Here is a 71,884-nt window from a genome sequence, read left to right as displayed (position 1 = left end):
CTTCTACCTTCACACCTTCTAACTTCACACCCTCTGCCTTCACACCTTCTACCTTCACACCCTCTGCCTTCACACTCTCCGCCTTCACACCCTCTACCTTCACACCTTCTACCTTCACACCTTCTACCTTCACACCTTCTACCTTCACACCTTCTACCTTCACACCCTCTACCTTCACACCTTCTACCTTTACACCCTCCACCTTCACACCCTCCGCCTTCACACCCTCCAACTTCACACCTTCTACCTTCACACCCTCTACCTTCACACCTTCTACTTTTACACCTTCTACCTTCACACCCTCTACCTTCACACCTTCTACCTTCACACCTTCTACCTTCACACCTTCTACCTTCACACCTTCTACCTTCACACCTTCTACCTTCACACCTTCTACCTTCACACCTTCTATCTTTACACCCTCTGCCTTCACACCCTCCACCTTCACACCTTCTACCTTCACACCTTCTACCTTCACACCCTCTGCCTTCACACCTTCTACCTTCACACCCTCTGCCTTCACACCTTCTACCTTCACACCCTCTGCCTTCACACCTTCTACCTTCACACCTTCTACCTTCACACCTTCTGCCTTCACACCCTCCGCCTTCACACCTTCTACCTTCACACCCTCTACCTTCACACCTTCTACCTTCACACCCTCTGCCTTCACACCTTCTACCTTCACACCTTCTACCTTCACACCTTCTACCTTCACACCTTCTGCCTTCACACCCTCTACCTTCACACCTTCTACCTTCACACCTTCTACCTTCACACCTTCTACCTTCACACCTTCTGCCTTCACACCTTCTACCTTCACACCTTCTGCCTTCACACCTTCTACCTTCACACCTTCTGCCTTCACACCCTCTGCCTTCACACCTTCTACCTTCACACCTTCTACCTTCACACCTTCTACCTTCACACCTTCTACCTTCACACCTTCTACCTTCACACCTTCTACCTTCACACCTTCTGCCTTCACACCCTCTGCCTTCACACCTTCTACCTTCACACCTTCTACCTTCACACCTTCTACCTTCACACCTTCTACCTTCACACCCTCTACCTTCACACCTTCTATCTTTACACCCTCCACCTTCACACCCTCCGCCTTCACACCCTCTGCCTTCACACCTTCTACCTTCACACCTTCTACCTTAACACCTTCTACCTTCACACCTTCTACCTTCACACCCTCTACCTTCACACCCTCCACCTTCAGACCTTCTACTTTTACACCTTCTACCTTCACACCCTTTACCTTCACACTCTCCGCCTTCACACCCTCTGCCTTCACACCCTCCACCTTCACACTCTCCGCCTTCACACCTCCTCTCCCTCACACCCTCCACTCTCACACCTTCCACCTTCATACCCTGCACCTTCCCACCCTCTGCCTTCATACCTTCCACCTTTACACTCTCTTCCATATCTTCCTGTGGACTACTCATTCAATTCTTTTTTTGTAAATATTGTTTTTAAATTTTTTTCTTTATTGATTTTAGAGAGGGAGGAAGGAAGAGGGTAGAAGGAAGAGGGAGAAAGCTAGAAACATCGATGAGAGAGAACATCGACTGGCCACCTCCTGCAGACCCCCCACTGGGCATCGGGCCCACAACCTAGGCATGTGCCCTGCCTGGGAGTCGAAAGAGGGTAGAAGGAAGAGGGAGAAAGCTAGAAACATCGATGAGAGAGAACATCGACTGGCCACCTCCTGCAGGCCCCCCACTGGGCATCGGGCCCACAACCTAGGCATGTGCCCTGCCTGGGAGTCGAACAGTGACCTCTTGGTTCCTGGGTCAATGCTCAACCACTGAGCCCACTGTCGGGGCCAGGTGTGCAATTCTAAACAGCGTGGTCTGTGAATAGATACACATGCATATATGTAACTTTTGCCACTGTTTTGCAAAAACTGTAATAATGCTACTACACACACTTGTTCTACTTCCTTCTTTTCAGATCAATAATACCTTGTGGAAATTTCTTCCAAGTCAATTTGTTTAGCTCTAAATCAATCCTTTGAATGACTGAATAATGTTCTAAGGTGTCAGTGTACCAAACCCCATCCAGCCATTCTCTGCTGATGGGCATCTTTGCGGTATCTCGCCTGACTTACAAAGTCCATGCCGATGGATGAGAAGCCAGAGGGGCTGCCATAGCCAATGTTCACATTTTCTCATCACACAAATGAGTACTTTTTAAAATCCTCATCTGAGTACATTTTGTTTCATTGATTTTTTAGATAGTGAGGTAGAGAAAGAGAAACACTGATATGAGAGACACATCAACTGGTTGCCTCCCACACAACCCCGACCAGAGCTGGGATGGAACCTGCAACCCAGGAATGTGCCTTTGACCCAGAGTCAAACCCAAGATGCTTTGGTTCACGGGCCGATGCTCTGTGTGCTGAGCCAAACTGGCCCAGGCCAAATGAGCACTTTGAACTCTCTGCTTCATTTAATGTGGACTCATCCCCTTTCTACTTCATACACTTGAGACTTGCTTTGTTCTTTGTTCTTGGATGGAGCCCTTGGATGGATTAGATGCAGTAAGAATCCAGAACCAAGTTAAATGAACAGTATCCAAAAGATCTCAGCAGTTAGTTGGTCTGGTTGCCTCAATTCCTAGGTAGCAAACCAGGACCTGTAAGTAAGCAAGATCTCCCCAGGGTTACACAGGCCGTTTGGAACAAAACCTAAAGAATATACTCGAGTCTCTTAATCCCCATCCAGCTCTCTGTCCCTTACCACTCACAGTGTGGTCCACAGGCATCAACTAGGAGAGTTTAGAAACTTACTTACCACTCACAGTGTGGTCCACAGACTATCCACACCAGCATCAACTAGGAGAGTTTAGAAACTTAGAATCTCACCCTTTGCCCCAGACTTATTGATCAGAATCTGCATTTTGACAATATCCGCAGGTAATACACACACACACACACACACACACACACACACACACACAATAGTACACAGGATGCCCAGGTGATTTTCATAGATTCTGCAGCATGAGAACTATTCCCAGAGGAAGGAGGGAAGTAGGGGCATAGACTTACCTGGGGGACGGATCAGGAATGTGTGGGCGCACATTTCACAGGTGTGGGATGCAGGGGGGGAAGTCCAGTCTGGTATTTCCTGGGAACATGGAGAGATGCAGTAGCAATAACTAGCTTTGCGTATACCCATTTCTTTCCAGCAAAATCTTTAAATAGTACAGGCAGAGCGGGAGGCGGGGCTCTGTGTTTCGGAATAAGTACAGGCAGAGCGGGAGGCGGGGCTCTGTGTTTCAGAATAAATGTCGCACATTTCCTCAGGGACACAAGTTCTTGGTTTTCCCAGAAAGGAGACACTCCACTGTTGAGAAGCAAAAGCGAACACATTTTTCTCTTCTCCCAAATGGCCTGTCACTTGCCATTTATCATTAAACATTTCCAAGGAGATGTTTCACCCCAGATATAAAAACTTACGTTCTGTCTACATGAAAAAACTCACTTTTTTTTTTTCCATAGCAAATTATTAGTGCTAATAACATCTCCATGAACCTTTACCTCTGCGTAAAGGTTAATATAACGGAAGGTATCTGGTCAAACCTAGTCTTAGGAACGTGCTTTTGACCGAGTTTGTGCTAAATTACAAGTCGCTTATTTTCTAAGCATTTCTTTTTGGGTTTCCATGTCAATAGTAGGCTGAAAACTTTGAGTAGGGAGAAATGAAAACCAAAACTAAACAAAAGCAGAAAAGCAATAACACAAGAGCTATTTCGTAAAGAGGATCTACCCTGCCGTGTGGCTCAGTGGGCTGAGCATCGTCCCATGGACTGAGAGGTCCCGGTTCGATAACTGGTCAGGGCTCATGCCTGGGATGCGCTCGTTCCCCAGTAGGGGGCTTGCAGGAGCAGCTGCTGGATGTTTCTCTCTCACATCTATGTTTCTCTCTCTCTCCCCCTTCCTCTCTCTCTAAAAAATCAATACAAACATAATTAATACAAACATATCAAAGAGGATCTTAGTCTGGTTTTGGAGATGAAGAATGGGTGCTCAGTTAACTTGTCAGCCTGCGATATACTGTCTGTTTCAAGGCCTGGGATCTCCCTGCTCCACTCTGCTGGTGAATCTGGAAAAAGTCCATTTTCATGCTGTGTCCTGAGCACCTGACGTCCAGCAGTGACTGTGGAAAACAATCAAGGAAATGGAATCCCCTTGGGAGGGGCGGGTGATAGGGTGAGGGAACATGGGCGTTTTTCCGGATGGCCCCCTGAGGGTTCTGGGAAACCAGGACCGCAGATCTCAGGCCCTGCCCGACATTGTGTGACCTCAGTGCAGAAAAAGAAGGCTCCCTGCTCCCCAGCATGGGCTCCGGGGCCTCTAGCGACAAACCACGCCTCCGGGCCTCCTCTCCTGCGCTCAGGTTGCATGGAAGGAATGAACAGGGAGATTCTGGCCGGCCAGAGGGGAGGGTGGCCAGCAAACTCTGCACAGAGCAATCCCACTTCCGCTCTTTGGCGTCAGCTGGAGCTAGACAAATCGATCATTTTGCCAGGAATGACTCCCGGTCCAAGCTGCTTGGAAAGCCCTCGAGTCGACAGCTCGGCATCACGAGGCAGCACAGACCCTGGCAGCCAAGGTGCGGCGAGCGATTTAGCAGGCAGCTTCCCGCACAGCTTCCTCCGTGGAGTCAGGCCGAGAGGCCCAGCGGCTGCAAGAGCTGAGCCAGGATCCCCCGAGAGGAGGAAGCGGAGACACTTCTTTGAGGAGGGGGGTCTAGCCAGCAGCTGGAATATCTGGGGGAGCAGAGCGGGCTGTGGCAAGCCCGTGGGGTTCCTGTGTACAGAGGGGAATCACAGGGGGTCCAATCAGGAGAGGAGCATGCTCCCCGCCCCCTCCCTGACCGCCCCTGCCCCACACGCTTCCTGAGACAGGAAACGTTAAATTGCTGGGATGGGCCACCCTAATTGCTACTCCTCTAATAACTCGGTTTACTCCTGGAGGGCCCGGCAAACATCTTGGAAGTAGTGGAGTGTGGCAGGGAGAGGAACACACTCAGACTGGCTCTCCGACCTGGGTGAGGAATCAGAGGGCTACGCAGCCCCCTCCCCGCCCTCCTCTCTGCGGTCCGGTAGCTGTGCCCACAGGGGTCCACGCAGTCCCCACTCCCGCCACCCAGCAGACCACGTGCCACCTCCTCTGTGCCCCCGATGCCCCCGCGTCTGCTGCAGTGAGCTAGCATGGCAGCCAACTTTCAACGGACCTTCACTTCGCAATTCTTTTTTTTTTATTTTTTTTTATCCTCACCCGAGGATATATTTCCATTTTTTGTACAGCTAGAGTGGGAGGGAGAGAGAGGAAGGGAGAGAGAGAGAAACATCGACGTGAAGGGACACATCGAGTGGCTGCCACCCGCACAACCAACCAGGGCCGGGGACAAACTGCAACCGAAGTACGTGCCCTTAGCGGGAACCGAACCCGGGTCTCTCCGGACCGCAGGCCGATGCTTTAACCGCTGAGCCCAACTGGCCAGGGCCACGTCGCAATTCTTGAAGGACCTCTGGAAGTTCTTCTACTTTGTGAAGAAGGAGGCTGAGAGGACCCAGAAAGGTGGAAAGTTTTACCCAGGACAACTCAGCGCGGGGGTGTGGGAGCCAGGAGCCCCGGCGGCAGCCAGGACTGTCCCTGCTACGGGGCCGCCGTCCCAGCGAGCCTGGCGTTGGGTTCGGGCCTGAGACTAGGACAGCAGACCTTCCCCACAGCCACCCGGGGGTCTTCCATCTCCCTTCCAATCCCCACAGGGAGCAAGCACGAGGAAGCATGATGTGAAAACCAATAAAAAGGCAGTGGACTGAGAAATGCACATAACCTCATCCGGACCCATCTATTTCTTTAAACATCTGTCCTTTTCGTACAACTGCTTTCTCTTTTACGGTGGCTTGGGGGTTCGACCTGGGAGTGGGTGGGGGGGTCTATGAGGTGTTCACTGGTTGTTGGCAGAGAAGAGAAAGATTTTAATTCTCCTGTCATCAAAAAACGAACTGTCAAAATCCCCCTCTCCAGGAGGGGCTGGGCTGGGACAAGGCAGGGTGTCAGCAGCTAACGGGGCAGTTTCGGGGTGCAGTTATTTATCGGTACAGTGAAGCAGGGAGCAAGAGGGGAAACATGTGGCCAGTTCTAAGAGGACCAAGCACAGGACCGAGTGTAAAGGGTACAAAGCATCTCGGGGCGTCAGCTACCACGGGGCTCTGAGGACGGAATGGAGGGTCAGAGAGCCTGTGTGGAGCAGGCTGGGGGTGAGGAAGCCAAGGTGAGCACAAGGTCAGCCACTGGGACAGTGGGGAAGTCCAGTCCCAGCCAGGCGAGGACGTGGATTAGACAGATGTCAGCGTGAGGTGGGCAGAGAGCGAGGTGGCGAGGGGCCGCCAATCTGGAAGGCAGAACCCGGCGAGGGGCCGCTGGGGCTGGAGGGTAACATCAGTGTCGTGTTTGGTGGTGACGGGATCTTGACACTTTGCCCCTGGAGGCCTGGAATCGAGTTCTGGGCTTATCCTTAACCAGGCTGGTGATCGTGGGCCACTTAACTCTCTGATCACAATTTTTTTCATCTAGAAAATAAAGACGATCATGTCTGTCCCGTAGGGTTGGTGTAAAGGTTGGCCGCGGTGATGTTGGGGTGAAGAGAGTAGGAACAAAGGGACAGAGGGAAGAGTCACGGCAGAGGTACTGAGTGTCTCTAAAGCTACACGACTACATGGCACCAACCTGAGTGTGGCCAAAGCACAGAGTCCGGGTCCCACTTCAGCAGGTCCTACCCTCCCGTTCCGCCCTCCGGTCAGACCTCTGACACACCTTCCACTGCATCTTACAACTGGCTCAGGAGGCCTGTGGCCAAGGAGGAGTCCCCCTGGGAAAACCTGGGGCAAGGTAGGGGCTGACGATGTCTATGAGCTGGACATTTTGCTGATAACGTAAACCGCAGTAAGGTATGATCAGCCATCACTTACCATTCAGGACATCCACGCATGGACATAACACTGTCACACGGACAGACGCACGCCTTCCTGCTAGTGCGGAACCCCGGCTGTCTTTAGGGAGGAAGCAGACACTGTTTGTTATTTAGAGTGCATCTTTTTTATTTTTTTCTTTATTGATTTTAGAGAGAGAAGAAGAGAGAGGGGGAGAAAGATAGAAACATCGATGAGAGAGAACATCGATTGGCCACCTCCTGAGTGCCCCCCACTGGGGATCAGGCCCACAACCTGGGCATGTGCCCTGACCGGGAATCGAACGGGTGACCACTTGGTGCATGGGTCGTCGCTCAACCACTGAGCCACACCGGCCGGGCTAGACAGCATCTTTAAAGCATTGTAAGCCTTGGGGAGAGTTGCCACGGGGGTGATGACAGAATAAAGAATGCATAGTATTTGGAAGGGAGACCGGGACTTTGAACACAGGCGTTTTAATTCCCTGATAGGAAAGCTGGCATGTAGATGAATCGCACGGGGATGTAAAACGCACCCTCTCTTGGATGCCTCGCGGTCTGATGAAGGGCACGGAGGGAAGGGTCAGGCCACGGCAGTGAAATGAGACGCACTTTCCTCTGCTCTGGGCAGCTCCGGGCACAGAGTGGAAGGGGCGAAGGCCTGACAGACCAGGGGACCAGTGTGACCTTCCAACCCCCTCACTCCATCAGCTTGAGCCGGTTTATGAACTTCCCTGAACTTGATTTTCATAGTCGACATAAGGCAATAACACTCCATAAAAATCCGTGAGCTGTGAGTCAGTTTCCTTCAAATGCCTACCCTGTGTCTGGCAAATAATAAATACCCAGCAAGTGATGAATCACGCCGTGTGAATGTGTCTGAGTGAAGGAGGTGTATTTTCTAGATAATTAATGCCAATCCTTTAAGCTCCCAAAGAAGTTTTTGGGAGAAGGTGTGAAGGTGCTATCACATCTCTTTCTGTCTTTTAAAAGAATAGCATGTTTTTGATGGTCCAAGGCCATCTTAGAAAACAATACTTCTTGAGGGTTATGTACAGATAGAAACGTTCTCAGGGTGGCATATGTTTGCGTGTTGTGACCCCGTGATCCTTCCGTGGCCACGGTCCATTTGTACAGCCACAGCCAGAATGCCTCGTTGCACAGGAAGGGGACGTTCATTCCGTTGTCAGGGGCTCATTCTTCTCTCTTTCAACAGCATTTTACGGGCCACTCTGAGACTTGAGAGCCGGGATTTCACAGGAGAGTGAGGGCCTTCCTGGGGACCAGCTGGGATGAGGGCGGCGGGGGTGGGACATGGGTGTCTGTGGAGAAGACAGGCACAGCGGTGTGGTTACCATGACGCTCTACCAGCTTGTCGCGTATGAAATCGTGGAGTGCTTCCCGGTGTCTGTGTGTTTTCAAACAATTTGTTGTTGTTGTTGTTTTCTTTACTGATCTCAGAGAGAGAGGAAGGGAGAGGGAGAGAGAGAAACAGGGATGAGAGAGAACATCAATTGGGGATTTGACCCACAACCTGGACATGTGCCCTGACGGAGAATTGAACCAGTGACCTCTTGGTGCCTGGTCTATGCTCAGCCACGGAGCCACACCGGCCGGGCAAGAGTGCTTCCCGTTTATCTTCAGTCTACAGGATGCCTCCCTGCAAAACCACCACACAGACTTTCTACCAGCTTCTTTGTTTATGGGAAATGAATGGAGACAAGTCCTCAAACACAGAGTCGGTGCGAAGATTTGAAAGAAAAGCAAGGAGGTAGGTTAAAGTAAGAGTAAACCCAAAGAAAGATAAGAGGGACCCAACAATCCAGAGGAAAGGACCAAATGGCAGAAAGACAGAAAGAGACAGAGCCAACAAAAGAACAAGAAAGAGAGACTGAGGGAGAGGGAGGGGGAGGGAGGGGGAGGGAGGGGAGGGAGGGAGAGGGAGGGGAGGGAGGGGGAGAGGGAGAGGGAGAGAGAGGGAGGGAGGGAGAGGGAGAGGGAGGGAGAGGGAGGGAGAGGAGGGAGATCTGAGCACACCCTAGCAGAGACCTAGATGTTCTCACACCGGGCAGCCTCTCTTCTTATAATCCGTTACTGCATGTCCTCCCTGGCTGGCCCGCTGCTCCTGGGAAGATGAGCCCAGCTTGGCACGCTCCCCGATGGAGCCGAGGCAGGATCCCCAGTCCACCTGGCCTTACACAACCGTGCGTCCAGCCAGTAACTGCCGATGTGACATGCTCGCCTTCCGCGTTCAGGAGCTTGTTCCAGAACAGCCAGAAGATGAGACTGGGGTGCATCCTCAGCTGGCCGCACCCCTCTCAGCCGGTGTGCCTCCTCCGTGGGCTGGACCGGGGACCGGGAGCCTTCTGTGGCCGAGGCACCCCGCAGCTCAGTGCCCGGAGCAGCAAGTTCTACCCCGGAACCCCAGCCCCTGTTCCCGAAACACGTTGCTGATGGACTCCATGACCACGAAGCACCCAAGGGCGACAAGAGAAATCAGGTAACAGAGCACTTCCAGCCTAAGAGTACGCGGACACTGTCACGAAATACAAAGAACTAGTGGGGCTTTGGGAAAACAGGGATCAGCCCCGTGTCTGCCACCGACCAGCTCTGTGATTAGAAGTGTTTCCCCACTTCTCTGACCCTGGTCTTCTCCTGGGTAAACCAGGGGCAGTAAGAGTGACCCATCGGGTTGGTGTAACGATTGAATGAGCTCCTGGGTACAAAACTCAGGGACGGTGTCTGCCTGTCAGTAACGCTAGTGTGTGGCACCTCTGTGAAGCGTTGCCTCGGGGGTGCGTTGTCACACCCGTGTCCCCAGGACACCTGCAGGAGCACTCCCCTCGTGGACTGTAGCTGTGTGGAACCTGTGCGCTCCACCAAGTCACCAAGGCATTGCTTTCCTCATCCTGGAGCCTAGCCCAGGGCTTGGTGCCCGGCACCCAGTGCATTTGCACTGAGTGTTCAAGGAAAGAAAGAAACAAAGTGAGGGAGAATGAAACCAAGTGAGAGGTGGGAGGGAGGGAGGGAGGGAGGGAGGGAAAGTCGAGGGAGGGAGGGAGAGAGGGAGGAGGAAGAGAAGGAGGGAGGGAGAGAGGGAGGGAGAGAGGGAGGGAGGGAGGGAGAGAGGGAGGGAGGGAGGGAGGGAGGGAAAGTCGAGGGAGGGAGGGAGAGAGGGAGGGAGGGAGGGAGGGAAAGTCGAGGGAGGGAGGGAGAGAGGGAGGGAGGGAGGGAGGAGGAAGGGAAGGAGGGAGGGAGGGAGAGAGGGAGGGAGGGAGGGAGAGAGGGAGGGAGAGAGGGAGGGAGAGAGGGAGGGAGGGAAAGAGGGAGGGAGGGAGGGAAAGTCGAGGGAGGGAGGGAGGGAGGGAGGGAAAGTCGAGGGAGGGAGGGAGGGAGGAGGAAGGGAGGGAGGGAGGAGGAAGGGAAGGAGGGAGGGAGAGAGGGAGGGAGGGACGGAGGGAGAGAGGGAGGGAGGGAGGGAGAGAGGGAGGGAGGGAGAGAGGGAGGGAGGGAGGAAGGGAGGAGGAAGGGAGGAGGGAGGGAGGGAGGGAGAGAGGGAGGGAGGGAGAGAGGGAGGGAGGGAGGAAGGGAGGAGGAAGGGAAGGAGGGAGGGAGAGAGGGAGGGAGAGAGGGAGGGAGGGAGGGAGGGAAAGTCGAGGGAGGGAGGGAGGGAGGGAGGGAGGGAGGAGGAAGGGAAGGAGGGAGGGAGAGAGGAGGGAGGGAGGGAGGGAGGGAGGGAGGGAGGGAGGGAGGGAGGGAAAGACGAGGGAGGGAGGGTGGGAAGGAGGGAGGGAGGGAGGAAGGGACAGAGGGAGGGAGGGAGCCAAGCTAGGGGTAGAGCACATTTCTTATTCCCCAGGGCTCAACCTTTCTCTGGCTCCCTAGCCTCCAACTCTCTGGCCAGCTGTCTCCTTGCTGAGCTACCCCTCCTTCTGCTCTGCTCCGTGCTTCATCATTATGTGCCCTCCATCCTCACCACTAGCCTCCAAATCTCTGTCTCTCAGTATTTAGCACTGTTGCTTCTTTTGGGGAGCCCGCCTTGACTGTTCTAGGCCACACAGCAACTAATGTCACCAATCCTACTTCGCCGATGTCATGGCCAATCACCCCTGCTCTGGACGTTGTCTTTGAGTCCCACAGCACGTCTAGGGAAATGCCCTGGTGTGACCTGCACTCTTCAGTCCTGTGAACAAGAGTCCTCGTGTACAGTTCACAGTACCTGAGCTTCTGGTACCTGTCAAGAGCTCCCGACGTTTGCCCGTGTCAGACGGAGTGTCTGTCAGTACCGTCAGTATTCCGCCCGGGCCCCAAGAAGCAGATTGCGGGGTGAGCCTTGACAAAGGGGAAATGGTAATGCTACCTGACCTGGAGGCCTGGTGGCCAGTATTGTCACTGCCGCAGCCCTGGCCTTAGGAGACAGCATTTCTGCCCCAGCCCTGTGTGCTGTACGCCAGGGATACCCTAGGGAAGTACCACGGAGCAGCGGCTTAAAATGACATCACTTGTCTTCCTCCAGTTCTGGAGGCGAGGAGCTGGAATCGTCCTGTTGCTGGGGCCGGGCTCGCTCTGAAGACTCAGGGAGTGTCTTCCTCGCCTCTTCCTAGGCCCCTCCCGCTTCCTGCCAACCTGCTGCACTCCTGGTCTTACAGATCATCGCTCCGGTCTTCCTCTTCACAAGGCCTTCCTCCCGCGAGTGTCTGTGTCCTCACGGGACTGTTTTCCTATAAGGATGCCAGTTGCGTGAGGATAACATCCTGCTCCAAGGTGACTTCGTGTTAATTCCCTACATCTGCAACCACCTGATTCCCGAATAAGGGCGCAGCCTGAGACTTTGGGGGTAGGACTTCAACATATGGATTTGGGGTGCACACAGTTCAACTCATAGCACGTGGCGTGTACGGCTGAGGGAGCCAGGAGACAAGGGAATAAACGTCAGCGCAAGGTGAACGGATCTGGGGCGAGTGTGGTGAGACCAAGAAATTACTGTGAGGTTTCAGGACTTCGTTTTTTTTGTTTTTTATTTGGCTTCCGGATGAGTGGTGAGGCCTGATTCAAAGGCACAGAGTGAGGGTACCTGTGAAGTGTCTTATGACAAGCGAGTGTGTGTTACTAGCCCTGAGAGCCCCCAGAACAGGGTGAGGGACGAGGGTGGAAGGGGAGGTGACCATGGACTCTCTTGAGCCTTGGGAGTGGAAGACATCTAACAAGTTGTCTCGTATGTATAATAAATTTGGAAAATTGAATAGACTCAACCACTCTTCAAAAAATAATTTATTAATTACCCTGCCTGGGGACTCTCACCTTACTGAGTCCTGCAATTTGCAAATTAACTATTGGCCCAACTCAGTCTATTAAAGGGATAATGAGTATTAACGAGAACCAGAGCTCTGAAGTTGGCTCATGAATCACGACGATTATAAATGACTCACCCCCTCTGAGTCTTCAAAGGGCTCTCCCTTGACATGTCAGCCGAGGACTCAGTCCCCAGCTCCTCCGGGAGCCGAGCAGGGAGGGTGAGCGCCGGGGCTCCGGTGGGACCCCCAGGGCGGAGCTTGCCGCACCTGACCTTGACCAAGGACCCTTGCCGTGTCTCCCCGCACCAAGAAGACACACCGCTGGAGGTCTTTCGAGTGTGAGCCTCTCCTGCCTTGCCCGAGGCTGGCCCAGGGCAGACCACACTTCTGGGTCACAGCACTCGGGACAGCGAGGACGGACGAGGCCGCTGACAATGAGCTGTGGCGACTTTCGGAGCAGCAGCGAGCGGAAGGAAACGTTGAACAGACGCCTTTTTCCTTCCTCTAACCACGGAGTGGGCCCAAAGGGGAGACAGCCCTGGAACAATGGCAACCCCACTTCCCATCCACGGACAGCCCCGGTGTCGTGGGCACAGTGGGTGGAGGAAATACCCTGAGAGCACCCAGGACGCATCCGCTTCCTACCCGATGCTTCATAGACACGGTTCTTAAAGGCTGACACCATTGCCTTCGTGTCTCACAGGGTTTAAACCAGAGGGTCCTGGGGACATTACTTTTCCAAAGGGACACTCGGGACTTTTGCCAGAATTGGGGTTCGCACCCGCCTCTGCACCACCCCAGGCCTGTGGCACCCCGAAGAAGTGGGAGGTTGGACGTTAAATCTGCGGGACGGAGTGGAGTAGGGCTTCCGCGCAGCTCGTCTCAGCCTGGGTTCGCAGGAGAGTGAGTGATCCAAGCTGCAGACAGGCCACTGCGGGTCTGGACCATCCCCGGCAGGGTGACAGCGGAGGGCCCGGCCCGCCTGCTGCCTGGGGCTCTTCACGCACAGGACGCTGTCACCTCGCACAGGGCTCTCCTGGCCGGACCCTGCCCGTCCCCTTCCAACGACGATGGCTGACGCTGGAGCTCGCCTTCATGTAATCATCATCGTTAATACACGAGGTTTGCGCTCCCGCAGCTTTTGCAGGCTTCAAAGTGCTTTGTGAACATCAATTAATTAATCTGGGCTACAAATTGTGCCAAGGCCCAGAGGGCTCCAACCGCTCAGATCTGGAGCGGTCTCTGTGGATGGTGGTGATCACAGCAGGCTCAGAGCTCCCTTCTGCCCCGTGCCCAACAGTGGGGCACGTCCCCACAGCGACACAGTCTCCACAGCCCCACGGCCTCCACAGCACCCACGGCCTCCACAGCGCCACGGTCACCACAGCCCCACGGTCACCACAGCGCCACGGCCTCCACAGCGCCACGGTCTCCACAGCGCCACGGTCTCCACAGCCCCACGGTCTCCACAGCACCACGGCCACCACAGCGCCACGGTCTCCACAGTGCCACGGTCTCCACAGCACCACGGCCTCCACAGCGCCACGGCCTCCACAGCACCACGGCCACCACAGCACCACGGTCACCACAGCGCCACAGCCTCCACAGCGCCACGGTCTCCACAGCGCCACGGCCTCCACAGCGCCACGGTCTCCACAGCGCCACGGTCTCCACAGCCCCATGCCCTCCACAGCACCACGGTCTCCACAGCGCCACGGTCTCCACAGCGCCACGGTCTCCACAGACCCACGGTCACCACAGCGCCACGGCCTCCACAGCGCCACGGTCTCCACAGCCCCACGGTCTCCACAGCGCCACGGTCTCCACAGCGCCACGGTCTCCACAGCCCCACGGCCACCACAGCACCACGGCCTCCACAGCGCCACGGCCTCCACAGCGCCACGGCCTCCACAGCCCCACGGTCTCCACAGCGCCACGGCCTCCACAGCGCCACGGCCTCCACAGCCCCACGGTCTCCACAGCGCCACGGTCTCCACAGCCCCACAGTCTCCACAGCCCCACGGCCACCACAGCACCACGGCCTCCACAGCCCCACGGCCTCCACAGCACTACGGCCTCCACAGCCCCACGGTCTCCACAGCGCCACGGTCTCCACAGCCCCACGGCCTCCACAGCGCCACGGCCTCCACAGCCCCATGCCCTCCACAGCCCCACGGTCTCCACAGCCCCACGGTCTCCACAGCGCCACGGTCACCACACGTTCTCCATGGCACCACAGCCCCATGGTCTCCACAGCCCCACGGTCTCCACAGCACCACGGTCTCCACAGCGCCACGGTCACCACACGTTCTCCATGGCACCACAGCCCCACGGTCTCCACAGCACCACGGCCTCCACAGCGCCACGGTCTCCACACGTTCTCCATGGCACCGTGGTCCCCAATGCAGCACCGAGGGGTCCTGGGTCCCACTCCTCCAGGCCAAGCCAGCACTTGGGCTGCACAGAAGAGGAAGCCAAAGGCCTTATGAAAGCAAGTGACACACGGGTCACCAGGGAACACACAGCGCTGTGCAATAATAGCACAGCCCTACAGCTGTATCTGTTGGAATGGCTCCCATTCCACCTCCCGGGGCCCAAAGGAGAAGGGTGCAGAGGAGTCAGGGCCCCGTTCAAGAGCCTGAGGGTACAGGGCAGAGCCTGGCTTCCGAATCCCCAAGCAAGACTCCGGCCAAGCAGAATGGCGAGTTAGGTAGTGACCGCAACGTGACGTGCAGGGGAGGGAGGAGAGGCGGAAACCGCAGGCGGAGAGGAGAACAGGGACAAGAGGCACAGTGGCCTCTCTGTGGCCGAAGAAGGCTGGCTTGGCGATCACAGTCGAGTCCGTCCTTTTGACTCGTTTCCATGTTACTGAGGCATGTGCCAGGGGCACCGTGACAGTGAATACGGTACCATCGCTTCTGAAGGTTTCCTGTGTCCCTTTGGAAAACCTCCCTGCTGCTCCTCCCCCACACCCGTTGCCAGGCAGCTCCGGATTCGATGCGTGCGCGATAGATTAGCTTGCATTTTCTAGAACAGAGCACATTTGGACCCATGGAGCATGTCTGTCTGACTTGTTTCACTCTCGTAATTATTTTGCAATTCATCCACATTGTTGTGGGTTGCTACAGCTCATTTCCTGTCATTGCTGAAAAGTATGATTTTGTAAGAATAGAGCATAAATCGTTTATCCACTGGGTGGACATTGAGTTGGTCTTATACACTGAGACATTCATGTATAAGTTATCAGGTAGACATATGCAATACCATAAGAGTGAAATGGCAGGGTCCGATGGTAAATCAATGTTTAACTATTTTAGAGACAGTCAAAAGGATGTCCCAAGTGGCTGTACCATTTTACATCCTCACCACAGTCTATGCAAGTTCTAGTTATCCCACATCTCGCCAGCAGTTGGTGTAGTCAGTCATTTTCATTCTGACATTTTGATAAGTGTACAGCAGTATCTCACTGTGATTTTTATTGTGTTTTCCTAAATAACTAAAGGTTTGAGCATTGTTGAGGTGCATATTTGTCATCCCTATGTTTTAACCGTCTATCTATGGCCAAACTGTTTGACCATGTTTAAAAATGGAATGTTTTTGCCTGGCTGGTGTGGCTCAGTGGTTGAGCATTGACCCATGCACCAAGACGTCACCAGTTTGATTCCTGGTCAGGGCACATGCCCAGGTTGTGGGCCAAATTCCCAGTGGGGGACATGCAAGAGGCGGCCAATCGATGTTCTCTCTCATCGATGTTTCTATCTCTCTCTTCCTCTCCCTTCCTCTTTCTCTAAAATCAATAAAGAGAAAAAAAAAGGGGGGGATGTTTTTATTGAGTTTTGATGTACATGTGATATGCAATTATTTTCTTACAGCCTAGAGTTTATCATTTTGACAGTGTCTTTCAAAGAATACAAGCTCTTCATTTTGATGAAACCAGGTTAGCAAGTGTTTTGTTGTCTTATGCATCATGCCCAAGATGTGTATCTAAGAAATCTTTGCCAAATCTAAGATTGTAAAGGTTTTATTCTATGTCTACTTCTAAAAGAGTTCTAGTTTTAGATTTCACATTTGTGTCTATGATCCATTTTGAGTTGTTTTTGTATATGGGGTAAGGCATGGATCCAAAGTTCATTTTCCTACCTATGAATGCACAATTATTCCAGCACCATTGGTTAAAAAGACTCTCTTTTCTCCACTGACTTGCCTTTGTACCCTTGTCAAAAATTTATTAATTCTATACCCGTGGCTCTATTTCTGAACTCTATTATGTTAATTGGATCTCTATATCTATCGACATCAATATCAGCCTATCTTGATAACTATAGCTTGTAATAATTCTTTACATTAGTTGTAAATCTTCCAGCTTGTTTGGCTAGTCTAGGTACTTTGCATTTCCAGATGAATTTTTGAATCTTCTTGTCAATTTCTGTAAAAGAAGCACGCTGGAATTTTTATTGGAATGTCACTGAATTGAAGGCCAATCTGGGGAAAATTTGCATCTCAGTAATATCAAGTGATGTGTTCCAGGAAAGTAGGATATGTCTTCATTTATCAAAGTCTCCTTCAATTTCTTCCTGTAATGTTTTGTTTTCAAATACAGTTTCTGCACATCTTTGGACAGATTTCCCCTATGTATTTTATATTATTTGATGGTATGATAAATGGAGTTGATTTTTCTCATTTCAATCTTCTGGTTATTTATAGCTAATCTACACAAACACAATATGTTATGTATATTTATTTTTTGTCCTTTAACTTTTTAAAACTCACTTACTAGTTCTCATAATTTTTTTTTTTTAAATGTAGAAGTCATTGGATTTTCTTCCTAGATCATATCAATACTGAAAAACAATTTTACTTCCTTCTTTCCAATTTGGATGTGGTGTTTTGTTTCTTCTTCTTCTTCTTCTTCTTCCTCCTCCTCCTCCTCCTCCTCCTCCTCCTCCTCCTTCTTCTTCTTCTTCTTCTTCTCTTATTCCTCCAGTACAATGCAAAATACAACGGGTGAGATCAAACATCTCCCCTTGTCCCCAGGCTTAGGGAGAAAGCAGTCAGTTTTCCACCAGTTACTAAAACACTAACTATAGTTTTTGATGTTGCCCTTTATCAGGTTGAAAAAGTTCTCTTCTATTCTTAGTTTGCAGAAAGTTTTTCTCAGGAATGGATGTTGAATTTTGTCAAATGCTTCTTCTACATCTATTGAAATAGAGATTTTTTTTTCTTTTAGTCCAATAATAAGGTGAGTGCTATGAACTGAATATTTGTACCTCCCTCAAAAAAAAAAAAAAAAGCATGTGTTGACTCCTAATGTTGTGTAGCAGCATCGGGAAACGAGGTGTGCGGGGGTGGCGTCCCCTCTTGCCAGAGCCCTCTGTCAAATGTTCAGGAATTTTGCAAGCCGATTGTTAAACATGACTATTATCAAACATTAAATTATATAAACTTACCATTAAATTCTATTAAAAACAAAGGTAATCAATACTCAAATCTCATCACTTCCTAATGATTTTACTACATGTTGTCATGATCTGTGCTCTTGAAGGCATTCCGATCTGCTGTAACCGTTCATTGGAAATACTCTATAATGGGGTGCTGATGACAATCTCTCCCCAACCAGTGTTCAGTGATGTGGCATCTGTAGATTAAAGTCAGCCATGGAGTGTATATTTATATCAATTTGGCAAATATTCCGGTATAGGTTTTGCTTTGTTGTTGATTATGGAGAAAAATCTTCATGCAGATGTAACATAAATGCATATCATGCCGATAGCTGAAACACAGTGAATAAACATGCATTATGAGTAAATATTCTTGCAGCATTTGAAAACAATTATCCAATTTAGCAGAGTTGCTCCATCATTGACAAATGAGTGAAGTTCAGACATACTTCTTTGTTGTTTCACTTTGATCCTACTTGTTAAGATAAATTAAAATATCAGCTAACATTCATGTTGGAACTATACATGTCTGTCAATTGAGACCATATTTTCTCTCTGGATAGAAGAGTTTGGTAAAAATCAGCAAAAGCAACGGCCTCTGTGGACTGTGTAGTAAAAGTATTGAATATTTCATTACTTGTAACTTATATACTACATCTACTTTATATCAGAAAAATTCGGCATAGATTTAGAGAGCCAGGTGTTAAACATACCAGTGTCCAACACTCCCATTTGTAAGGGCCGGCCTGTGCACACAGACCTTGTCTTTTCTGTATTCTAAGTGCTCTGAAAACCTGTACATTTCAGAGAACAGAAGGTTGTAGGACAAAATACGTCGAAGTCACTGTGCTTTTCTGGCTAATATTTTGTGAACTAACACAGTTACACTGAATTATTGCGAGAATTAGTGAGACTAGCCAGACGGAAGCAAGGACCCCTGAATTGTGGGGGTCCTTCTTCCACAAAGTGCTTATTGACCATTAATTATCGCCACGCCCTGAGCACACCTAGAGCGAGGAAACCGTAGATTCTGCCTTCTGTTCGTGTGCAGAGATTTATTGTTGCTTCAAAGAATGATGACCAACAGGCATAACACCCTGGAGCCTGGGCAAGTCTTGTGATCCCAGCATCACAGGGATCCCTGATTTATACTCACGTCAGAGCACTTGATTCACAGCTGAAACGGCAAAGTCATTTCTTTTTAACTTCCACATGGGAAGATGTCTATTGCCCTGGGTTCCAGCTGTCATTTAAGAATGTAAAGCCCGTGCCCCTACACGCAGAACTCGGGGAGCGCGCCGGGGACCGCAGGCTGCGCCCTCCTGCAGGCAGGGAGCCCCGAGGACATCCCAGCCAGAGGGACCCGGCGCTTGGGGAAGGGCTAGCATCGGTCTTACCTGGGCTCCTCTGCTGCCCACCGTCACCTGGGCTCACCAGCTCTGTAAATGACCTCGGATCAAATCTCACCAAAGCCTGTCCCAGAGGTAAAATGCACAGGCTGAAATCAACGGCGTGGCCTTCAGCCGCACAGCGTTTGGTTGTCTCTTGGACTGGTTGACGGTTGGGGTTTTTTGTTTTGTTTTGTTTTTTTAATAGTTTTTTTCTCATACTTTTCGGAACTCTGGGAAATATTTTAACATCTTCCAATGGTTAAACTACCTCTTCCTACATATCATATGATGTGGGGAGTTATTTATCTTATCTGAGTCATAGTCTTCTCAGCGTTAAGACAGAAATAAAACAATATCCCTCAGGGGTTTGTGCAAGTGTCTGGCTCAGGGCTCATCCCAAGTAGATTCTTTTTTTAAATTTTTTATTTTTATTTTTATTGTTGAGAGCATTACAGCTGTCCCCCATTTTTGCCCCCTCCACCTGGCTCCCCCTCCCCAGGCCTCCCGGCGCTGTTGTCTGGGGCCAGGCTGTGCGTTTATGCCGATAAATTCTTTGCTTAATCTCTTCCCGCCCCCTTAAAATAATCTCCTGTCTTACTTTCTTCCTTCCTCTTGGCCTCCTGCTCACCCTCCTTCCTTAACTTCTTCCTTCCTTCCCAAGGTCTCTAATATATAAATTATTATGACTCTAGTCATCATTACAAGCTTTTTCAGGTCAAGTTTCATTGTGTTCCCATAAGCAAGACAAGTCTGAATTGAGCGCTGACCGCTGCCAAGTAGACCACAGCGGCCCGTGGCCAGCAGGGAGGCTGCAGGGAGAGGCGGGGGGCTGCGGCCTGGGCTCCACCCTGCCCTGGGTGAGCTGCAGCCGGAGGGGGACAGGAAAGCCGAACCCAGTTCCAAAGCCATGGAGAAAGTGACAGCAGCCAGGACAGACACGGTGTCCCCGAGAATTCAGCAAACAGAACCGAGAACGTCCAGAGCGGCTCACCTGCCTTTAGGCTGGAGAACCAGACCGGAGTCGGACCTGCTTCCTGTCCTGGAGGAGCTCCCTGGGGCACACAGACATGGTCCGACTCCGGCACGCCAGGGAAGTGTCACCCAGGGCTGGGCACTGGGGCTGGGCCCCGACCAAGGCACCGCCAGGCCCGTGGCAGGTAAAACAGACATCTAAGACAACGAACTAGCGCCAGGTGTGGGGACTGGGAGGTTAGGGGCAAACGATACTCAGCACTCCAGGTGTGAGAGAGGAAAATGCATCTTGTGGCCCCAGGTATGGCACATGTGAACGCGTATTGAGCCTGGTGAGAGAAATCCCAGTGGTAGAAACGACAGTGATAATGTTCACAGACGGGCTTCGACAGTGCCCACCTCGGGGCTGCTCCAGGTCAGCGAGTTCGCCGTCCCCGGCCCTCCCGGCGAGCGGGTGACTTACCCATCGCTCCTGCTCTGCGCAGACGAGGAACAGAGCGAGGAGTGAGGCAGACAGGCTGACACAGGGCACCGGCGGTCACACTGGAAGCCGTGCTTGCCGGCTCCTGAGCTGATCTGTCTCCTAGACACACCTGTCCCTAAACCTAGAGTCGCCGGGAGGCTGTGGAGAGCAGCTTCACAGGGGACAGAGGGAAAGACTGGGGAACAGAAATGAAGTCCCTGTTGGAACGTGCTTGGTTTTCCAGGTTTCGTGTGGAAACCCGACCTTTCAAACCCGAGCTGGCCTTAGAGAAGACCCCACCCCGGGTCCCTCTGAGCCAGCTGTGCAGGCAAGTCGGGTTCATGAAGTCCTGCCCATGTTATCCTCACCCCACCCTCCAGGGTGAGTGTCGCCCAAGGGCTTCTGCCTCGCTGGAAACAGATGTGGGCCCTGAGGAATGCGGACCTTCCATGAGAGCCCACCTCCCTCCCTCAGAAATTCCCCAAAGGCCACTGTGCCCACCAGGCCACTGTTCACATCCAGAGGACTTCTCAAAGACAAACAGGCTTGACTCGAGCAGCTGAGACACACCGCGTCCTTATTTTTAACATCCTGTAATGTCTTCAGACGAGAACAGCTCTTAAATAGAAAGGGTGACCCACTTCGGCGACATTTTCCCAAGGAGAACACAGCATCGCCTGGTCGTCCCTCCAGCCCAGCCAGAGTCCCGTGTCCTGAATTAAAGACAACATCCCTTTGGGGAGGGGGAGGGGAGGACAGTGTCAGGACCTGGTTTGGTCATACATCAGCTATACGGTTGTGCTTCCCACTGGAAGAGCCCCCTGACCTTTAGAGTGTCAGACCCACTGGAAACGTGAGTCTGTGTGCTGTGGCTCCCCCAGGGCGCACGTTCCCCCAGGACAGACACAGTGCAGCACTGCCGAGAAGCACAGAGGCCGGGGCACGCTGACTACAGGATTCCTTAGGGGTCATCTGTATTTTATGTTTGATAGAAGAGGAAGCGCACTCGGAGGTGCGCAGGGATTGCCCCACGTCCCCAGAGCAGACAGGAGGCGGAGGCATGACCTCTCCGTGGCTGTGGAGTGCAAAGGCATCGGGTCAGATCTAACAGCCAGACTCTCTTAATATACGGGTGGACAAAAGTAGTTTTATAGTCATGCGTACTCGAAACACAGAGTTTATTCTTTTTTTTTTTTTCTTTATTGATTTTAGAGAGAGAGGAAGGGAGAGGGAGACAGAGATAAAAACACTGATGAGAGAGAACATTGATTGGACGCCTCCTGCGTGCCCCCCACTGGGGATCGGGCCCACAACCTGGGCATGTGCCCTGACCAGGAATCAAACCGGCGACCTCTTGTTGCAGGGTCGACGCTCAACCACTGAGCCACACCGGCCGGACACAGGGTTTATTCTTGTATTGTTTTTTGTTAATTAATGTACTCTTCCATAGAAACAACAGTAAACCTACCTTTGCTCACCCCTGTACAGACTACACCATTAAATTTGACTTACCCTCTGTTGTTGTTTTTGTTTCTTTTTTCCTGAAACAGAAAAATAGAGTGTACGTAGGTATTTCCCTGTATCTGCAGGGGAGTTTGAAGTGTAAGACTTATCTGCCCCAAAGAGTAACGACTACAGCAAAAGAACCGGTCTTGAGTTTCCTAAGGGCACCATGCCCCTGGCAGACAGCCAGGTGGACGCATTGATGGGTTTCTTTTTTTTTATCCTCACCAGAGGACACTTTTGCATTTATCTTCAGATAGAGTGGGAAGGAGAGAGGGAGAAAGAGAGAGACAGAGAAACATCGACGTGACAGAGACACATCGACTGGCTGCCACCCACACAACCCCAACCAGGGCCGGGGACAAACTGCAACCGAGGTACGTGCCCTTAGCGGGAACTGAACCCGGGACTTTGCGGTCCAGAGCCGACGCTGTAGCCGCTGAGCCAAGCCGGCCCGGGCGTGATGGATCTCTCCACTCTGCCTGTGCTCCCTGGACCAGGACCTTGCCCGGCCTCTCCGTGTGCGGGGCCATGCGACAGGGACAAGGGCTGCTGCTCCTGACGTCGTCACCGGCACTTCCAGGGAGGTCGGTCTGCCCTGCTGGACACGCCACACGATGCCCTCTGCCCTGCCAGGCCTAAGCTGAGAAGAAGCCCTGCTTTGCCTCCAGCTCCCAGGAACTTTGTCTTCGTGCCACTGAGTCTTACGTCCTCTCGGGAACCCTCCACACTCAGAAGTGGCAGTAACCCAGCCCTGCACGGCCTGGACCAGAAGGGTTATTTTCTTCTACAGGACCACCCGAGAGCAGAGTAAGAAATCCCCCCTGGTTTGTTATTCCTTTTGACTTCTTCAACTCAATAGCTTTGTCACGTTTTGAAACTCATCGGAGAGACACTGGCTATGAAGTGCTTGTGCAGACAGTCCCGAGTCCTGACTCCCGTGTGCGGTGGCCGTGGTCTGTTCGCGCTGCTGTGCTGGGGGCATGGATTGCCGTCGCTGGAACAATGCCGAGTGAGTGCTCACCTCCCCGTGCCGAGCCGAAGACGCTGTCTTCCAGGTGAAGTCATTCCCCAGCGTGGCTTCACCCTGTAGGGGCGGAGCTGAGACTGTGGAGTGGGCTTCGCCTTGACTTTCCCAGTACCTCCCAACATTGTCACTGCCCAGGAACACGGCTCGTCCCTGCTCTGCGGACTGACTTCATTCCTGGGGTGCAGTGGATGGGGCAGAGTGAGCCAACTGGAAACAGCAGCTTGGAACCAGGGCGAACGCACAATAGATGCAGACGTGGCGAGTGTTCAGCGGAGTCATTCTCTGGCTCAAAAAATTAGAATAGAATAGAATAGAATGCAATAGAATAGAATAGAATAGAATAGAATAGAATAGAATAGAATAGAATAGAATAGAATGCAATAGAATAGAATAGAATAGAATAGAATAGAATAGAATAGAATAGAATAGAATAGAATAGAATAGAATAGAATAGAATAGAATAGAATAGAATAGAATAGAATAGAATGCAATAGAATAGAATAGAAAAGAATACAATAGAAAAATAGAATAGAATACAATACATTAAATGGAGCTGTTACAAGCATGCCATAGGGGTTCATTTACTCATTGAACATGGATTTGCTCACTGTGTTTCACAGCGTACTGGCAGTCACTGTCGTATTGTTATAGCAGATACTGGATCTAAAAAAATAAATAAATCACATGGGTCAGTGTGAGAATCAGAAAGATCTGTGAACATTAGATTTTCTCTATCAATGACTCGGGAGAAATAGCAAACCCTCCGAATGCAGAAGATGCCGACCACAGTCTTTAGGGATCTGCTGATCAGAAAGCTCTTGGGCTTGGGGCAGGTCAGCCTCGCTCTACCCTGGCGGAGATCGTGAGGACATGCATGCCCCTTGCTGTCCAGAGTTCTCTGAAAGAAGGTCAGTATCCAGGTGACGCTGCACATCCGGTCACGTCTGCAGGCGGTTTCCAGCCAGCTGTGTGTGCTTGGGTGAGCCGGTCCACCTCTCTGAGCCTCGGCTCCCTGGATCAAAGCCTTCAGCAGCTACGCTGGGCTCTGGGGGTCGTCTGGTCCAAGTGTGTCACTTCAGATGTGAGGAAGCTGCACTGGACCAGGACTAGAGCTTCCGGAAGACGCCGCAGCTTCCCGGGTAGCCTGAGTGCTGTGCTGGGGCCAGGTCCCCGCAATTACACCTCCTACTTCGTGGCCCCACTACGCCGCCAGTCACAGCCGCGGCACGTCTCCTTTCTTTCCGGGGTAAACGGAACACAATTTATCCGGCCCTTTATGATGGCAACCAGAACCATAACGACTGGAAATGTATTTCTCATGATTTCTTGAAGTAAAAGAAGGCCCGGGCCTGCCTCCTATTTATTTATTTTTGTACACAAGGTTAAGCCATTATATAAGGGAAGGTTCTTTGGTTACAAGCACCAGAAAATGATCTAGAGATACTAAGAAACATAAAGGGAATTATAGGACTATTATGGAGACCCATAGAATTTTTTTTTTTTAAAAAAAGGTTTTTAAAAATCTTATCTCGGAAAGGAAGGCCTGAACCAGTTTGGTTTCAGGGAACTCAGAGACAGTGCACCGTGAATCTCACCCCCAGTCAATGTCCCCAAGAGAGAGGATATGAGAGGTGACCTGGCTCAGCCTCCGCCAGGCCCCCACGAGGCTCCGGGGGGCTTGGAGGTGAGCGTCAGTGAGATGCTTGGCTGCTCAGGTCCCAGAAGTTGGGAGAAGCTGCAGAATGAGAAGTATCCTTCTGTGCATCCCAAAGTAACCCTCCAGGGAGCATCTGGGAGGACCTGGGAACCTTCACTTGTCTGCTACCCTGGGAATGCAGCAGAAACAGGAGAAGAATGAACCCGAGAAGGCAGACATCAAATTAAGCTTCCTCTTGTACATCTGCAGTGATGGGAAGATCACTACCTTAAAAATGTCCCATGACATTGTGCTCAGCTATCAGTGATTTAAAAAATGGCCCTTTTAATTTAAAGTAAACTTGTCTTCAGTTAATAAGCATTCGGTGATCCCAATCCTATCTCAGTTTTGTCCAGAGGACTCTCTTTGGAGGCACTACGTGTGAAGGGACGGATCTCTGTGGCTAGAGTCTGCATCGAGTGCCTTTAGCTCTGGTTTTTCATCACTGAAAAGGGTCAATGTTCATAAATAAAACGGTTCCATGCCATTCAACTACTCAGAAGCAGAATCTCACTTCTTATTCCATTCTGTCAATTCTGAAGTTATCAAAATACTGCAAATGAAACAATTCCAAGGAGATTTGCAAAGTGATATGTGAGCTAGAACGAGAGGATCCGAGCCCTACACGGTTACGAGCAAGATTCGGACCACAGGCTGTGTTCCTCCCCAGCCCCGTCTGAACGAGAGCTCCGGCCGAACACAGCGGTGAAACGTCTGCTCAAATCAGTGTTTTTCTAGTCTTCAGATAAACATCTAGAAGTGTAAACCTGAATGCTAAGTCCAAGTCAGATGGGAAAGGACAAAAATTGTATGATTTCACTTCTATGTGATATAAAGCGAACAAACAAAACAACAAATTTGTAGACACGGACAACAGATTGGTGGTTACGTGGGGAAGGGGGGTGAGAAGGGGCAAAACAGGTAACGGGGGTCAAATATGGTAACTAGACCTTCGGTGGGGAGCAGGTTGTAGTGTATACAGATGTCGAATTGTCATGTTGTACACCCGAAATGTATATAATGTAGTAAACCAATGTTGTCTCAATTTTTTTAAAAAGAAGAGAGTTTGGGATATTGGCACCCTAATAAAGATGTCTTGGAATGGACATCAAAAGCAACTTCTCCTTCTGTAGAGGAGTCTGCAACGTTTAGGCACAACTTTTAGATGTAGCTTAATGAAGACGAGGATGAAGAATTTCCTCCTGAGGCCAACTTGGATCTAACAACACCCGATTCACTTTCTCCCCCCACACCCCCAAAAGATTTCTTAAACCTAGAAAAAAATATTACATAAAAAGAAGCAGGTTTTTTAAAAGTCTACAGTTTCTATTTTACACAGAAACCATGATTTGCCCCCCAATTTTAAATGATTATAATAGTGCATAATAGGCTATAAATTATTCAAATTTGGTGCTATTAAAAATCTTAATAATACAAAATGTGCCTGAATAAAATTATCTTAAATTGAAAGGTTGCTATCTTATTAAAGAAAAACAACCTTTTATCTTATTGGTTGTTCTATTTTTATTGCCCATTTAATTTCTGATGAGCATTACTGAATAAACCGACCATTCAGAAAGAATGTTCCCGGAACACTGACAAGCGTATTCTTTTTCTATGTAAGCCCAAACTCTACAATGTGAGTTTCAATGTGAATTCGATGCAGGCCTCTTGCACAAATTGTTTTTCCAAACATTGAATATATCTTGAAATTTCTGAATTTTAAAAATCCCTTTTACAACAAAGCAAGAAGGATGAGCTTGCTCTCCGCTGATAGACTCTTCGGACTCTGATGAGCTGTGCTAGTTCAGGCTGGGGCCCTCCCTGAATGATTCCTTGTTTGTAAATGCATACCCGTCACCGGAGGGAGGCGTGGCCGGCAGAGTTACACCTGGGGGGAGTGGTCAATTCCCCCAAGAGGGCAGAACAAGAGGTCTTCTGATCTGTGGGTAATAGATTTCTAAAATAATACCACAAAGAATACATCACGATGAAGTAACGCACCATGCCCATGAGCCAAAACAGGTGTCAGAACAGTTTTTCAAACGCACGTGCAGAAAGTACTGCACTCCGCGCGGGCACAAAAGGGTTAATGCCGATGGCAGGAGGCTGCTTACTTCTGTTGACCACACACAGGTGACAGAGAGCCTGTGTTTTTCTTGCGTTGACGCTCTTGTTCCTCAGGCCGCGGTCCCTACCCCAGCTTGTCGTTCAGGCTGTGACTGCTCAGATTCGGTCCCGAACAGGTTACGGGCAAAGGAAATCACAGCATCCAGCCCCAGCAACAACCACGACCTGAAACACTGGTCTCCGGACGACGCGGAAAGGGATCCACGGAACGTGGTGAGAAGCGCAGCTTCAACATCTGCTCAGCACGTCGTGTGGTTCCTAAATCGTGAGATGTTCTAGGGCCTTCAAACCCCCATCTTCAAATGCCATTTTCCGGGGGCAGGATATCGGCTTGCATGGCCACTGCGTTCTGTTCCTTGGGGAAGGAGGGTATGAAAACCATCAGGAGGGGAGGCAGCCGCGGGGGCCCGGCTGGCATCAATCGATGGTGGACCCGGGGCAGCAAGCAGCAGGGAGCAGCTCAGAGCAATCTCTTAGAGGGGACACGCCCTTGCACCTCAAAGCCCAGGGCTACCTTGAAAGTGAGGACATTCCAAAGGGACACTCATGTTGTATCAAAGTCCATCCTCAGTGTCCTCTCCTGCCCTCCGCCTCTTGTCCCATCATCTGAACTCTGGCCCCTTGTGCGTCCCTCTGTGCTGGGACTGCTCCTCCCGCCCCTCGCCCCTCGGCTGATTCCCACTGCCCTTCAGGGCTCCTTCAGGCGTTACTGCTCCCAGACACGGCTCCCTGGCCCTTAAACAGGGACAGGCCTCTTCCGTGGCAAGAATTGGAGTCCCCAGGGCAGAAAAGACACCATGGGATTTCCTAGGTGCCATTTTTATTGGCCACCAACCTCTTAGCACAGTGCAAGGACTAGTCTGTTGGTTCAAATGCACAGGGCTGGCCCAGCCGATGTGGCTCAGTGGGTCTCCACCCACTGGACTGAGAGGTCCCGGTTGTTCCCATCAGGGCACATGCCTGGGTTTCGGGCTCGAACCCAGGTAGGGGGCGTGCAGGAGGCAGCCGATCCATGTTTCTCTCTCACATGGATGTTTCTCTCTCTGTCCCTTCCTCTCTAAATAAGTAAATAAATAAAAACATATTTTTAAAAATGTACAAGGCAGGAATGGAATGCATTCCTGTCCTACTACCAGAAAGCACTTTTTCTGAAAGACCCTCAGTTATACCAAGTGGGTAATAAAACTGAAGCCATGGCCAGGCAGGAGGCGACAGTGAGCCTGCCGAGCTGCTCGCGGGATCACTAGACACGCAGGCCCGACCTGAGACCGCGCCTTCCACCGCAGCGGCCACTGCTGGAGGGATTGGCTGGTGGCACTGGGCTGATGTATCGGTTCAGCTTGTTTCCCACCTGCTCTCCAAGCTGTTTCCACAGTAGCACCTACTTGCCTGCAGGGACAGATCTCCAAGGACAAAGGACACAAGGCAGTTAAGCTCAACACACGTGCCCTGAGTGTAACTGGCTGATACAGCGGTGGGCCAGACTCTGTGGCACCTGGCCTTTCAAAGCATGGGCCCTGGACCAGCACCACGGACATCACTCCTAGAAATGCAGAGTCTCGGGCCTCACCCCAGACCCCGGGGTCAGAATCTGCGCTCTGATTCGGAATGTGGGGGTCATGGCGTCTATGACACCACTCTCCAGGGGGCAGAGCAGTCCGTGGTGGACCAGGAGAGTTCTGTTTGAACTCTGCTTGAACCCGAGTCTTGCTTTGCCAGTGGTCACAAATGCTTGCCCTGCTTTCCCTGTTTCTAATGCACTGTTTATTCTGACTACCGAGTCGAAATGTTTCCATGGCTCCCTTGGCCTCGCCGTGGACACCTGACTGCTCAGTAGCAGGTAGACGGGTGAGCACCCTCGTGTGCACTGGCCCCGGGAAAGGCAATGAGGTGAGCACAAGCGCGGCGACCTCGTCTCCAACACTCCAGCCCAGTCAGTTTGTTGAACAGATAAATAGATGTTGTTGTAACATAAACTGAGCCCTTCTGAGTTACTCTGGAAAGTTCTGCCGTCCTCTCGCCGCAACTTCTGCCTGCCCCTTCGTGTCATCTGATCATTACTTCAATATGCGTGACACCTGGGTCCGCCTGCCCCTGGGACATTTGCCTCACTACCTGGCCCGAATGCCCTTGCTGGGTGGCCTGGCCAATCTACCCTTCTGCAAGCAAATCCTGCCATTTCTCGAGCATTGCATGACTCCAATCTCAGTGTCTACAATGTAGCGTGTTTCCCGAGGAAAAGAATCTGTTTCCTCCAAAGCGCTTTCCAGTTTGGTGAGAACCCATGAGGCTCAGTGTGACTATTCGTCTTCGGAAGGTGGCGGGCCCGTCGACTTGGTCTCAGTGAATGCTGGCTGCTGGGATGAGTGGGAATCAGTAATCTGTTTCCTGTGGTCAGCGCCGGGGTGTGGGATCAAATAAAAGATTGCAAACAGCGCAAAGACCAGACACGCTCACCAGGCGGTGGGGACCAGCCCTCCGACGTAGCACCAACAGACATGCAAGGAAAGTCCAGATGGCACCCAGTACGCCACTGTTCTTGTGCGCTGGTGGTCAGAGAAGGTGTCCTACAGGAGGGGATCAAAAATAACAAGACTTTGATGACTGAGTGTGAGTTTATGTCTGAAACTGGCTGCACTGTGGCAGAAAGAGCAGTCAGATAAATCTGTTTTTATGGGAAATGTAACTCCAGATGATTCCTTTCCTGGAGATCGAATTCCTTCTGAATTAATGAGTAAAGCAAAATGCGATGAGCAGGAAGGGACGCACTCCTGGGAAAATCACTGGATGTAAACATAATGGACATAACCTACGAGTTCCAGTCCGGAGTTTCCTCCCACAATTCCCACCGGGGGTCCTAAGCGGCCCGCCCTGCAGGTCGGTGGCATCCTCGAGGGCTTTCCAGAGCGGAAGGCCTCCCTCAGCCTCGCTCTGTCTCGGGAGCAATTTCCGCCTCCAGGGAAGCCATGCCGACGGCCCAGCCGTCACTGTCTCCGTGACATTGCTTCTTCGTGTTCTAGGGTAGCTTTTCATTTTACCCCGGGGACTGCAACGCCCAATTCCTGAACTGTTTTGTGTTTTTCAGTGTGGGCCTTGGCACGTGCTCTTTTAGAAGTTAAAGCTTTCTCTGCAGGTCAACAGACTAACCTGAGCTGACTCATAAGCCCTCAGGAACACCAGCTGCATTTTACTTGGGATCTGAGCGGGCACAGGGATACTGGGTCTTGCCCATTGGTAAAAGACAAATGCCTTTAGGCAGAAATAGAGGAAATGTGACTTAATGGTTCAGGACACAGACTTTGATTTTGAAAAGATCCTCGTTCAAATCCTGGACCCATCTATTTCTATCTATAGAAATAAAGTAAATGACTAAATATCTTTTAAGTATCAGGACCATCATCTGAATATGAAAATAAGAACAGAACCCTCCTAAAGGGCTGCATCGAAGATTAAATGAGATCATTGCTTTAGAACATGATTAGCATTGATGGGAACTTAGAAAACATTACATAAATTGGAGAGGTTAACATCAGAGGAGAATTGCTAGATGATAGATAAGAGATGACATATAGTAAAATCCTATGCTCCAGTGTTTAAATCAAATAGATTTAAATCTCAGCTTTGTGGCCTTTGGTAAGTAGCTCCGAACCTAAGTCTAACTTATAAGAAAGATATAATAAGAACTATATAATTTTTTTTTTAAGTTTGAAGGAAGCACCTGTAGGTTTGACCACATATCAAGTATTTAAATTATCATCTCATTACATTTTGTGATGTGTACGCATGAACCATCCAGGAGAGGACACATGATCTCGAAAACACACCCAAAATAGAAGATGAAGTTAATGATTGTGGGTCATGGACTACAGTCGAGTTTGGAGGAGGAAACAGCAAAGCTTGTAGAAATACTCCATATAGAAATGCACACTGTCGCTCCTGGTACCACGACTCGGTGAGGACCAACATGTGACATGAGACTTCCTAATGGCCAAAGACAAGAGAAGTACGATCAGCTATAGAATCTGAAGTCTCTAGAAGGCAAAAAATAAAAAAATAAAAAAATGGAGCAAAGTTACAAAAGAAAAAGTTGTTAGTTTTGTGTGTGTTTGTTTTTTCCTAATAGGAGAGGTGAGCGACATTTTTTCTTGGTGGATTTGACTTACTTCGCTCTCCTTCTGCGTCTCCTTGCTGGGTCAGCACAATGTTACAAGATACTGCTGGAATTCCACTGGTCCCTTAAGGTGCAGGGTGTTGCAGTCTCCCCGGCAGAAGTAAATTATCCTCAGAACGGAGAGGAGCTTCATCTTCCAGCTGGCGGGCAGCTGGTGTGCATGCTCCACTTTTTGATGAATGGAGTCATTACATTATCTGTCTCCTGTATTCTAGACCACCCAGCACCTCCTTGGCGTTGTCTGTGGATGAGAATAATGGCCCCTTTGTTGAGCTCGCCAAAGCGGTGCTGCTGCAATGTGACCCACTGAAGAACTGTTTCTGGGCTGAGCAATTTCCTCTCGGAGACAGTGGCCTTGTTTGATCAGCGGAGTGCTGTCTGGAGACTCTAAGACATCTATACCATTTACTGAGAATTCTCTAGGTCTGATACATTGCATATATTATCTCAGCTGATTTGATCGACAAGTCTGCAAGCTCTAATTCTTTTTTTTAATGTTTTTCTTGATTTTAGAGAGAGAGGAAGGGAGAGGGAGAGAGACAGAAACATTGATGTGAGAGAGAAACATTGATCTGCTACGTCTTGCACGCCCCCTACTGGGGATCAAGCCCAAAACTTGGGCATGTGCCCTGACTGGGAATTGAACCGGCAACCTTTTGGTGCATGGGATGGTGCCCAACCAACTAAGCCACACTAGCCAAGGCTCTAATTCTTATTTTCTCTATGAGAAAGCTGAGAACCATAGATGAAATAATCTAACCAAGATCACACAGCAGAAAAGTTGAATAGTAGGAGTTGCTATTCCAAAGTCTCTGTTCTTTCTTATCTACAATGGAAATTCCATAGAATAATATTGCTAAAGGGCCTCATAAACCAGATCTCTCAAGCTCTTTACTAATTTATTCAACAAGTATTTATTGTGTTCCTACAATCGACTGAATACTAATCCGCTCTTTACTAATTTATTCAACAAGTATTTATTGTGTTCCTACAATCGACTGAATACAAATCCGGGCAACAGAGGGAACAAACACAAAGTCCTGTCTTTTGGAACTCATATTCTAGGAGTGGCGACCACTAAGAAATTCATCTGGTTTTAGGTCAGTTAAAAAATTACCTTTTAAATTTTGTCTCATAGGTTAGGGCTTTCTGCAGCAAAGTCAGTAACAGACCACAGTTTCTTCAAGCTATAGTAATAGATATACAGGGAAATTTATTCCATGCTAATACTACATTGTAAAGAGTATTGGTGAAGTTGCTCAATATAAATGATTCTTCTAAGAATATATGTATGTCTTGCCCGACCAGTGCGGCTCAGTGGTTGAGCACCAAGAGGTTGCCGGATCGATTTCCGGTCAGGGCACGTGCCCAAGTTGTGGACCAAACCCCCACACTGAACATTCTAGAACCACAGACATTGGTTTAAAAAAAAAAAAAAGCCTTTACATCTTCTGTTTTAGGTTCAATACAATCAAGATAGGAAGTGGTTCAGGTAAGCTTAATTTATAATCAGTGGGGAAGAAATCAAAGCTTTCCTTCAGTAATTTGGACTCCCTCTTGTTGGTTTCTGTGAGCATCAGTAACCTGGTAATGATCAATGATTTGTGTGTGTGTTTTTAAGTGATAGGATTCTTTGACTTGCTAAAAACAACAACAAAAAGGCACTTTGTGCCCTGGCCGGTTTGGCTCAGCGGTTAGAGCCTCGGCCTGCGGTCCTGAGAGACCCGGGTTCGGTTCCCGCTAAGGGCACGTACTTAGGTTGCAGTTTGTCCCCGGCCCTGGTTGGTCGTGCGGGTGGCAGCCACTCAATGTGTTCCTTTCACATCGATGTTTCTCTCTCTCTCTCTCTCTTTCTCTCTCTCTCTCTCTCTCTCTGTTCCTCTCTCTCCCTCCCACTCTACCTGAACAAAAAATGGAAAAATGTCCTCAGGTGAGGATAAAAAAAAAAAAAAAAGGCACTTTGTGTATTCCAGTTTCACTGTTGAAGGGAATGTGATCTGTTTCTTAGGAATTTTGGTTTCGTGCTGTTTTCTGTCCTACTTTGTGTACCATTGTTTTTGTGGATGATGATTTGTCATTTAGATCTGCTTCATCTAGTTGTAAAGCATTGCCCCAGTCAAGATTTCTCTGCGGAGAAATGACTCTGATTTTTTACAAATGGTTGAATAGGTTAAATGCACCAAGATATTGTTCCTAGTATGAAATATACGGACACTATGAAGTTTTTCCCTATATTTAAGACTTTCTTCATACATTTGCTATTAAATTTTTCCTGAGCCAGTCTTTAAATGTAGCTCAAAGACCTTCAAAAATTTTTTTCCCAATTATTAGTTGGCAATCCTGATTTTCCTTTTTGCCAAAATGTTAATCTTGATTCCTTCTCTATCATTCTCAAATTCAACTTCTCTACAGAGTACAGGACCCTCGAAGCACCTGTGAACCAATCTCTCTGCAGACTCCTTCCGTGCTCATGTTGCTGCTGTTTCATTCCGGGATAAACATTTAGAGTTGTCTTTTTTAAGCATAATTCACATTTTTTCATTCATTCACATTATCAGAGACTACATAGCGTTCAACCTCACAGCAACGAAGTCTCTATTTCACATTCACTAGTTTAAAAGAAACTGAATTAAATGAAATAATTGACATTACAAATAAACTGGCATAAACAGGTCTGGTCCAAACACCGCTAACTGGATGAGCAGTATCTCAACTGGTGAAGAGAAGAGTGCCCTCCTGGTGGAGTGGGCAAGGGCAAGCAATAGTTAATCCAGCGAGTCAGTTAAGTGGAGATTCAAAGAGTTTCTATTGTATTATGAAAGATTGAAGTATTGGTCAATGATATATATACTTTAAAACTATAATTTGATTGATTTTCTAAAATATTACTGACATAATTTCATTTTATTACTACTGATTTTATTATTATTAATTGAATTTATATAAAATATACATTATCTATTTTATTATTTATTATAAGTTTTATTATAACTATAATAAAATATTGAGATTGTATGTCTTCATTAATATATTTAGTGGCTATTTGTAATGTCTTCTTTTATAAATTTTCTGTTCAAATCCTTTATCCACTTTAATTTTCTTCTTTCTTTTCACTTTATAAAAACCTTTGTACATGATGTCTTATACATTTGCAACAACTTTTTCAAACTGTTTTTACTTTAAAAACCTCAATTATAGTGTTTTTATAATTCAGAGCTTGGACATTTTAATATACTCAAATCTATCAACCTTGCTTTTATACTTTCAGGGTTTGAAGTGCAATATATAAATGTCTTCCAAACTGGGGTTATAAATATTCACCAGTATTTTCTTCTAGTGTGTTTATAGTATAATTTTTAAACATAGACATGAAAGGTACACATCGAGTGGCTGCCACCCGCACAACCAACCAGGGCCGGGGACAAACCACAACCGAGGTACATGCCCTTAGTGGGAACCTAACCCAGGTCTCTCTAACCGCTGAGCCAAACCCGCCAGGGCTGTTGAGCATTTTAATAAGATTATTCTTCCAAGGAATTGAAAAACAAATCTCATTTTATTAAAGTTTTTATTTCTATTAAGTGGAATATATATATTAGTTTAGCAATAACTAGCATCTTCACAATGTTGAGATTTTCTATTCAAGGACAATATATTCAAATCTTGTTTGCATCAGTCTAAAGAGTTTTACAATGTTAAAAGTATTTGTATTTAAGCTAATAACTACTTGTCATATTTTTAATGTTGTTGTGACTGTGGTAATGTTTTCATTATATTTACTATGTAATTATGATTGCTCTACATTAAAGTTATTAATTTGTAAACATTTTATAACCAGCAAACTTACAATTGCCAAAGGTCCCTAAAACAATTTCAGCTGATCTTCTTGAATTTCTAAACGGACAGCCTATCTAAAAATAATGATAAATTTGCCTTCTACTTGTCAGTATTCACAAGTCTTCATTTTATTTATTATTTATTTGGTACTAGATTCAGTCTTAAAAATGGCAGAGGAAACAGATGGAAAGTTAAATAAATAAAAATGATGAAGTGGAAAAGACAGATATAAAGAATAGTCCCTGGAAATCCAACATCTTGGTAGCTGGGATCTGAAAGAGATTACAGATTAAATGTTTAAAATAGTCTAGAGATATAAAAATATGTATTTTGAAGTAAAGGAAGGCCTGACTCCCACCCCCTCCAGACCCACCCCTGTGGGCTGAGAATCTTTCTCCACCCCATTGACTTGGAGGTTGACCGTAGGACTTGCTTTGGCCAATGCAATGTGAACACTTTCCCAAGTCGTCACGGTCTGGAGAGGCATCACATGGTTTTAATGATTCCTGGAGCTTCTGAATTATTTTGTTAAAAAATGCATTTCCGGGTGCCAGGGCTTCCTTAGCCTGGGCTCCAGGGTGAAGACATTGGAACACGTGTCCCAGCCCAGGACAAGGACGGGAGCCTGAGCCAGGAGAATTCAGCAGATCCATAGAGAAGCCATAAACTATGAGCTAATCAGAGAGTTGGAAATAAATTTATATTTTTTATTTTTGTAAGATATTGAATTTTACTATGTCATCACAGTAAAGACAAATATGCATGTGATTGCGGGGGGGGTGGGAATCAAAGAGAACAGATCAATGCATATTTTGATAAAGATAGTAAACTTTGAGGAGAAACATCTGTAACAAAAATGAATTAACTAAAAAAATTTTTTTTAAAAAGCAATAAAAAAAAAAAGGCAGACCACAAATCACTTTCTAGGTTGAGACTACTAAAACAAGAAAACCAAATTTCTTCCATTCAGACACTGCTTCGATAATATTAGGAAAGGGCATCTTTTCTTTCTTGAAATTCTACAGAAATGCAAAAGTAAAGTTATATGACCCAAATTTCTCTGTCACCAGAAAAGTCACTGGGTGTAAAGACAATGAAATGATTCTCATGATAAACGCTCTTCAGAACTAGAACATCTGTGATCTTGAAAATATGCTTCAGATAAGAATCAAGATGCCGTAAGTGAGGAATTTATGGCTTATGAGGAGAGGTTGTGAATATGGGATGCATTTAAATATGGTATCACGTCAGAATAAATATTTTCAAAAGAAAAAAATAGTTCATATAAAATAGTAGTTATTGAACTACTATTATTGGAGGTCACATTCATTCCCTCGTTTCAGTTTAACGTAGACAGTTTTCTTCTTTCTTTCTTTCCTTTTATTTTAAGATCAGCAATAAAAGTAGTTAAGAAACATTTACTTCTTTAAATAAACTGAGTAATTTAACAGTATTTTTGTAGATTGTGTGTGAACGCTATTCACCATTGCCCTTTACATATAAAAAGTATTTTTAACTTTGAGTGGTTTATTTCTAATTTAATAACTTGAAAGCATTATCTAATCTCTGAGTTCCCATATGTCATCTAAATGTATAGATAGTCTTTAAAAGACAGGGCATTCCAGTGGGGATTAAGTGAGACGGTGTGTGTGAAGGTACCGATGATGGAGAAGGAACTCAACAATTAATATTTTGATGACTCACCAGACCAACATTTCCCAAAGAACGGAAGTACTACCTTTTTCATCTGTGCCATTCTGAGTCTAGCACAGTGACTAGCCCATAACCGCCACCCAGGAGCTCTGTGTTGAATGCAGGTAGAAAGGGATTTAAAGGATCCGTCTACTCTCCCTCAAGAAGAGCATTTGCTTAGAAAATATATTTCCAGCCTCCACTTGTTTCGAATTAGTGGCTCACCAAGGCCGTTCAACTCTATGATCAGTGGGGACACCGAAGGTCAAATCTGTCCTGCTGTTCAGGAACCAGCCTGTCCAAAGGTTCCCAGCATGATGATCTTCCTGGAAAATATTTAGGAAGACTGGGGCTTTTCTGAGTCATCTCTGTAAACACATTCGGAATATTGAATACGTGGCTGACATCATGCGAGACGTTTTCACGACGATTATCTCATTTAGTTCTTGTTACACTTTTTAAGTTGGATATCCTTAACCATCCTTTGCAGATGAGGAGGGAAGCCTTGACCATACTCCGTGGTTTTCCCCACAGCTAATAAATGTCAGCACAGACTCTGCATCCCGGGCTCTCTGACTCTGAGTCTCGTTCTGGTCCCATCGAGTTCCAGCCGCCTGGCTGCCCTTGAGCCCGCTCTCTGCTTTTATCTCCTCTGTCCCTGCTCCAAACATCGCTCCACAATGGAATGGAATTCTAAGGAGATAGACGTAAATTCTTTTCTTTTGGAATTCCTTTTCCTTTGGAGTTGTTCCCAGTTCTTGTGTGAATCGTGGTTCAACTTCTACATCCTCTCTCTGACCCTAACATCCCCTCAGATCCCTTTTCCAAGAATCCTCTCCCACCCGTGTGATGGATCACCTGGTTTGCCTCAAGACCGAAAACAACAGACGCCGAGCACTCCGTCGTTGTCTGCACTCACATTCTCCAGCTCCCCATGTATTTAGCTTCGCCTATCTTGGCGGAAGAAGTGTATCTAGGAAAGGAATGGATTCCCAGCGTGTTTCTTTAGTACATGGAACAGCCACAGAAGGTCAAGTGAAGTGGTCAGGCTTACATTTTATTCATTCAATTAGTCCTTAATTTATTGTTGTTCCAGGCCCTGCTCAAGAGGGTTTGCCTCGCCTCGCTTCTGCATTGTACACCCCTGAACAACAGACATCAGTTTTCATGACCATCTCATGCAAGTCACTTTGCATTTTCCAAAATGTGCACGCGATCTCACTTGAACCTTTAAGCAGTCTCTGTGGGCAAGTGGAGCAGCTCCATGATCTTCATCGTACATCCGAGGAAAAGCCAGGCGGCTGTCTAAAGGAAGGAACAAGGAAGGGACCATGCGGGAACAGGTCCCCTTTCTCCTGCCCCTGGCGGCGGATCTGCCTCCCTCCCATGGCGCAGACTTTGGCAATGGCAGCAGGTGAGTGAATGTCTGTGGCTGATCCCGCTAAGACTTCCCTTCCTCACGAGCTTCATGAACTTCGGCTGAACAGATCACTCTCTTCTGCGGGGTTGTTCAGGAAATCACTGAGCTCAGAGAACAATCTGCAAAAACCATCGTGCTTCGCAGCTCCTTGATCATCGTCCGTGCACTTGTATTTCTCAAGCATTGCCAGACTGCGCCTGGGTGTCCAGCTAGCACTGCCAAAAACAAAAGGCAAAGCCTGTAATCACTAACAAAGAATCTGGAGCCGTTTCAGAAAACATCCTGAAGTCAAGGAGGAAGAAACAGAATCCAAGAGAAGGAAGCGAGCACAGCCAAGGAGAAGGAAGGCTTAGGTCTCCAGGGTTCCATTAAAATTTCAGGGTTCTTTGTTCCAGCAATTAGCATTACCTTCACAAATGCAGTTTATTTTATTTATTTTTTAAATTAATTTATGTTTTCCTCATTGACACCCTCCTCCCGTTCCCGCCCCCCTCCCCCAGCATTGTTGTCTATGTCCACTGGTTATGCTTGTATGCATAAGTTTTATGGTTTATCTCTTCCTTCCCTCTGCCCCGCTCCTCTGAGGTTTGTCTGTCTGAACCCTACTTCTCTGTCTCCGGGTCTATTTTGTTCATCAGTTTATTTTGTTCATTGCATTCTACAAATAAGTGAGATCATGTGCTACTTGTCTTTCTCTGACTGGCTTATTTCACTTAGCATAATACTCTCCAGGTCCCTCCACGTCATCTCAAAGGATAAGAGATCTTTCTTTCTGACAGCTGCATAGTACTCCATTGTGCATATGTACCACAGCTTTTTATCCATTCGTCTACCGATGGACACTTGGGCTGTTTCCAGATCTTAGTGATTGTCAATAGTGCTACTATGAACATGGGGGTACATATATTCTTTCTGATTGGTGTTTTGGGCTTCTTAGGGTATATTCCTAGAAGTGGGATCACTGGGTCAAATGGCAGTTCAATTTTTAATTTTTTGAGGTAACACCACATTGTTTTCCATAGTGGCTGCACCAGTCTGCATTCCCACCAGCAGTGTATTAGAGTCCCCTTTTCTCCACACCCTCGCCAACACTTGTTGTTTGATGATTTGTTGATGGCGGCCATTCTGACAGGTGTGAGGTGATACCTGATAGTCATTTTAATTTGCATCTCCCTGATGATTAATGACACTAAGCATTTTTTCATATGCTCTTGGCCATCTGTATGTCCTGTTTGAAGAGGTGTCTATAAATGCAGTTTATTTTAAAAGATATAATACAGGAGTATTTGTGAGTGGGTACTAAACGCAAAGTACTTTGCCAGAAACTCTTGGAAAAGAAAATTATCAAACACAGTCTTGACATGTGTCTATATATCTGCATATGTAGAAAACATTTATGCTTCCTTAATCATTTGAATAATCAGAGCTAGCTACATCACATAGATACATGCTCACAAACAACTACATATGTAAGTATACATTTATGCATAAGATACATAAAAATATACACGTATATGAATGAGCTTTGCTATACCTCTATATAGAAAGCCATAAAAGCTGCATGCTTTGTGATAATATGTATGTAACCTATGTCAAATATTTACAGAGGTATACATTTATGTACATGTTCAGATGCATGTGTCTATACAGAGATGTGCATATAGGCCCACATATACCAAGCTGAGAGATAAGTGCATACATTTATGTGAAACACAAAATGTGTACATATACTATACTTAGACAATAACACGTGTGCATAAATCCACATATAAATCTACATGAATTAGTTTAAATATTTTTTTCTTTATTGATTTTTAGAGAGAGAGGAAGGGAGAGGGAGAGAGAGATAGAAACATCGATGAGAGAGAACATCGATTGGCTGCCTCCTGCATGCCCCTCACTGGGGATTTTTCTCACAACCTGGGAACATGCCCTGACCAGAAATCAAACCAGCGACCTCTTGGTGCCTGGGTCGATGCTCAACCACTGAGCCACAATGGCCAGGCTACATGAATTAGTTTAAGATTCAGGACTTGTTCATTTTTCTTCCCCTCCTTGTCTCCGTGACCCTTCACTCCACCCTACTTCATCAGTAACGCCTCCAGATAGGACTGTTTGTGGAAACACCTGCACACACCCTCGTGCTTTAAACTGCACGCCCGCTTGGGTGCTGGCCATGTTCCGGAAGGAAAGGCCAACAGCCCGTGCACGCAGACAGAAGCAGGAGCCGGGGCACAGCATGAGGGCTGGAAGGAGCTCCAGGGACAGCTCATCGGGTTCTCCCATTGGCTTCCGCTGAGCCCGAGGCCCGGGGCTGTGTGACAGGGCTGGAAGTGGTTTCCCTCAGGGGCGCTGCTTCTGGTCACCTGCACGGCTCTCCGGCCGCTCCGACGGGTGCAACAGCTGCAAACGCAGAGGACCCTGACCCGTGATGTGCAGGAGTAAGTAAAGGAAGCATCATTTCAATTGCAAAAATGGCATGAGACCCAATGAGATGTAACACTATTTATGAAAGTCATTCCTGCCCTGGCCGGTTTGGTTCAGCGGTTAGAGCGTCGGCCTACGGTCCAGAGAGACCCGGTTCGGTTCCCGCTAAGGGCACGTACCTCGGTTGCAGTTTGTCCCCGGCCCTGGTCAGTCGTGCGGGTGGCAGCCACTCGATGTGTCTCTTTCACGTCGATGTTTCTCTCTCTCTCTGTTCCTCTCTCTCCCTCCCACTCTACCTGAACAAAAAATGGAAAAATGTCCTTGGGTGAGGATAAAAAAAATTTAAAAAGAAAGTCATTCCTCCAAAGGATGCAAGGGACATTCAAAGCGGGTGGGTGGTTTATTTATGTGTCCACTTACTTGAAAAGTAGCCACTTGGCACTTCCTTTGACTGTCCTGGGCACTGGGAATAGAGGAAAGCTGTCCCAGGGGGCTCAGTGGGGGAGGGTTCGGCAAGGAAAACCAGCCCAGTGCAGGGTGCTGACAAGGTGTGCGGGCTCAGGAAGGGCCCCGGAGGGCACGCCGAGCAGGGGTTCGCCGAGAGAAGACAGGAAGGACACCCCAGACAGCAGGAGCAGCGCGCTGACAGCGGGAGCGAGGCGATATGGGGGGAAGCAAATCGCTTATGACTGAGGGAGGAAGCCGGGGAGGAGAGTGGCCTTATTAGGAGATGAGGTTGACGAGAGGACTCGGCCAGATGGGCAGCATTCTCGCGTATCAGACAGAAGCTTCGCGTGCATCTCCAAGTCGGTTAGGCAGTGTCTCTCTGAGCTGAAACCCTCCTTCTCTGACCCCAGAGCACAGTGGCTGCAAGGCCCTGTACGCCTCATTGCTGCCATTTCTCACTAGGTGTTAATTATAGCAAGAATGCATTTGATGTTAATTTATGGAGCATCTTTCAACTTAGCATATGTGCCACTTAGACCGAGAGAAAGGCAATAGTACAGTTGTACCTTCCTTACCAAATATCAATGTACAACACTCTGCCAGTATTCTACACAGAGGCACACTGGTGAAGCGGACAGGCGACAGCTTTCTGGTTAGACTTTAGCTTTAAGACTTGCCTCAGCCCGGTCGGTGTGGCTCAGTGGATTGAGCGTCGTCCCATGTACTGAGAGGTCCCGGTTCGGTTCCTGATCAGGGCACATGCCCAGGTTTCGGGCTCAATTCCCTGTAGGGGGTGTGCAGGAGGCAGCTGATCAATGTCACTCTCTCACTTCGATGTTTCTATCTCTCTCTCTCCCTGCCTCTCTCTCTAAAAAAAATCAATAAAAACTTAAAAAAAAAAAAAAAAAGGCTTGCCTCTGTTAATGGCCTCTCTGTATCCAAACCACATCTGTGCAAGTGTGACTTTGCAGCCCTCCCCCCACAGATGGCATCTACTTCTCCATGCTCGAATATCCTACCAAACAGATTCAACACAGAAACAACACAGGATTCGACCTTGTGTTGGCCAATAGGGTGAGGTGGATAGGACAGGGTGACAGTGAGGCACACAGACCTGTGCACTGTGCTCTTGCCCATGGACCCAGAGAACAAGCCAGGCTGGCAGGCTGGAGCCTCACGGTGCAGGGACCAGTGTGCCCAACTGAAACCATCCAAAGTCGGCCGGCCCCAGCCAACCAGCAGCTGACCAAAGGCCCAGGCATGAGCTCGGCCCCAACCGGCAGAGCCTGGTTCAAATGAGCAGAACTTCACACCTGACCTGCAGAGTAATGAGCAAAAATAAATACTGATGGCTGTCACTGAGGGCTTGTGGCTGGTTGTCATACATGGTTGTCACGGTACCGGATAATTACTGTGGGTTTGGAATTCAAATCACTGATCTCAGCCCTGGTGCCTCCACTTCTGAGTGATGCGTTCTGGTGAGAGTCCTTTGGTCTTTCCGAGCCTCAGTGTTCTTTTCCATGAAATGGGGGTAATCATGCCCGCCAGCAAGATGCGTGTGGATCTGAGCGACGTGGAGATCACTCAGTAACACCTTTCTCTCCGCATCGCTGGGAGTCGGTATTCAACGGTGAAAACAGCGCAGACCTTCAAAAGACACGTTCTCCGTGAAGGCCAGCAAACCAGCGCTGGGAAGGGAAAATCGTTTGGGAGCTCTGGGCCTCTCGTCTTGAAGCCCTCGGTGTGGAACCACCAGCTCTTTTCAAACAGGCTCCCGAGGACAACAGAAGCCCCCACAGCCATGACGACCCCAGGCCCGGGAGGCCCATCTGAGTGGTGGGAGCTCTGTCCCTGGCTGGGCCTCACCACCACTCTGCACGCTGGCACCTCCCATCAGAGCTCGGCCATGGTTAGCGACTGCGGAGTCGCACTCACACCGCCCAGAAGCCTTTGCTGCTGCACTTGGCCGCCGAATTAGAAGGCGCACGGACGGGAGCGCGCTGTCCCGGCAGCCGGCTTGCTGCTGCCCCGACTCCGCCTCTCGGGTCACTCTGCGGGGGAGGCGACGCCTTTGATCTACAAAGCCCGCATCCACTTTGATCCTGGTCACCTTTGGGGTCACTCTTTCAGCAGCTGGCCCTTCCTGCCGTGTCAGTCACCTGGGCCCTGAGACAGACTTAATACTTCCAGATGGAGAGAAACCGGGAGAGAGGCTGTTTCTGTGATAAAGCCAACAACGTGGCTTGAGAGAGATCTGAGACGCTCCGTGCATTTTGCCTCATTCTTTAGAATCCTGTCAGCCGTGGGAAAGGGAGAATTTAAATTCACTGAGATCCCACCAGGCCCTGGAAAGTGTTACATCCGTTTCCACAAACCTGAAATCAAAACTGAACTCCAACACTTGCTATCCAAGCAACTGGGGGAAACTCACTCCAGCTTCGGTTTTCTTACCCAGGGAAGAACAACAGTTTTGTTTTCTACAACATTTGTGACGTGCCTGGCATTTACATATAATTATCACACCAAGTGCAGAATTCAGATATCCCTGCCATTTTAGAGGGGAAGAGACATACGCAGGGACCCCATCTGAGTAAGGCTTGCTGGTGAGATTTGAACTCAGGTCTTCCAGCCTCCAAAATCCTATGGTTTCCATGCCGTCGCACCGTCTGCTAAACACGCTTATTCATGGGTTGTTTCATGCTCCGGGACTTGTCTGTTTGACTCAGTCGGTGAGGTCGGTTGGTGAGAACAGCAAAATGAGCTGTGTGTCTACTGTACAGCGGTGGCGAAAGGCGGGTCACGGGGGTAAGTGCGCAACACAGACTTTACTCGTGTGCTGTGTTGTTATTTATTAGTCAACTAGCGCCATATTCATTTGTATTATTTGTCTTCTTCTTATTATTGTTGTTATTTCCTTACTTAGGATGTATCTTTCAGGTGATGATGGCTGGAAGTTGAGCCTTCTCTTGTATATGGATGAACCACGTCAGTATATCAATGATTTCCTACAAAGTTCACCCATACTTCTTTTTGTATGTGTCGGTGTTCCAAATAATTCATGTCTTTGTTCTTCGGCTTTGAAAAATGTTCAACTTTTCCACTTTGGGTGAAGATCTTCCTAAAATGGTTTACACACTATGATTCCTCCTTAGGAGAGGTCACCGGCTATCACGTTTCCTTGATGACGCATTGTCGTGATTATGACCCTCACTGTCCTGACTATCAGTTAGGGCGCTGGCTCGAGGCTGAAATGGTTCTGAGCGCCCGCTCCCTCGCTCATCCCTCTGTCTCTCAAAACCTGCCTGTGTGTCTCCAGCAGCCTCCCGGCTTCTAGCTGCTGGAGCAGCGGTTCTTAACATCAGGGTGACCACAGTCACCTGGGGTGTTGGTTAGCCGTGCAGAGGTCTAGGACCCACCCAAGAGATGCTGCGAGTCTGGAATGAGGCTCCCCAAGCCCATGCTGATGCCGGTGGTCCGAGGAACACACTGTGAGAGACAGTATGCTTGGGCAGAAAACCAAGTGATCCAATCCTCTATCTATGTAACACATTTTCCAGGCTAGGTACTAGGGTCAAGACACGGGGAGCCGACTCACTGACCCCGCTCAAAGGTCCAGAGTCCAGCGAGTCACCGCCCTCAAACAACCGTCAGTGTGGGGCCAGGGCAGTAAGACGTTGGCACTTGGAAGGGCTGTTCACTCCTCCAGGTGGCTTCTCTAGGGCACAAACCACAGAGCCCAATTTTCGAGGGTAAATGTCTGTTCCCGGAGCAGGGAACAATGCAATCAGAGAACAGCATGTGCAAGGTCAGGGTAGAAAGGGGAACTGGAGACTCAGGAAATGCAAATTCACAGGCTATGGAGGGTACGTGGGATGTCACTAGGCTAGAAGGGAACAGAAGCAGTCTGACTACCGCTGTGGGCTCTGGGATTTCATTCTGAAGGGGGATGGGAGCAGGAGAAAGTTCCTCACCCGGATTCAAGCTCGGTTTCAGAGAAACGGAGTATCTCAGGCTCCTCAAGCTCCCTCACGGGGCTCTGGGTCCTTGAACCCTGAATTCCTCACAGTACATTTACTCAGAGCATCAGTCCAGGGAGAAGTACAGTCAAGGCCATGAGCTTACGGATCGACACTACTCCACCACATAAGCTTAAGCACTAACAAAATAGAGACCCTTCGATTACAATTCGCCGATTACGTTTATTGTCTTAAACGTGATTATATTCATATACACACATATACAGACATGATGTCCAATGCAACAGTCATTGTACTGAAGTGAAAACGGTTCCATGACTTGCTCCAAATCACTCGAGAGTCTGAGGTAGAGCTGGGATTCCAATGAATCCCACTGTGTCACTGTCCCATCTCCTTTGGCCCTTTCCCCAAAAGAATACTTGCCCTTTCCTGCCTGTGCCCCATGCACGGACCCTGACTACTCCAGGGCACCGGGAGAAGGCTAAGCAAACACCGTTTCTGAACCCGGAGGCACGCGGACCCAGCTGAGCTCCCGGGGCACCAGAAGACGTCATCTGCGCCGCGGCAAAGGCAAGAACACAGCCACAGTGGGAAGGGCGCAGGCACGTCAAGTCGAGTTTTTGAAGTTTGAATGTTTATTAATACCATTCGGGAACTGGCTGTTAAGTGTGACCACGGAGAAAGGAAACCCCCCCTTGTCTCTCGGCCCTTCAAAGTCCCTCTGTATCACAGCTGCGAAGTTTCACGGGGGCGGGGGCTCTGCGGAGACGACATTTCAAAGATGGAATCTCGTGCAGGAATGAGGCAGGGTGGTCCCAGGGGGTGATGCGGAGGCTTTCTCTCTAATTGAATCCGCCTGTTTTTCTTGTTTAGCCTCCCAGCGTTGCTTTGGATCCTCCAACCCCCCACCCTCCAAGAATGCAAAAAAAAAAAAAAACACATCTAGAGCACTTGATAAAATACATACTGAGTGGGATTCTTCCCGTGTTAAAGACACCCACGTTTTTTAACTAGGGACCCCCAAGAAGCAGATTCTAGATGAACAAGGCCAAGCTCAGGACTGGTTGAGCAACGTGGAGGTCCCTGGGGGCGGTTTCAAGCCCCTTAGCTACATGCTCCCTGGCCACACATCGCGGAGTCAGTCTGCTGTTCCCAGACTTACCATAGCGCCTCCCATGAGGTCTGAAGCATTCATAGCTTACTAGAATTTAGGTTGACTTAAGCTCCTCTTTAAAAAATACATACACCCCAAGAAATGTGCGAAGGCTTTTCTCCACCAACACTGGAGTACGAATGCATCTAACCCTTGGGCTCCCTTTCTAACACCTGACTCTGAGCAATCAGCTCATACAATAGAGTTGGATGAAGAAGGAGGGTGTGAGGAAGGAGGAGAATAGGAACAAAAACTCAGAGAGAAAAGAGAAGGCTCCGGAGAGGAGAGGGGTCACCCTGTCTCAGACGTGTGTCTCTGTGGGTCAGAAGGCCACCCTCCCGCGGAGGCTTAGTTTCCACCACCCCCTTGGGAAGTTGGCTGTGACCTCTCACTGCATGCTTAGGTGTCCATGGAGACCCTGGCTCTGCATTCTCCTCCCATGACTCCATCCCTGCCTCCCTCCCCCTAGTCCTCCTCCCCTCCCTTCTCTCGTGTGTGTTCGCTTTCCCACTTCCTTTCTTGACCACACACCCAATCCACAAGGCACAGTAATGTAATTTTCATCCCTCTTACCCCATGGAGCTCATTCCCTTCCCTTTTGACTGCTTGGCTGGATCACCAGCATCATTTGACTCCGGTGACAGTCTCTTCATCCCCTGTTCTTTACAATCCCGTCTCTCCTGGTGCCCCCGCCCTCTGTGTCTGTCGTCTCTCATTCTTCTTCGCAGATCCCTGTCATCTCTCTGCTCCTGTAGGCCACCTTCTGGTTATTCATCCTGGTTAACTTAAAATTTACCCACTGAGGTTGTGAGCAGAAGGACCAGCCGTCTACCACGTCCAGCCGTCAGAACGCGTCGCCTGTTGGACAATCACCCTGAGCCCTCCAGACCCGAGAGCTCTGAGCTTCCACCCAGACCGTCCCCCGCCTGTTCGATGGCAGTACCCGGGTGCAGTCTTTCTGTCGCAAATTGTTCTCTGGTATCTCCAAAGCCCAAAAACAGATGGTTCACTTCCCGGGGTCCATAAACTGCTGAATTTCACCTCACTCACCTGGAATGCTCTATCTAACGTTTTCTTGATATTCTGCTTCTCCTAAATGTCCACTATAGTAAATTCATGAGGTGAGAGAATTTTATCACTTTCATCTCCTTAGCTCAAGTGCCTAAATGATGCCCGGCACAAAGTTGCCCCTAAATAAATTTGATTGAATAAAATGTACGAAACGCGAGATGCGTTCCTGAGTGAAGTCCACAGTGGACTAGGTATGCCGTATCTCTTTTTACTTTTTTAATTTTTTTCTTTATTGATTTTAGAGAAAGAAGAAGGAAGAGAGAGGGAGAGATAGAAACATCAATGAGAAAGAACATCGACTGGCAGCCTCCTGTGTGCCCCCCACTGGGGATCGGGCCCACAACCTGGGCACGTGTCCTGACCGGGAATCAAACCGGCGACCTCTTGGTGCAGGGGTGGATGCTCAACCACTGAGCCACACCGACCGGGCCAGATCTCTTTGTTGACAGCTAGGTATATATCAAGGGAACGGGCAGCATGACCCAAAGGCACAAAGCAATGTAGGCACCAAGTTAAAGTCCGAGATACAAAGAGTCTTCCTTTGAAATATAAACTTTGAGCTCTTGGTCTGGAGACCAAAAAGACTAAATTCAAAGACATACTAGTCCATATCATAGAAGTGTGATATTGAGCAAAAAATAGCGACTCTGTCCCTAAGTAGTCTCCTCTGTGAGTGGGAACAGTGCGGTCTGCTTTATGGGACTATGTGGGTACAGTCATGATGGCAGAGGTGGAGTTAGCTGTTTGAGCTTCTTGTTCCGGGCATGTTGTATGCTCTGTGTACACACGTGTGTGTGGTTGCGTGACACCACCGCCGAACAACAGCTTCACACAACAGGAGGAAGTGTGAGATCCTGTCCCCGCCCGCGTACCTGAAGCAAAGGGAAGATGAGATTTCTCAGCACTCAAAACACTTTGCTAATTCTTGAGACTCTGACCAGATGGTATGAACAGCTGAGTCTCTTTAGAGAGACTGGTAAGAAAAGGCAGGAAATGGAAGAACACAAAAATAATTTTCAAACTTGCAGGAGAGGAAACCAAAATTGTGCAGAAAGGAGTACAAACTGTGCATGAAGGAAACAAAGTATTGGAGGGAGACGTCGGGGGGGCATCGAGACGAAGCCAGCGGGGACCCTGGCCGAGGAACCAGAGTGAGACACCCAGACCACACGGCAGAGCTCCAGACGGGGGCCGCGGTCGCTGGGCAACCAGACCGTTGGTGGAAACATGGTACCGAGTTACGGTCAACCTTTCAGCGAGTGAGTGGACGGCGGGGCCTCTGCTTATTGTTCTTTCCTCCTGAATATATTGGCCACGTTAATGACTCTTTTGCTTTTTAAAGTAAAGAATTGGTTTCTAGTAGGTCCTAGGCTTTGACGCCCCTGCCCAGGTGGACATGTGAAGAAAGACGTGGAGGCAGATGCTTGAAGGCTTGAACCAGTGTCTACTGTGCATCCTCGGAGGGCCAGACAGCTCTGCAGGAAGCAACCAGAACGTTCTGCAAGGATGTGTGCCCATTGAGCAGGTCAGAAGGCAGAGGCTCCGAGGATAAATTGCTTGCTCGAGATGCAGAAATGAAGTAGGGTCTACAACTAAGCGTGCCTGCTGCCGAAGCTCAGGACTCGTGGATGTCAAAAGAGTTGATGACGTGGTTTTTAACAACATCAACAGAGATGTTTCTGAAGGAACTTTGCACAGGGCTCTGCGACCTCCCTTCTCACAACTGTCTCTGCTGCAACAGTCCATCGCTTTGCTTGGGCTCCGCACAGCCGTGGGAAGCCGGCCCCTGGAGTGGCCACGTCCTCGCCACCATCTGAGAAGTTCAAAGGCACAGAGCAGCCCTCGGGCAGTACCGGGGTCAGCAAGCCACCCGCCGGGGGGCGCTCCAACAGCCTGCTTCTCCGGTCCAGCCAGGGCAAGGGAGCAGGGCGAGTGCCCCCAAGTGAGCACCTTCGGGAGCAGCCGTGAGTGCTGGGCACCAGCCGGGGCAGCCGCTCAGCGCCAGTCACAGAGAGTCCTTCTCAGAGGCAGACATGGGGGGGGGATGCCTGTGCGTGGGGGGCGGGCAGCGTCTTCCCCGGAACATGTCCTCAAGGAGCACATCGCGCCCTCTGGTTTCTCTCCCTCTTCTCGTCTCTCTGCCTTTTCCTTCCCTCTTTCCTCTCCCCTTTCTCCTCTTTTCAACTTCGATTTACAGTCTCCCTATATCCTTGACAAGCTGCTCTTCCTTTATTCCTTCTTTCATTTCCTTCTTCCTTAAATTTTTTCTTCTTTTCTTTCTCCTTCTCTCCCTCCTTTTCTTCCTTCCTTCCTTCCTTCCTCCTTCCTTCCTTCCTTCCTTCCTCCCTTCCTCCCTTCCTTCCTCCCTTCCTTCCTTCTTCCCTTCCTTCCTCCCTTTCTCCCTTCCTTCCTCCCTTCCTTCCTTCTTCCCTTCCTTCCTCCCTTTCTCCCTTTCTCCCTTCCTTCCTCCCCCCTTCCTCCCTCCCTCCCTCCTTTCCTTCCTTCCTTCCTTCCTTCCTTCCTTCCTTCCTTCCTTCCTTCCTTCCTCCCTTCCTCCCTTCCTTCCTCCCTTCCTTCCTTCTTCCCTTCCTTCCTCCCTTTCTCCCTTTCTCCCTTCCTTCCTCCCCCCTTCCTCCCTCCCTCCCTCCTTTCCTTCCTTCCTTCCTCCCTCCCTCCCTCCCTCCCTCCTTTTCTACCTTTTATTGCTTCCGTCCTTTCTGAGGCCCCCACTAGTGTTCTTCACAACATATCACCTAGTTCTACAAAGAGTGGAATAAAATGAGGTCTAGACACATATCCATCTAACATCTTACAGACCTTGGTCTCTGGAGCCATGCCCTGCTCTCCCCTGACCCTGGAAGAACTTCCGGCCTCCCCCCCAGAATCAGGGCCTCTCAGAGAACATCCAGCGCAGCTCCCAGGTGGTCCAGGGTCCAGCTGGCAGCCCGCTGCGTGGACATCTTCCCAGCAGCGGCCCAGAGGGCTCAGCGACGGGAGAGAAGAGGCGGTGAGTTGGGGGGAGCCTGGGGGAGCAGGCCAGCTTCGTGCAACACCCCGCCACTCCGAAAGAGGAGACACGCCACTGAAATCGGCCAGCTCTAAGAGGGGCGCCCTCTGTTGCAAATGACCTGGGTCCTTGGAGACAGCTGAGAGGACCCACTCAGGGCAGAGTGAGCGGTCCACAGGACGTGGTCCCAGTGCTCTGCAGAGCGCCCCGGTAACTGAGCAACACACAGTACTGCTGTGCCAGAGGGTCCCTGGAAACCCCCGCACGACCCCACCCCTTCATGCACAGATGACCCGACTCACAATGGTTTGAGACAAGATTTTTCCTTTTTACAACGATGTGATCCACATTCAGTAGAAATCACACTTTAAGTTTTGCGTTTTTCCTGGGCTAGTGATATGCACTAGGGTACTCTTCCATGCTGCCGGGCCGTGCTGGCGGGGTGACTTTGCCCAGCTGTGGGCTAACGTGAGTGTTCCGAGCACACTGAGGGGCTAAGCTAAGCAATGGTGCTCGGTAGGGAGCTGCATCAAATGCAGCTTCGGCTTAAACGATGTTTTCACCTTGCCGTGGGTTTTCCAGGGCAACCCCATCGTAGGTCAAGGAACATCTGAATTTACTATCTTGCTTCATTGCACTTAGCTGTCCGCCTACATGAAGCAAACTGATATTGGTGGGAGATTTGGCCTCTGAGACCTGTCATACAGACACATCTTGGTGACCGCTTTTGTCACCTCCCATGCCCTGTCTCCTCTGGCTTCCTAGCTACCTGTTCTCCTACCTGATGCCCTCCCACCGACTTCGTTCCCTGTGCCCTTATGGATGCCTCAGATCTACTGATGACACGGTGGCCTTCCCGTCCTGGATGAGAAGGAAGAACACCATGCTGGAACGAAAAGACAAGAGTCACCCCCTGGCAGCGCCAGCACCGAACTCCAGGCCAGCACTGACGCCAGGACGCCGGGCGCCCTCCTGTGAAGTGCTGAGCGTAGCTGCTGCTGTCCTTGACTCCAGGTGATCGTGGGAGGAGGCACCCACGGGGCTGCAGACGCTCCGCATCTCTAAATGCACAGGGCTGGGTGGGAGCTTAGACATCACCTTCCCCAACACTGTCTGGATGGAGAAACCAAAGCCCAGAGAGGGAGGTGACTTGTGAAAAGCCACCCAGCATTTAATTTTGAAGCTGCACCAGAAACGTGTCTGTGTCTCGTTCGGTCTCAGCACCCAGCACTGTGTGACAACACAGGACGGATACTCAGGAAATGCTGGTTCCGCTGTGCATTTCCCCTCCTCCTGCCCCTGCCCCTTCCTGTCCTTCCTTCTCGTCAGATTAAAGTAATTTATAAGCACTTAGTGCCTATTTTCCTGGGACCTTTTCCAAATTTGGTTAGATTTATAGATCTATAATTTTCTCTTTTCATTCATGGCTATAAATGGACTGAGCGGGATTCTGAGCGCCTGTCTCTGGTGCTCCTCTCGCCCCGTCCTAGACAGGTGGGGGGCTGACATGAGCAAATGGCTTCTCGGATCTTCTGACCTGTGCTCCCTGCGGGCTGGAGCGGCCAGGAGCCAGGTGGGCTCCGGGTCCTGCTGCCCCCGCACCACTGGCCCTGCCCGGCATGCTCAGGAGGAAAAACAAGACCAGCGGGGGACATGGAGGGGACAGAGGAGGAGCCTGGGTTCTCAGTGTCTCAGCCGGGCTTTGTGGAGATGAAACACGCATTGAACTCGCCAGACAAAAGTGCCTGCCAGTTAGTTCCGAAGGACTGCGGCCATTTCAGCCTCATGCTGGGACAGCGAGCAGCGACCTTCCTGCCTCCCGCAGGGGGTGACTTTCAGGGGTTCTGGGGACCTGGGGAGAGGAGCAGGAAGGAGATGGCAAGTGGGGGGTGGGGGTCAGGCTGTGAAACAGCGTGGCTGCTTGGAGTCAGCTCCAGTTCCACTTGGTCACCACGCTGCGTGACCCCAGCTCGGACAGTCAATGCCCAGGGTCCCAGGGCCTCTACTCACAGCTGCGTGACCTCGGGTGCGTTACTTAACCTTGGGAATCTCCACGTCCTCACGCATGTGAGTGTGATGACACCTACTTAGCAGGCTTCATGTGACGGTCAGAAACGATTAGCACGGCGTGCAGGATAATGGTAGTGTCCCGATGATGACGACGATCGTTACACAGGAGAGAGGGTGGGTCATTTCAGGGGGACCGTGTTGGACGGGGCACTGCAGGCGGCTCAGCCTTGCCAGTGAGCCCTCAGCCCCAGCAGCATCTCTCGCTGTGTCTGAGTGTGAGCCTGGGGAAGCACCCAGAACGCTCGCCAGATGGGTGTTGTATAAATAGCATCCCTGCCGCGCTGCGGTTCCTGCCCAAACTTCCTCACCAAGGACTAGCTGTGACTGCACTTCTCTGGGCCTCAGCCTCTCCCCCGGCTGGCCTGGCCCTGGCTCCCTTGGACACGTCCCCACTCGAGGGGTCCAGGGGCTCCGTGCGTGGTGGGCAGCGGCTGGTGCTGTCTCCTCAGCCATCTATTCGATCCAAAGAGAGCATCACCGGGATCCGGCAACAACCGGAGCCCCATCCAAGTTTACAGCGCTCTCCATCTGGATGAGTGTCTCCTGTCTGGGACGCGACCACCCACGGCATTCTCTCCATCCAACAGGCGGCGGCCGTGACTCAGCTCGGAGCCAGCCCGTGAGGGCGCAGGGCGTGCGTGTGGGCCGGCGCTCCCGCGGCCGGGGAGCCCACTCACATCCGAGCGTGGGGGACACGGCTCTGCAGCCACTATTTTTAGCCTTTTTAGCTCTGTGTTCTCTCTGAGGCAGAGAGAAGAGGAAGGCGCTGGATTCGGGCTCCGCCGGCACTCGGCGCCATGGCCGGGGACGGCCCTCGGGGAGACCCAGTCCCCGATCTGCACAGTGAAAATGTGCTCTCCGCTCAGGCCATCGCTGAGGGTCGCCGCTGGACCCAAGAAACGACAACCAGTGAGATGACAACAGAAATGAAAGACGGATATCAACTGGAAAACACCGGCGTTGAATTCTTGTAAAAGTAGTATTCTCCTGGGGAAAGACTCCTTCTGGCTCATTCTAAGTCCGTCCCTTCAGACTCTTGAGCTTGTGGGGTGGGGGAGGGGCTGTGGCCAGGGCTGGGAAGCGGGAAGGAGAGGAGGGCAGCCCTCGAGTAAATGGGGGAACATTCTAGATTTCTAGAGGTTGCTAAACTAAACCCTTCCTGTCCCATTTCTTCTGCTTCCCCTCCTCCCACGTTCCTCCTTCTGAGCCTGATAGCCACCGGACATCGACGCTAGTGATACCAGGATGTGACATCGCCAAGGAGCCAAGAGAGAAACGGGGGACACAGGTGGAAAACACTGAACGGGGGTGTGAGAGGCTGTCACAGGACGTGTGGCAGGTTCGGGAGCCCGAGGGCAGGGTGACCTGGTCAGCTCGATGTGAGGCTCCGGGAGCCCCTGCGAGAGGCAGTGTCCCCTCTGACCTCCAGATGAGGAACTGGAGAGCCAGGAAGACAGGACACTGGTCTCAGGTCAAAATCAATGCGTGGGCAGCCTGGACTGAACCCCATGGTGTGTGGTTCCAAAAGTCTTGGTTTTTTTCCACTGTCCCGCTTTTGCAACTTGGGCTACACTGGAGGAAGTAGGGTGTTCTTGAGCACACAAACAGCCCACCACCTCTTCTGCAGACAGATCCTGGAGGAATCTCGACTGCTACCTCTCTAAGGAGGCACTAACGCTCTTCATAACCCTTCTTCGCTATCAGGCTTTTATTCCAGGACCTCCTTCCTGGTCTAAGACTCTCTTCTTTTTTTTCTTTATTGATTTTTTTTTTTTTTTAGAGTGAGTGGAAGGAGAGAGATAGAAACATCGATGAGAGAGAACATCAATTTGCCTCCTGCATGCCGCCCCCCCCCCCCCCCGGGGATCGAGCCCACAGCCTGGGCATGTGCCCTGACCACGCGGCCGGGCTCAGCCTCCCACCGTCACTGAATGGCTTCCCCAAGGCTCCCCTCTCCTCTCTCCTGTCCACGTTCCTTCTAAACACTCCCTCTGGCCAGCATCTGCAGGCACAGGGTGAGTTCTTAGCCCTTCTAGGCTCTGTCCCTCTCCCTTCACTCTGCCTGACCTCCTTCACTTTCGCCCGGGTTCGCCCAACCCAGCTTGATCTCTCTTCTTACTTCCTGAGCTGCTAGGAGCTCGAGATGCAAGGAGTAAACAGAACACAGCCCTGGGAGTCACATGATCTGGGCTCAGCTGCCAACTCTGCCGTGAACAGCCTGCCAACGTGGGCAAGGTCAGTGAGGTCCTCGAGCCTCTGCCCCGTTGACACTGACCAGTGGGCTGGATGCGAGGCTGAGGGGATGTGACGTGTTACCGAGAGCCCAGGGAAGTGGGATGCATCTGACCGCTATCAACACGGAGGGCAATCCGCACACAGGCTTCCGACCGGGAATAAGCTCCTCCTGCCCAACTTTACTGAGAGACTACTGACGTACAGCACTATGTAAGTTTAAGGGACACAACATGATGAGCTGATACCTGTGCACGCTGGGAAGTGGCCCCCACAATAACATTAGTTAACACGTGCATTGCTCACCTAGCTACCATTCCTTGTGAGTGAGGAGGACTGTTAAGATCTATGCCCGGCCAGTGTGGCTCAGTGGTTGAGCATTGACCCCTGCACCAGGATGTCACCGGTTTGATTCCTGGTCAGGGCACATGCGCAGGTTGTGGGCCCGATCCCCAGTGGGGGGCATGCAGGAGGCGGCCAATCGATGTTCTCTCTCATCGATGTTTCTATCTCTCTCTCCCTCTCTCCTCCTCTCTTTCTAAAATCAATAAAGAAAAAAAATTTTTTAAAAGATCTACTCTGCACATGCGCAGGTTGTGGGCCCGATCCCCAGTGGGGGGCATGCAGGAGGCAGCCAATCGATGTTCTCTCTCATCAATGTTTCTCTCTCTCTCTCCCTTTCCCTTCCTCTCTCTCTAACATCAATAAAGAAAAAAAATTTCTTTTAAAGATCTACTCTCTGTGGGGGGACGGAAGAGATAAACCACAGAACTTTTATGCATGCATGTGTAAACAAGGTCATAGACATTATTGCGAGGAGGGTGTCTAGGGGACAAAAAATATCTGTAACAAAAATTAATTAATTAAAATAATTAATTAATTAAGATCTACTCTCTTCACTACAGCTCTGCTAACTATAGTCACCATGTAAGTCCAAATTATGTTTCAAGCTTTAAAAAAAAAAAGAGAGAGAGAGAGAGAAAACAAGAAAGAAAGACCAGGTTGAATGCCTTCAATTCTAGAACCTTCACACCATCTGGTCTGAAATGATCATCTTTCCGGCAGGTGTCTTTTGCTCCTTAAGCTCTGAAAGTGTAAACCAGTCCATCTCAGACCTGTCTGCTGGCGACCGATGCACAATTTTTCTCCGTCTCCTCCTGCACCTTCTCCTGCAAAGTGTGTCTCTTTCCGAAGGAAGGCGGCCTCCTGCTATTGGCTGCGCTGAGCCCGGACCACAGCACTCGGGGCGAGGCCCTGGGGGCACAAGCAGGGGAATGTGGGCCCGGTATCAGGAACCATGGCCTCCGGCACCGTCTGGACCGCAGAGCAGGACTCGAAGGCGGCAGTGGCAGAAGCGTCCCCGAGTCAGGGAGCTGCGGGCCAGACCCCGGCTCGGAGCGAGCCCTCGGCACCTTGTCCAGACGGCAGGCCGGGCACAGGATGATTTGACCGAGGCGGCCTCTGTGTCCACGGCTTTGAACTCTCACGTCCCTTCCACTGCAGCGAGCTGTAGACCCCTGTGCATTTCCTCCGGAGGGTTCTGCCAAGGCGGGAGAGCCGGCCCTCCCGGACCCTTCACTGCACCGCCCGTTCTAGGCTTATGCAGAAACTTCGGGAAAGAGAGCAGAGGACCCCACCCTCCCCTAGAAGTCTGATCTCTGGCAGAGTTTGCTGAACCCACCCTGGCTCCATTGTGTGTCGTGGGGACAAAGTCTGTGTCATTTCCTTTCGACGTGAGGGGAGTAGGTCAGGAAGACAGGTTTAATTATAGTGTCTGCCACCTTATTCTAGAGACCAGACTTCCCTGGGCCTGTTTCTGCGGCCGCAGAAAACCCATAATAACGTTGCATCGCATGGAATCGAAGACGCCCGTCATTTCATGCTCTTCCGAGAGAGAAGGAAAGATGCTGCCGGTGACGTGCAGCCGGGGGCCACAGAGGTTAGCGTGTTAAAGAGAGAAAGGAAGTAAGTGTCTTCGAACCAATGAAATGCGAGGCCTCGCTCAAAGGGTTGCCGCGAACTTAATTAAGATCACGCATCTGAAAGTGTTTTGAAAGCTGTCGAGAACAGGAGACGCACTGTTGCATTTAATAGAGGCAGCCCAGCGCCACGGGAGAGCCTGCGCCCACCCTGGTTCGCATCCCGGCGACAGCAGCTCCGTGGCGAGGTCCCAGACAACACCCTTTACCCTTGCGGGTCTCAGGTTCCTACTCTGCAGAATGGAGGAATGAGTCCTTCCCAAGCCTAACATCACAAGTCCACACAGGACTTAGTTACACTAAAACGTATTTATTTATCTGAAGCTCCCATCTCACGGGGTGTCTGTATTTTCGTTTGCAAATCTGACAACCCCCTCTAAGCCCCAGGGATCCACCAGTGTAAGTTGTCAAGTGCTCTGGGTCCGAGGAACGAGACCTGGGCAGGCTTGAAGGCAAAGAATGCTGAACCCAGGGTAGGGATTCTCGCAAGCTTCCCATGGAGGGCTGGGCAGTGGGGTGGTGGTACTGGGAGGCAGTACGAGGAGTCTGGGAGGCCCAGAGGCCCAAGGGCTGCTTCCAAGGCTGAATCTTTGGGCACAGGCGGTACTCAGATGCTGTCTTATGAGAAGCCAGAAGCAACAGACTCCAAATGAATGTCTTTAAAAAAAAAAAAAAAAAAATGCAGATGACTAAGAGTAATAGCTGCAAGAAGAAAGAGAACTCAAGAGTTACATGGGGGAAGAACATGTTCCAGTGTTTTTCAGTAAATGAAGGAAAAGCTGGAACTTACTCATTTGTTATTTTTGTAAGATTTTCAAATGCATGATTTTTTCCCCTGTTTCGTCCCCCCTTTTGCTCTCCACAAAAATGTTTCTCCGACATCGTCAGCTGCTGCTTCTCGCACACGGCGTCTCAAACTGCACAGCAACAGCCAAGGTCAAGGTCGCTCCTCTGCGCTGGGGTCCCCCTGGAGCGCGTCCCAGGTCGGCTCCGGCTTCAGGCTTAATACCACCTTGTTCCGAGAAGGCAGAGCCCGTGGGGTTCTTGGCGTGTTTGCAGGTTAGCAGCTGCTAAATTCGGGGCTTTGATACTTGACCGTGTTTCTGAGCTATTGAAATAGACTGGGATTCTGGGCAGCAGAAGATGAACGGCATTTGTGTTCTCCGGACACACTCATTCCTGTGAATTGGGTAGACGGGGTCACGGTTCCCGGCTTGCCAGCGAGGGGCCCGAGTGGCACACGCCCTGCGGCTGGTGAAAGCTGGGCCCTGGCCCCTCTCCTTCCTCCCCGGGGGTGGTCTTGGCCCTTCGCGGGAACCATCTGGGCCGCCGTGGCCTCGTCCGAGCATCACGGAGAGTATTCGCAGGACTATCTGTGAAGAGCATCTGAAACACTGTGTATGGAAAGGCATTTCAACTCCCAAGTGGCTTATCAGTACTAGCAATTCCCATCTATCCATTTAGTTTATTGGCAGAACTGGGAACAGAATCTCAATCTTTTTAGATGAAGTCTTCCCCGCTCCCAGTTTTCAACATGTGCAACCTCGTGTAGGTAGGCAAGCCAGCACCCCAAGGGTAAGTCTTGTTCTTATGTGGGGTCTCCAGCCCTTCTCCGAAGGCAGAGTACACGAACTTGGACTTCGGGGTGCCCCTGACAAGGCAGAGCGGCGGGGAACGGCCCTTCTGCGGATGGACAGACCCATCAATAGGGGGAAGCTATAGAAGAAAAGAATTTCATTTATTTTTTGTATCTTGAGGAAGAAAGCTGTTTATGAAGAGCAAACTATTAAAAGCAGGAGACATTCAAGATCTTTCTCAGCATAATGTCAGTTTTGTTCAGAAAAACAAGAGTATTTTGGAGATGGGAGATGTATTGCCAATTCACAAGACCAATTTCCAAGAGCTCTGTGCACAGAAAAACTGAACAGTCGATTAGGGAGGCATAGTTTTCTAGGATCTGTTATTAAAAATATAACTTAGATGTGGCCAAGTAAAGCCAGAAGAAATCTTAGCGATCACAGTAGCCAGGACCTGAATTTTGCTGATTTTGAAAACGAAATCTAAATAAGAAGGGGTTTTGACACACAGCAAATATGGGCAGAGCCAGAGCCTGGCTCTCAGGATCACTCGTCTTTCTTGGGATTTGCGCGAGTTCCTCCGCAGAGAATTTTGCGGAAGGGTGATGCGGTGACGAGGCCCCCCCGGCATGGCCAGAGGTCAACATTTCCTGGGGGCGGCGCCTCCGTAGGAACATCGATGTGACCAAAAACACATCGATTGGCTGCCTCCGGCACAACCACAACCAGGGCCTGGGATTGAACCTGCAACCCTTTGGTCCAAGGGCTGGCACTCTCACCGCTGAACCAAACAGGCCAGGACAGGTTCCTGAGTTCTTTATTGAGACAGAAAACAAACAGTTCCCTTTGAAGAGAAGAGGGCGTAGCCGGTCCCCCCTGTGGCTCGGAAGCACCCGAACTGGTCATTTCATCCTCAGCCTAGTCATGCTTCCTCAGCAGTCTCCCACTCTCTGGGTAGCACGGTGCTCTCTTTGAGTAGCATCACGTTAAAAGATGCTGGCTCTGTTCATTTTTCACAAAAGGCTTAGGAAAGAACCATCCAGGGTTGCAGAGATGGGGTAGGATATCTGCTGGTTTTAAAAGAAAGAAAAAAATAACAAAAACGACACCAATGCCTCCCAGACAAAAGTGCCTGTGACAAACGCGACTCAGACGTCAGCGTTAGAAAAACTTTGTCACCCCTCGGCACCTGGGTTCTGACATTAGACGATGAGAATCAGGCGCCCCCTCCCCTTTCCTGACTGGCGTACTAGAAAGTCAAGACCGAAATGTGTTCTCGATGTATATGTCTCCTCCCGGCTCGTGCAGCTGAGAACAAAGGGATGATCACCCCATTCGCCCTTTAACTTCAGATCCAGGGTTTGAGCTTTATCTTTCTTCCGTTTTATTTTGAGCTGCCCGGAATCACTGTTGCAATTAGTCTATATTTAAAACAAAAATAAGTACAATAAGGTGATAGGTTATGGAAGAATTTATGATATCAATTTAAAGAGAAAGTAACGATAGAATAGGCTGTGATACCAAAGCTTTGGTCTTCCGACCTGCACATTTGCACCCTTTCTTTCGAGAAAATCTCTCTGTCGTTCCCTGTGATGATGGCGGGACTGTCAGTCAAAATGCCCAGCTCCTCCCTGGAACTGCTGTGCCCCTGGCTCCTGTGATTTGTTCAGAGGTAAGTGAGAGACCCAAGCAGAACCGATCATGTTATTGCCTGGATGGCTCTATGCGTCTCGTGAGAAGAAGTGTTTCTTGCTGCTGGAAATTGTAAATCTGGGGCTGCCAACAGTCATATCCCTGCCCCCTGGAGGTGGACTCCACCAATGAAGCCAACCAGAGATAAGCAGACTGGAGAGAGGAAGGGAGAAAACAAACCCTAATGGTGTCACTTACATTCTCGGACCCTAACTTCTTTGGGTCCAGAGAGGGGTGGTCCTGTGCAGGTTTGAGCTGTTTGACTTGGCTGAGCCTAAAACTTGATCTATCCAACGGTGTCCAGTAGATTCCATCGTTTCTGTTCCCAGATGATGTGAGTTGCGTTTTCACCCTCACAGATAAAGATTTTTTCCCTCAATAGTAGAAGGATGGCAGCATGAATCAACTTAGTGGCTTCGTCAAAGGAACTGTGTCTTCTGATGAAATCTTACGCGAGCCCCAGTATGGAGAGAACAGAATGGCACCTCTGTGGTTGATGTGGGGGTGGGTGGGGACACAGGTGGAACTCAGCCTGAGCTTCGCAGCTTCACAGTAGACCTTGAGGCATCTCTGGGGGACCCTAGTGCTCCTGGCAACCAGTTATAGAACAACTTGAGATGAGTCGACCCTACAACTCCCTACATCATGAATTCGGTGAGAGCGGGGACACATCCATCTTATTCTCTTTCATATCCCAGTGCCTAGCACAGCGGCCGGGGGTAAGTGCACAGTTACTTTTCCGCAGAATGGATGTTGGTGTTATTTTCTATTTGTGTCTCCTTAGCTAAGTGCCACACCCCTCTTCTGGAGTGTGAATTTCTTCCATAGCTGCTGAGAGGTCAAATTGGAACACAAGGTGTATCAGTTCTGACATGGGGTCCCTTCCACCTACTTCCTCCCAAACTCTGTAGACCTCTGTTGCATGCATGCAGTTACACACCAGCCTTGGAATCAGGAGGGCTGTCCTGTAGGTGCAGGTCCACTGTGGTGTGACTTTACCCAAGCCCCCTCTGACTTGGGCCCCCATTTTCCTCCTAGTACATGAGGAGGCTGAGTCTGGGGAGCCCTGAGATCCGTCCAAGTCTGCCATTCCATGGCTCAATATAGAGCAGGATATTGATGACTCACTTAGCAGGATAAACAAGTTCTCCCAGTGTGCAGTCTGCTAAAGTAATGAGCAATGAGCGGAACTCTTTCTAAACAGAAAAAAATTTTCACACCAGACAGAGTCCAAAACCTCTGAGGGTTAAGTGAGGGGAACTATAACCCTAAGCAGATGAATCCTCTAAAATAATATTGCAACACCTCCTGGCATTCCAATCCCTGTTTCCATAGGCTCTCTCCTGAGTGATTCAACTGGTATGCATGGGGACACCTGAGGTCACCTCCAGTCCTGGCCCTGGTCCCTTCCAGCCCAGAACACCCTCTATGCAATGCTACAGGAAGGTTTCTCGGGTACACGGAACATACAGACTCCCTCGTAAAGCCTCCCAGGGACACCACAGGTTCATCGGCGGCCAGTTGGTGACTAAGATTCCTTTTTCTCTCCTCTAGGCAAATGTGTGCCCCAAAGATTCCTAGGACTCATAGGAAGCCAATACTAAGAGGAAGACATGATTGCATCCCTGAAATCTACTGTCCTGTGTCAATACCACAAGAGGCATACGAGGTACTTCATAGCATCCCCCAATGACAGATGAGGAAAGTGAAATTCAGACACACCGAGTAACTTAGACAATATCATCCCACTTCAGAGAGGAGGGCCACCACCCAAACCCAGAGCATCTCACTCTGTCCCTGGGTTTTCAACCCCTATTACGTCTCCAGCAGACGAGGCCATGCTTCCTTTAGTAAACGTGAGAAAAGAAGCTTTGACAAAAACCAGATGAAACTATGTTCTTCAACTGATAGGATGCTGGTCACGTGAACCATGGGTGGAGGTGACAGCAGGTCCCTGTGTTAGATTCAGGATCCAGAGGGACAAATGGCCAGTGGACGAAGGGGTAACTGGTCCCAAACGTCCCTGCACTGGGCAGTCACGGGCTGTCCTCCTGGCTGGTTCCCCAACACAAGCATCCCCGAAACTAGAGCCAGAGGCCCAGCTCTCGGCAAACCCAGTAAGGAGAGTCGCTCATAAGCCTGTTGGCAGAGGTGTCCGTCCTAGGCAACCCGGCGAGACTGCCATCAACAGCGTCTTTCCAGAGACTTTCTGATGGCCTCAGCGCCGTGGAGCTGTCTCCCTGCATTAGGCTTCGCATTCTCTGCAACATTGTGGACCCATTTCAGTGCAAACACACACCTTTGGGGACCTTGGAGGGACAGGATGGTGGGATCTGGAACAAGTTGTATCTACGCCTGTGACGCAAATGACCCCGAAAGCATTGGTGGGCATAGCTCTGCATGCAACGTGCAACCACGGAGGAAGAACTATTTCCAGAGTCTGACGACAGGAAAGCTGTGCTTTTGCTCATTAATTAATGCAATTCGTGTGCTCAGACAGGGTGCATTTCGCAACCTCTTGTGTTTAGCTTTGGGCAGCGGCAGCCGGAAACACACCATCGACTCGGACCCGCCGGGCTCTCTGGGAACGACCTGAGAGGACTTCTCCGCCGCTTGGCCTCACCAGCTGTCCCTCGCTCTTCAGGACTCTGTCCGGCCATATTGTTTTCCAGAGGGTCCTCCACTTCCCCAGCCTGGATCCAGTAGCCCCACAAATCCTGGAGCTTACGTGTGTCACGGGAATTCTCGTTCCTCGTCAGCATCCCCCTGTATCCGAGCGCCGTCCGGGCAGGGACACGTGTCCTCTGTGCCTGCGTCTCCTGGACAACGCGTGTGCAGAAAACGTTACCGGGAATATCTGCTGCTTTAACGTCTGTTGAGCAGATAGACAAAGGAAGCCGGGGGGTGGGGGGGGGCAGGGAAAGAGGGATGGAGGGAATGAAGGGAGAGGGCAGTTGGAACTGAATCGATGTTCAGTTCTAAGGATGATCAGCCCAGACTTCTAAGCTCTTCACCTTTTCCTCCTTTACGCGTCAGTCCTTTGGTGTCTGCCCTTAGAGTTGTATGTAATTATTTTATCAAGAAAGACGCAAAATGGCCCAAGACCATTCATAAATACACAAGACTCTGTGGGATGACTTAGCTGTCACAGCGTCAACACGAGTGACCGTTTTGCTCAGCCAGAAGTCCCCATAGCCACAGAGTCACACGGAAGAGAGCGGACGTATATCTGTGTCGTGCAGGTAAACCATCCCCAGAGAAACGGAGTCAGAACTGCAAACTGGGTGCCCTACCAGAGACGCAACCCTCAGGTCCTTCTCCCTGGGAAAGGCATTTGGAAGCCAGCAGGAAGCTGGCTTGGAGAGCGTCCCCAGGGACAGTCTGCAGCCCAGCAGCACTAAGGCAGGGCCAGGCCAGGCCACTGTCCGCCTGCTCCCGCCGTAGTCCGCCGTCTCCACCCCACCCCCACCCCCCGGCCTGCTCCCCCATCAGCCTGTTCCAGGGATCAGTAAAACAGCTCTCGATGTTCTGCTTCTGTAACTCACATTTGTGCTCAGAGAGCCTAAGGGATTTGGCCACATTTATGTATGTAAAGTGTAGTAGCGTCTGAAATTTGAGTCATGCTTTTCTCTTTTCTCATGAATTTCACTCTTTTTGCATCTCCAAGGATCACCGAGCTCTCCGTGGGACTCCACGCCGGCTCCGAGTCCTGTGCTCTGCTCGGTGATCTGGTGGGTGAAGACTCCTAGAGGTGATCCCCAGCGTCAGATCCCATTCGGGGTGGGTGATATGCGGGGGCTGGATAAAGTATGTTTAATAACATAGCAAGTGTCCAGCCAGTGTGGCTCAGGGGCTGAGCATCAACCCATGCCCTAAGAGGTCACCGGTTTGATTCCTGGTCAGGACACATGCCCAGGTTGTGGGTCCAATCCCCAGTGGGGGGCATGCAGGAGGCGGCCAATCGATGTTCTCTCTCATCCATGTTTCTGTCTCTCTCTTCCTCTCCCTTCCTCTCTCTCTAAAATCAATAAAGGAAAAAATAAATAACATAGCAAGTCTATACTCAGAAAATTTGAGATATGCATTTTTTTTAAAAATAGTAACTACAAAGTATAAAGTTTTACAAAAGTTGCCTCATTAGAAAATAAGCTGAAGATGAAACTCTTGAGGGAAATATCGGAAAACCCAGCTCGGCAGCCGGGGTGCGAAGACGGCCAAGCCCATCCCAAGGGACCCCAACTGTCTTGTCAAAGGTTCATCCCGCAGGAGGGCGTCAGATGGGCCCCGGGGGCAAGAGTCTCAGGCCACCCCCCGAGGCATCTCGGTAAATCGCATCTGATCTTGGTGAGCAGTGTAAAAATCCTGTAAACACATCTTCCTCCCCTTGGGACGAATTCCGCATGGCTCACCAGGATGGCATCTCAAGCTGCTCCGGCTTCGTGCAGAAACCTACTGCTCATTCCCGCTGCAAACGTCCGTCGCTGTCGGGTCTCATCCCAGACCCTACATGAGGGTCCAAGAATAAGCGTGTCATGGTGCCTGCAAGAAGGCCATAGATCCTGTACCTCAGTCCCTTAGATGGTGGAAGAGTGGAGACCGTCAATCAGATCAGGGCTGGTCTTGCTGTTTGCAACCCTGCACCACCAGCTCCCAACTGGAGCCAAAGGGCTGGAAACGACAAACCCTTCTACAGAATGACGACGACTGTGGCCCTTTGCAGAAAGGATGCTTTCTCCAGCTCACCAGCGGTTCTTGGCTTTTGCTCCCTGACGGACCTCCGCACCTTGGCGTAATCTCGTCAGCTGTGAGATTTCCATCAGACTCCCATGTTCTGAAAAGCCGTGTGAGCCACAGGTCTCTGGTTTGCCCCTGGGAATTTCTCTTGTCCATCTTCATTCATTCAGCACATGGGGGACGGATCTGACTCTGCGCCGGAACCCTTGTGGGCCACTGGAGTAGAGACGGGAATTAGACAGGCCCTGTCCTCAAGCAGGCCACCATCCAGAGGTGGGGGGGAGCTCCCGTGTGGGATGGTAGTCCAGCAGGGCTTCCTGGAAGAGGTGACCCCAGAGCTGTGCCTTGAAAGAAGACGTCGTAAAACAGCTGCTAAGTTTCTCCCCTCACTGGCCTTCAGTGTCCTCCCCCACATGCACGAGGACCACTTAGATGAGTCTTAAGTTTCTTTACCATCCAAGGAGCAAGTCTCTAAAGGTAGGACCTGTGCTTGGTAAGGCACAGGGAAGCTTAGGATGTGTGTTCATTTCTATAATTACTAAGGAGCTTATAGTTTAACATTCCTTTTCATGCCCTAAATCTGGTTCGGCTAGGTGAGCATTTCACTAGAGGTCAAAAGACCTGGGCCCTGGCCCTGGCTTTGTATTCTTGGGAAAAGACGCTAATCAGTGCCCTAGAGCTGGCCCTCCAGGGCCAATCTCTTCGCCTCCGGCTCTGCTTCCCAGGGTGCTGTGGGGACAGTGGTCAGGGCAGCAGGAGATAAATATCAGCAATACTCAGGAGGTGGGTGGGTCTCCTCCTCCCACATCCCTTCCAGACCCGCCCTAGGAAGCCCTCCCCTCCCCCGGCCTGGGGCTCACAGCCAGGGTGGAGGGGGATCTGGAGCGTCCTTCCCCCGCCAGGACCCGGAAATCTCCACTTCTTTCCCAGAAGAGGAAAGCTCCATTGTTTCTCCTTCCGAGGGGCCAGGTTGTTCCAGGAAGGATGTGTGCTTCCCTTTGAAGTCTGAATTCACTTCTTTTTTAGTAAGGAAGGATCAGAGCACCGGGAATCCCAATGACTCTGACATCCATTAAGATGGATCACCAAGCTAGTCTCCAAAGAGAATGGACTGGCCACCCTGGGGAGCACCTAGGGTTACGCTGAGAGGAGCCGGGTGAATGACACAACCCCTTGGATGTGTGTGGGGACCCCACCCACCAGCTCCTGCGCAGCTGGTCCTCCATTCAGAGTCCACTGCCTGCCCTGTGGGACACTCACGATCCCCTTGCTTTCTCTGGACCTTGGACGCCTTGTCAACTCTTTGTCAGGAGTTAGACTTGCCCAGCAGTTTACAAACACACCTTTGTCTTCCTCGCTGTAGCAGTGCCTGGGAACCACACATGTAAACTGTGAAAGGAAACCGGCTTCCACGTGGCGGGGGAGGGCTCCCCGTGGGTCCCCGCCCCCTCTCCTTGAGCGCGCTCCATGGAGTCTCAATTCCGGAACCCTTCCCCGGTGAAAAGAACTCCACCCTGTTGTGCCCTTGGCTGAGCATAGGAACAGTCCCTATTCCAGCGGGCACAGGCCTAACCCTTGGCACACTAACTCAGTTAACCCTCTCGACAGCGGTGGTCCTTACACACGGAAGTCATTTGCTCAGTTACAGCTGAGAAGAACATAGGGTTCGAGGCCAGGCCAGCTCCTTCCCCACGCCGCCTGGCTCCCTGGCCCAGGCCCCTTGCCCTGCCCCAGGCAGGTCCAGATTAAGTAACAAGGGGGTGAGGCAACTACTCCCACAGGGATTAGAGAATAAAAGGCTTCTGGCTGGCCGAGCCTTGAGACAAAGGGGGAGGGAGCGTGCGGGTTCTGGGTCCCCACCAAGGTGGAAGCTCATTACGGAGGCTGGGAGTGTGTGCCCGCAGCTCCCGGCCCAGCCACACACATGCTCTGGCAGCACACTTCACACGGGCCCTCATTAGGCAGCAAGCCCGCTGCGGCTTCATCACGGGCAGTTCAAGAGCAAAGCATGGGCTCAGCCTCCCCGGCCCTCACTGGAGCCACGGGCCGGCTGCAGCCCTTGCGCAGGCTCTGTGCTAATGACGCACCTCTTAGAGACCTGGGGCTGGAAGGAAGCCTGGCAGGACGGAGAGCCCTCAGGCACCAACTATACTTCAATGAGCAGTTGTTTACCGCAAAGCACCCATGTGCCGGGCACTGGGTCTGGTGGTCGTGGGGACTCAGAGGTGACATCCCTGGACGACAAGCATTTTGTGGGTTTAAAGGACTGGTTCAGTCGGCTAGAAAACCATGTCCTTGTACCCCACACACCCGTCTTTGCAAGGACCGGGGATGAGTTGATGCACAGCTTGGCACCAATGGCATTGCCCTGGGCAAGTCTCCCCTGCTCACACACTGTCCTCCCTGCTTGGAGAGGTGCATTCCTAGAGACGTTCCTTCTGGACTGATTCAGCATCACCTCTTCCAGGACACCTCCTGGCAGGCGTCGGCAGGTGGGAGCCCATCCTCCGGGCTCCATGAATCTGTGTGCCTGCCCCCCCCCTGCATTCTGCCCGCCCACTTCCTGAGCCTGTGTCCCTGTCTGCTCCCCCAGCCCGCACTGGAACCACAGGGCGCTGACCTAACATTGCGGGTGGAGCTGGCCCTCTCGGGGCTGTAGTTACTTCTACTAAATGAGGGGCCCGACGGATGATGGGATGATGAGGTTGCCGACAGAAACTGACCAGGTGACATTCGGTGCACCTGGAAGGGGGCTCCTGGCAGACACGCGTTTCCAGAGTGGGGTGATCTCCAGGCAGTTCCTGATCAGCTTTGAAGTAGATGCTGCTTTTCCTGGGGAGTCGTGGGGGAGCCTGGATTATTGGGTTCCAGGTAAGACTGGCGACCCCAGAGCTTTGGTTACACTCACCCTGAGAACCTCTAGGCTCAAATCCAAGAAAGAGTAACAAATCGGCTTTGGGCCTCAACAGACTTGGAGTCCATGCCTGAGTGGATCACTCGCAGGTGGTGCATGTCTTCCCGAGCTTACTTCCTGAGCGTAATCCGCACCTCTGAAGGAGGCACTGAGGATTGCTTCGGTGAGACAGGGCACGTCGGTGAGGCAGGGCACGTCGGTGAGGCAGGGCACGTCGGTGAGATAGGACACGTCGGTGAGCAGGACACGTCGGTGAGGCAGGGCACGTCGGTGAGACAGGACACGTCGGTGAGGCAGGACACGTCGGTGAGACAGGACACGTCGGTGAGACAGGGCACGTCGGTGAGGCAGGGCACGTCGGTGAGGCAGGGCACGTCGGTGAGGCAGGGCACGTCGGTGAGGCAGGACACGTCGGTGAGATAGAACACGTCGGTGAGATAGAACACGTCGGTGAGGCGGGACACGTCGGTGAGGCGGGACATGTCGGTGAGACGGGGCACGTCGGTGAGGCGGGGCACGTCGGTGAGGCGGGGCACGTCGGTGAGGCGGGGCACGTCGGTGAGGCAGGACACGTCGGTGAGATAGAACACGTCGGTGAGATAGAACACGTCGGTGAGGCGGGACACGTCGGTGAGGCGGGACATGTCGGTGAGGCGGGGCACGTCGGTGAGACGGGGCACGTCGGTGAGGCGGGGCACGTCGGTGAGGCGGGGCACGTCGGTGAGATAGAACACGTCAGTGAGGCAGGACACGTCGGTGAGACGGGGCACGTCGGTGAGGCGGGGCACGTCGGTGAGGCGGGGCACGTCGGTGAGGCAGGACACGTCGGTGAGATAGAACACGTCGGTGAGATAGAACACGTCGGTGAGGCAGGACACGTCGGTGAGGCGGGGCACGTCGGTGAGACAGGACACGTCGGTGAGACAGGGCACGTCAGTGAGGCAGGGCACATCGGTGAGGCAGGGCACGTCGGTGAGGCAGGGCACGTCGGTGAGATAGAACACGTCGGTGAGATAGAACACGTCGGTGAGACGGGGCACGTCGGTGAGGCGGGGCACGTCGGTGAGGCGGGGCACGTCGGTGAGGCGGGGCACGTCGGTGAGATAGAACACGTCAGTGAGGCAGGACACGTCGGTGAGACGGGGCACGTCGGTGAGGCGGGGCACGTCGGTGAGGCGGGGCACGTCGGTGAGGCAGGACACGTCGGTGAGATAGAACACGTCGGTGAGATAGAACACGTCGGTGAGGCAGGACACGTCGGTGAGGCGGGGCACGTCGGTGAGGCGGGGCACGTCGGTGAGATAGAACACGTCGGTGAGGCAGAACACGTCAGTGAGACAGGACACGTCGGTGAGACAGGACACGTCGGTGAGACAGGGCACGTCGGTGAGGCAGGGCACGTCGGTGAGACAGGACACGTCGGTGAGACGGGGCACGTCGGTGAGGCGGGGCACGTCGGTGAGACGGGGCACGTCGGTGAGACGGGGCACGTCGGTGAGGCGGGGCACGTCGGTGAGGCAGGACGCGTCGGTGAGACAGGGCGCGTCGGTGAGACAGGACACGTCGGTGAGACAGGACACGTCGGTGAGACAGGGCACGTCGGTGAGGCAGAACACGTCGGTGAGGCAGGGCACGTCGGTGAGACGGGGCACGTCGGTGAGGCGGGGCACGTCGGTGAGGCGGGACACGTCGGTGAGATAGAACACGTCGGTGAGACGGGGCACGTCGGTGAGGCGGGGCACGTCGGTGAGACGGGACACGTCGGTGAGACAGGACACGTCGGTGAGACAGGGCACGCCGGTGAGACAGGACACGTCGGTGAGACAGGACACGTCGGTGAGACAGGGCACGTCGGTGAGACAGGGCACGTCGGTGAGACAGGGCACGTCGGTGAGACAGGGCACGTCGGTGAGGCGGGGCACGTCGGTGAGACAGGGCACGTCGGTGAGGCAGGACACGTCGGTGAGGCAGGGCACGTCGGTGAGACAGGGCACGTCGGTGAGACAGGGCACGCCGGTGAGGCAGGACATGCGAACGGGCAGCGTCTGCCAGTCCCTCTCGAGGGGGCATCTGCCTTGTACCACAGCAGTGCTGCCCCCAGAGAGAGGGAAGACCCAGGAGGACATCGCCTTCCTGGCTGGCCCGGCGGCCCCATCCCCAGACGCCGAGTCATCACTCACTGGACCCAGCACATTAGTTAAATACGCACAATTTTATTGATTGAAGAGATTAGGACAAAAACATTAAACCAAATACAGGACAAAGCACCAGAGGCCCCAGATTCCCACCATGCATGCCGACAATCTCTCCTCCTCCGGGGTTCTTAAAAAATAGGGGAGAGGGAAGGGGAACAGGTCCTCCTCCACACAGCACCATCTTCAGAGTGGAAACCTCTCTCCTCGATCTCTTCCGTCATCGATAGGATCCGGGGCAGGTCCATGGGCGCCGCGCCTCCGGACATGGACGGGAAGCCGCCTCGTGCGAGGGGGGCCGGGCTCCTGCTGGGCGGGCTCGAAGCATCCACGGTCTGCACACACATGCCACGTACTACAATGGAGCACAGATTCAAGTAACATTTACACACTACAGTCCACGTGTTACCTACCCCAAAACAGGACCATTTCACAAAACGTGTACAGGCAGTCAAATCCAAACAGCTGAGGTACTGGGAACAAATATTTATGCCAAAAGAGTTCTGTATCATACAGCAAGAGAAAAGCCGTTAATAAAACAAACAAACAAACAAAACAAAAAAAAATAAACATTGGCCACTCAAAATCAAATAAAGCTATCTAGAAAAGGCAAAGGAAAGGTTATTTCAGGGACAGAAATACTCAAACAAGAAAAAAAAAAATATATATATATATATAAATGTTAACGACAGCATGTAACATGTCATCCCAAGTCAACCCGTAATTGAAGTACTGGCTTAATACATCACAATGTGACATTTTCCTTAATAAATAGAAGAGTTCTTGATGATACAAAGGTGCGTATTGGGATAGAGAGCTGTTTTTATTTATATCACCCTAGCTTTCAGCCGATTTTCTTTCCCACTTGTCTCTACCGAGGGTTTTTGTCCAAAGCAGAGGGCCTTCCAAGCCACACGGATCATTCGTAAAGAAAACGAAGAAGCTGCCCTGTATTTTATACATGTTGGACAACATGTATAACATGCTTTGCCCCACTAGCCTCCAATGAAACAAAGATAAAAAGGTTTCGTTGAGAGCCCGGGTTTCAGACCCCACAGCCACCACCAGGAACGCCTGTCAGGGAAACCTCCTCGTTCAGAAGAGAAACACTGGGGAGTCGAACGCCTCTTCTCCTTCCTTTTTCTTTCTTTCTTTCTTTCTTTAAACTATGATAGCAGTAATGCATCTGGAAGTTTGACTTCTAATAGCTTCCTGCCACAAACCAATCGACGCAAAACAGAATAGCTTATTAAAGGACCGATTATTTTTTCCCCCCCTTCAGGGAGCACAGAATGAACATGTCATTTCCTGCCCGGCACATGAGATCGTTTCTTTAGAAGAAATGAGTCGGAGAGAGCGATTAAGACACACACACTGGACTTTGATTTTCTGTAGCGTAGCACCCAGGTCTCAGGTCAGTCTGTGTGCACCGAATTGTTTTTGAAGTGAACGGTAATTACCAGATAGGTGGTTGGCTTGTTTCGCAAGAAAACAAAAACAAAACCAAAACGAAAAAGGAAAAGAAACCCTTGGCCGGTTGTACCTTCCCTGAATCACGACAAGGAGTTAAATGCTAACAGTGCAATGCCAAGATGCTGTTTGAGGCAGAGGTTGATTCTGTGGGGACCTGTGACTACTTCTGAAGGAAATGCAAAGTGGGCGGAGCCAACTGACAGGGTGGTCCCTGGGGCCACATTGGGGAGGAGAAACTCCAGGGGGCTCCCACCCCCTGACCCGACCCCTGAGCCTGACCCCGCCCCACACCTCTGGCCCCCCGTGCGACATGTTCCATCAGCTCCTTGAAGGTTTTCCTTCTTTGAACCAAGAAACCTGTGAGTGTCTCCTCCACCAAGCCAGGTGACATGTGTCCCTGGCAGGACCCCTTTCCACTGCCCTCTGCCACTCCTGGCACCAGCTCAGTCTCGGGGGGTGGGGGGGTGAGCTCAGTTAAAGAACGGGTCCAAGTTCTCCTCCATGTTGACGTCCGGCACCAGCTGATCCGACACCTCCTTAGCACCGTATCCTGAATTCGAGACGCTAAAATCTGTAGAAAACCAAGGATGGTCCAGAATTTCCTGCGAGGTCAGCCGCTCCGAGGGCTCCCGCCGCAGGATGCTCCGGATGAGGCACTTGGCCTTGGGCGACAGGGTCTCTGGAATGTTGAACTGGCCACGCCGGATCTTGCTGAAGAGGGAGCTGGGCTCAATGTCATGGAAGGGGTACCGCCCCACCAACATGGTGTACAGCATCACGCCCAGGCTCCACACATCGGCCGCTTTGCCCGAGTAGCTGCCACTAGTGTTCAGGATCTCGGGGCTCACGTAAGCCGGGCAGCCGTGCTTATCAGAGAGGGAGTCGTCGTCTCCCCGCAGAATGTAGGCATCTTCCAGGCTTTCCA

At 50.7% G+C, this 71,884-nt stretch overlaps 1 protein-coding gene across 1 annotated transcript in view; it reads right to left on the bottom strand.

Annotated features, from left to right (window-relative positions):
- Positions 1-70,055: 70,055 nt before the first annotated feature.
- TRIB2 (tribbles pseudokinase 2) overlaps positions 70,056-71,884 on the bottom strand; it is a 22,479-nt gene continuing 20,650 nt past the window's right edge. The window contains exon 3 of the mRNA XM_036263420.1: positions 70,056-71,884. This exon is cut by the window's right edge and continues 14 nt beyond it. Coding sequence (XP_036119313.1) covers positions 71,430-71,884 — 455 coding nt within the window. The 3' untranslated portion in view covers positions 70,056-71,429.

Source organism: Molossus molossus, unplaced genomic scaffold (genome assembly GCF_014108415.1).
Source record: "Molossus molossus isolate mMolMol1 unplaced genomic scaffold, mMolMol1.p scaffold_m16_p_15, whole genome shotgun sequence".
Lineage (NCBI taxonomy): Eukaryota > Metazoa > Chordata > Mammalia > Chiroptera > Molossidae > Molossus > Molossus molossus.
This window is presented reverse-complemented; position numbering and strand designations above follow the sequence as displayed.